This window comes from Bos grunniens, chromosome 22, assembly GCF_055505025.1.
Source record: "Bos grunniens cultivar Pamir isolate PY7600 chromosome 22, Bosgru_T2T1.0, whole genome shotgun sequence".
In the NCBI taxonomy this organism is placed as follows: Eukaryota; Metazoa; Chordata; class Mammalia; order Artiodactyla; family Bovidae; genus Bos; species Bos grunniens.
The window spans coordinates 13,596,810-13,660,151 of NC_141186.1; the positions used below are offsets into that span (position 1 = coordinate 13,596,810).

Here is a 63,342-nt window from a genome sequence, read left to right on the forward strand (position 1 = left end):
CTTTGGAACTCTGCATTCAGATGGGTGTATCTTCCCTTTTCTCCTTTGCCTTTCGCTTCTCTTATCTTCTCAGCTATTTGTAAGGCCTTCTTAGACAACCAGTTTCCCTTTTTGCTTTCTTTTTCTTGGGGATGGTTTTGATTGCCACCTCCTATACAGTGTCATGAACCTCCTTCCAAAGTTCTTCAGGCACTCTATCAGATCTAATCCCTTGAATCTATTTGTCACTTCCACTGTATAATTATATGGGATTTGATTTAGGTCATACCTGAATGGTCTAGTGGTTTGTTTTCCCTACTTTCTTCAATTTAAGTCTGAATTTCGCAATAAGGAGTGCATGATCTGAGCCACAGTCAGCTCCCGGTCTTGTTTTTGCTGACTGTATAGAGTGTCTCCATCTTCGGCTACAAAGAATATAATCAATCTGATTTCGGTATTGACCACCTGGTGATGTCCATGTGTAGAATCGTCTTTTGTGTTGTTGGAAGAGGGTGTTTGCTATGACCAGTGTGTTCTCTTGGCAAAATTTGTTAACCTTTCTCCAGCTTCATTTTTTACTCCAAGGCCGAACTTGCCTGCTACTCCATGTATCTCTTGACTTCCTATTTTTGTATTCCAGTCCCCTATGATGAAAAGGACATCTTTTTTTGGTGTTAGTTCTACAATGTCTTGTAGGTCATCATAGAACTGTTCAATTTCAGCTTCTTTGGCATTAGTGGTTGGGGCATAGACTTGGACCTCCTTCAAAAAGACTTATTCCAGCCCTGATGTATTCAGTGCCTCTGACCCAGCAGTAGGCCACCGTCAATCCACGCCTCCACCACAGATTCCTGGATACTCACAGGCAAGTCTGGCTCAGTCTCATGTGGGGTCGCTGCCCTATCTCCTAGGTCCTGGTGTGCACAAGGTTTTGTTTGTTCCCTCCAAGAGTCTGTTTCTTTAGTCCTGTGGAAGTTCTGTAATCAAATCCCACTGGCCTCCAAGGTCAAATTCCCTGGGGGTTCTTAGTCCCTTTGCCGCATCCCCAGGTTAGGAAATCTGTGGTGGGTCCTAGAACTTTCGTAACAATGTGAAAACTTCTTTGGCATAATTGTTCTCCTGTTCCACAGAGAGAACATGATTTTCAGAAGATCCGTGTAATTGCTTGAGGTGGAAGCATCTACCAGTAAAATTTTCTGGGAGCTAGAAATCCACATTAGTTTCTACAGAGGAAGTCTACCCACAGACAGGCCGCCTGTGCCAATGGTTCACTCCTGTCTTTGGTGGCCGTGAAATTTAGATTGAGTAGAGCATGAATCTAGGAGGGACAGGAGGAAGACTGCAAATAACATGACATCAGGCACTTCAGACAATTGTTGGGGAAATACAGGAGGACTGAGTAGTGCAGCAGAGGCAGTGGGCTGCGGAGCCAGGCAAATTACAAAAGGGAGCTGGGCTGGAGCAATGTGCAGCAGATACTTAATTGCAGGAGAATCTGAGTATACAGTGTGTGAAAGGCCCCCATCATAGGGCTTCCTAGATGGCAATAGTGGTAAAGAATCTGCCTGCCAATTCAGGAGACATAAGAGACATGGGTTTGATCCCTGGGTTGGGAAGATTCCCTGGAGGAGGAAACGGCAGCCCCTTCTAGTATTCTTGCCTGGAGAATCCCATGGACAGAGGAAACTGGCGGGCTACAGTCCAAGGGTCACAAAGAGTCAGACGTGACTGAGCAACTGAGCACAAAAGGTCCCATTGTGTGGCATTTGAAACAGCAGAGGAGAAGTCCCTGATACTGCAATGCCTGTGGTCACAGAAGAGAAGCCATTCCTGGTTCAGTTTCTATTCAGGGCCTCTGTCATGTAGTTGCACTAACTACAAGATGCCTTTGTAATTAAACTCTTCTGGATAGTGATGCTGAATTTCTCCAAGTTGGGCCTGGAACACACATACAGTTATATGGTGGGAAAGGGCTCTAAGAATAAATGCTAATCGCTGTTTCCCTAAACTGTGCCACAGGTTGGAGCCCCAGCAGGACTTGTATCTCTAAAAACAATGGTTACAAAACAGAACAGACTCTCAAGGACTTATTTTGTGCCAGGCACCACTGTAAATACTTTGCCAATCTGTGAATTCATTTAATTATTAACCTTCATTTATTATTAATAGCCCTTTGTGGGGGGTGCCCCCATCATACCCATATAACAGACAATGAAACAGGCAAAGCAACTTGCTGCTGATCCCCCAGTTATTAAGTGCTACAGCCAGGTTTCTGGGACTAGCTAGTTGATGCTGTCAACCCACACACATTTGGCCGCTGAAATGGTGGGCACTACTCTTCCCATTTCCAATTCTCCCACAGTGGTATGGACACAGGACCCAGGTCGCCTGGGCACATTTGGAGCAATGTATGTACCTCAGTTATCTTGAATGGCAACAACAACTGGCATAGACCAGAGAACCCAGGGTAGTCCTCAGGACTGAAACCATTCAGCAGTTGGAACCGGATTCCCAGGCAGATCAGTGGTGAAGAATCAGCCTGCAAATGCAGGAGATGCGGGTTTGATCCCTGGGTCTGGAAGATCTCCCTTGAGGAGGAAACGGCTACTCACTTCAGTATTCTTGCCTGGAGAATCCCATGGACAGAGGAGCCTGGTGGACTGGTACACCGTTGTCCAAATATGAGTAGGTCTAGTTCTATCTTAAACGTCCCACACGCGTCTAGGTCCTAGGAAGGGAGAGGGCTTTAAAAAGGTAGATGGAAACCATGGTTTTCCTAAGGGCTGCCCGGCTTAGGACACAAGCACGATCCCTGGCGTGGGCCTCTGAGACATGACACAGCAGGTGTCCCTCTCCCTAAACTGCACAGCCCAGACTCCAGATGACCCAAGGAGAAAATGAGGCAAACAGCTGATGAAGCTGTCCGTTAACTGCGGCCCCACCTGCGCCCTGAGGCCGAGATCTGAGTAGATTAAGGCGTCAACAGTGCCGCGACACGCCACCCCTAGTCGGCTCAGCGGTTGGAGCACAAGGGTGGAGGGACCAGCCCCTAGCGCTGCGTTACGGCGCCCACCAGTGACGTCACGGGCAAGTGCCGGCCAGAAGCCTGCCCCTTCGGGTCACGTGAGGTCGCGCCGCCGGGACCACCGAAATGCTCTGCCCAGAAGTGCGCTGGGTGCCCGCGCTCGCTTCTGTGTGGGCTGTGAGAGTGCTTCTTGGGGTTCGGAGGGGAAGAGGGTAGGTTCTGGCGAGTTTTTCGTGCCAGTCTCGTCCGGCGCCGGCTTCCTCGTTTTCCTTAGCGCCTCGTCAGCACGCTGCCCTGAACTCGCTTCTCTCTGACCGGATGCCCCGGCGTCTCGGCCTCACAGAAGCCGCAGAGGTGGCTGCTGGGCCTCCTAGAGCCCCGGTCCAGACCTTTGCCACCGAGGCGTGATCCTCTTTGTTTGAAAGAAGTTGGCCCAACAGTTCCCCGTGGCCGGTACTGAAGTTTCTGATGTTTGGGGTCTCCTGCTTGCTTGGGTGGAGAGCCTCTTGGGGTCTCCCGTCCCCTGATAGCTCTTGTGACCCTGAATATTTTACTCAATCCAAATCCAGCCACCCTTGTCTCCTCTCCATAGGCACTTTTGGGAGTCGGTGACGTGGTCCCCATAAGCACTTTTTAAGGTTTTTAAATTTGTTCAGACCCAGCACTGTAGGGGCCGAATTCGTCATGTGTGTCTCGGTCCACTCGGTGTGAATGGTCCCAGGAGCGCTCTTGGGCAGAGGAGGCAGGTGGTGGATTGTCCCGAATACCAGCTAGAGCAATTCATGAGGAGGTGGGGGCCATCAGCCAGTGGAGGGCTGGTAGAGACTCCTGCCAATGCTGGAAATGAGACGGAAGACCGTGGGCGGTGTTGGTGATGTAGAAAAGGGACCATTACGCTCATGGCTCTTCTTGTCTTAGTTTTTAAGGTTCTTGCTTTTCCAAACCGGGAAGAGTGCACAGAGCCAGGGGACATCAGCCATGCTCCAAACCACTTGGCCTCAGGTGAGCCTACCTTCATTTCAGTCTTAAAGGTCACGTTAGCTATCAGGTCATTAGGAAGGGACCGAAAAAGCCTAAGTTGGAGAGGCTGTGGTTTCCCTCTTGAATCCATCCCCAGGGCTAAGGTTGTAAATATGTTGTGGGGGAGGTAAGAGTCTTGTGTGTAGAGTGGAGAGTTTGGATATATAGGTTTAAGTAGAAAAGGGGGGACCCATGTCAAGAAATTCCCCCAGAACATGAAAATAGAGATAATTTGAGGTATTATATAAATAAAAGTTGTGTGCAGAGATATAGAAAACAACTTTGCCTAAAGGGAAGCATGTGGGGGTGGAGTATAAATTAGGAATATGGATTAGCAACAACAAAAAAATAAGGTTGCTAGGTGAGAAACCGCTTGAGAAAAATTCTCAATTGAAGAGATTGCTTCACAAATACTAGATGTATCCCAGAGAGACCTGCATTGTTCTTTCCATATGTGCTTTCAGACTAGGCACATAATGCTGAATAATGCAGACAGGTTCTCCTTTCTCATGGAGGGTACTTTTACCAAAAACAAGTTGATATCATAAGTACCTGTTGCTCAAGTACCGTGCTTGCTAACAGTGAGGGCCGCAGGTGGGCAGCATCAGGATCGCTTGGGTGCTTATTAAAATCGCCAGTTGCTAGGTGCCACCCTAGATCAGTAATCATCCTGGGTAGGAGGGTAGGTCGGTGTCAGGAATCTGTTGTAGCAGGTTCTGTGGGTGATTCTTATGCACCCTCTCAAATTTGAGAAGCCTCAAAGAAGCTCCCTTTGAAGGTGGTCGTCAGGGAAGCCCTCATGGAGGTCGTCACATGAGCTTGAGACCTCCTGAAAGAAGTAAAAATAGGCTGGAGAACTACTGGAGAGAGAGCCAAAGCTGAGCTTTCCAGGGAGTATAGCAAATGTGTCAGCCCTGAGGTAGGGGAGAAAGCTGGGTGTATTCTAGAGACAGAAGTTAGAGGAGGTAGTTCATTGTGAGGTGGGACAGTTAGGCACATGTTTTGGAGGTCACTGTGAAGACTCTGGTCTCACTTCTGAGTTCAGTAGGAAGACCGTAAAGGATTTTAATCAGGACATGTGAAAGGGATGGATTTACATATCAAAAAGATTTTTGGCCCATAGTGGTGACTTGCTTGCAAGAGTGTGAGTCACTTAGGAGGATGTTGCAGTCCAGGTAAGAGGTTAAGTATTGGTGTCCCTGCTCTCTCATCTTTCTTTTTTTAGTAGACTCTTTTTTTTTCCCCAGTGAGAAATTTTAGGTTCATTGTATAATGGCGCAAAAACCACAGAGTCCCCAAATGCTTTCTGGCCCCATACGTGGATAGCCCATTATCAGAGTGGTACATGAATTCAACTGATGAACCTACATTGACATAGTCACCCAGAGTCCATAGCTTGCACTAGGGTTCATTCTTGGTGTTGTACATTCTGTGGGTAACGTGTATAAATGATGTGTATTTACTATTATATCATACAGTGTCTTTTCACAGGCTCTAAAAATCCTGTGTCCTGCCCTCCCTTCCTGGCAACTGTTGATCTTTTTGCTTTTTCCAAAATATTGTGTAGTTGGTATCCTACCTTTTCATGTTGGTTTCATTCACTTAGTAGTATTCATTTCAGGTTCCTGTGTGACTTTTCATGGCTTGATAGCTTGTTTTCTTTTCAGTGCTCTATAATACTCCATTGATTATACCACAATTTATTCACCTACTGAAGGACCATTTGTTTGCTTCCAAGTTTTGGCAATTGTGAATAAAGCTGCAGTAAACATCTTTGTGTTTGTTTTTGTGTGGCCATAAGTTTTTAGCTCATTGGGTAGATACCAAGGAGTATGATTGCTGGATCGTATGGTTAGAATGAGTTTATTCTAGTTTTATAAGGAGCTGTTAAACTGTCTTCCAAAGTTTGTATTTGGAAAAGAATGAGAGTTCGTGTTGCTCCACATCCTCACTAGTGTTTGGTGGTGTCAGTGTTTCGGATTTTGGTCATTCTACTAGGTGTGTTGTGGTATCTCATTGTTTTAATTTGCATTTTCCTGAACACATAAGTTGTAGAGTATCTTGTATACCTGTTTGCCATCTGTATAACTTCTTTGGTGACATTTCTGTTCGGGTCTTTTGCCCACTTTTTCATTGGGTTCATTTTCCTGTTGAGTTTTTAAGAGTTCTTTATGTACTTGGGATAATAGTCCTTTGCTATGTGTGTCTCTTTAAATGTTTTCTCACTATCTGTGACTTGTATTCTCATTTCCTTGAAGTATTGTCCTTTTAAGGTACTGTTTAATTCCCCATCATCTTTTCTTTCAAAAATGTATTTCCTTCAAAACCTTCTCAGCTCTATGATGAGTTACTTTTTTTCAGATGACTTTAAATGAACCTCAACTGCTGCATAAATCTCATTGATTTTTTTTTTTTTTTGGTGAAGAAGTTGATTTTATTGGAATCATAGGCAAAATTGGGGATTGACTTCTTTACAAGTTTGATTCTTCCCATTTAGAAACACTGTATAATTTATTCAGTTCCTCTTGTATTTATTTTAATAGACATATAGTTTTCTTCATCTTGGTTTTACAGGTTTTTGTTGGGTCTGTTCTTAGCTCTTTTCATATGAATGGCATCTTATTTTCTACGATTTTGTCTTTTAGCTGATTATGATGATACTTAGGAAAACTAATCATTTTGGTTCATTTATCCTATATCTAGGTAACTTAATGAATTATTCTGTCAGTTTTAAATGTTTTTCATTGTCTTGGGTCTTGGATATTTTTTTAAAAAGATAGCTATTTCATCTGCAAGAAAAGATATTTATGTTGCTTTTCTATATTTATGTGCCTTCTCCAATCTTTTTAAAAAAATTATTTATTTTTAATTGAAGGATAATTGCTTTACAGTATTGCATTGGTTTCTACCAAACATCAACATGAGTCAGCCATAGGTTTACCCATGTTCCCTCCCACTTGACCATCCCTCCCACCTCCCTCCTCATTCCACCCCTCTAGGTTGTTACAGAGCCGCAGTGTGAGTTCTCTGAGTCATACAGCAAATTCCCGTTGGCTATATATTTTACATATGGTAGTGTATGTTTCCATGTTACTCCCTCCATACCTCCCAATCTCTCCTCCTCCCCTACCCCTAGCCATGTCCATAAGTCTGTTCTCAATGTCTGTGTCTTCATTGCTTCTCTGCAAATAGTTTCATCAGTACCATCTTTCTAGATTCCAGTTTTAAGCGTTCAGTTCAGTCGCTCAGTCGTGTCCGACTCTTTGTGACCCCATGAATCGCAGCACGCGAGGCGTCCCTGTCCATCACCAACTCCCAGAGTTCACCCAGACTCATGTCCATCGAGTCAGTGATGCCATCCAGCCATCTCATCCTCTGTCGTCCCCTTCTCCTCCTGCCCCCAATCCCTCCCAGCATCAAAGTCTTTTCCAATAAGTCAACTCTTCGCATGAGGTGGCCAAAGTACTGGAGTTTCAGCTTTAGTGTCATTCCTTCCAAAGAAATCCCAGGGCTGATCTCCTTCAGAATGGACTGGTTGGATCTCTTTGCAGTCCAAGGGACTCTCAAGAGTCTTCTCCAACACCACAGTTCAAAAGCATCAATTCTCAGCTTTCTTCACAGTCCAACTCTCACATCCATACATGACCACTGGAAAAACCATAGCCTTGACTAGACGGACCTTTGTTGGCAAAGTAATGTCTCTGCTTTTGAATATGCTATCTAGGTTGGTCATAACTTTCCTTCCAAGGACTAAGCGTCTTTTAATTTCATGGCTGCAGTCACCATCTGCAGTGATTTTGGAGCCCCAAAAAATAAAGTCTGACACTGTTTCCACTATTTCCTCATCTATTTCCCATGAAGTGATGGGACCAGATACCATGATCTTCGTTTTCTGAATGTTGAGTTTTAAGCCAACTTTTCCACTCTCCTCTTTCACCTTCATCAAGAGGCTTTTTAGTTCCTCTTCACTTTCTGCCATAAGGGTGGTGTCATCTGCATATGTGAGGTTATTGATATTTCTCCTGGCAGTCTTGATTCCAGCTTGTGCTTCTTCCAGCCCAGCATTTCTCATGATGTACTCTGCATATAAGTTAAGCAGGGTGACAATATACAGCCTTGACGTATTCCTTTTCCTATTTGGAACCAGTCTGTTGTTCCATGTCCAGTTCTAACTGTTGCTTCCTGACCTGCATACACGTTTCTCAAGAGGCAGGTCAGGTGGTCTGCTTTCCCACCTCTTTCAGAATTTTCCAGTTTATTGTGATCCACACAGTCAAAGGCTTTGGCATAGTCAATAAAGCAGAAATGGATGTTTTTCTGGAACTCTCTTGCTTTTTTGATGATCCAGCGGATGTTGGCAATTTGATCTCTGGTTCCTCTGACTTTCCTAAAAGCAGTTTGAACATCTGTAAGTTCACGGTTCACATATTGCTGAAGCCTGGCTTGGAGAATTTTGAGCATTACTTTACTAGCGTGTGAGATGACTGCAATTGTGTGGTAGTTTGAGCATTCTTTGGCATTGCCTTTCTTTGGGATTGGAATGAAAACTGACCTTTTCCAGTCCTGTGGCCACTGCTGAGTTTTCCAAATTTTATGGCATATTGAGTGTAGCACTTTCGCAGCATCATCTTTCAGGATTTGAAATAGCTCAACTGGAATTCCATCACCTCCACTAGCTTTGTTCGTAGTGATGCTTTCTAAGGCCCACTTGACTTCACATTCCAGGATGTCTGGCTCTAGGTGAGTGATCACACCATCGTGATTATCTGGGTCGTGAAGATCTTTTTTGTACACTTGCCATCACTTCATGGCAAATAGATGGGGAAACAATGGATACAGTGACAGACTTTATTTTGGGGGGCTCCAAAATCACTGCAGATTATGACTGCAGCCATGGAATTAAAAGACACTTGCTCCTTGGAAGAAAAGCTATGACCAACCTAAACAGCATATTAAAAAGCAGACACATTCATTACTTTGCTGACAAAGGTCCATCTAGTCAAAGCTATGATTTTTCCAGTTGTCATGTATGGAGGTGAGAGTTGGACCATAAAGAAAGGTGAGCACTGAAGAATTGATGCTTTTGAACTGTGGTTTTGGAAAAGACTCTTGAGAGTTCCTTGGACTTCAAGCAGATCCATCCAGTCCATCCTAAAGGAAATCAGTCCTGAAAGTTCATTTGAAGGACTGATGCTCAAGCTGAGGCTCTAATACTTTGGCCACCTGATGGGAAGAACTGACCCATTGGAAAAGACCCTGATGCTGGGAAAGATTGAAGGCAGGAGGAGAAGGGGACAACAGAGGACGAGATGGTTGGATGGCTCACCAACTTGATGGATATGAGTTTGAGTAAGCTCCGGGAGTTGGTGATGGATGGAGAAGCCTGGCGTGCTGCAGACCATGGGGTTGCAAAAATTTGGATTAACTGAGCCACTGAAATTATATAGTATCCCTGTTCAGGGTACATATGGCTGCAGCAAGGATTGCCTATGTGATTATCATTCCATTCAGACTCACAGATCAGTTGCCTCACTGTCCCAACAGCCTCAAATGTTTCTCCTCTGTCCTAAACGGTTGCCTCAATGTGGGATCTCACCCCTCCTTCAGTTCACCCCCAGGTGCAGTCCTCCTCACACTCCTCTTTTCCCCCCTACTTCTTTTGTCCTACAGAGTTTGCATGGTTTTATATATTCTTTTCTGGTGATCAGGTACTCCTGCTCGCTCTCAGCTGCTGTTCTATAAGATCGTCTGTGTCTGAAGGTGTATTCCTGATGAATCCATGGAGAGAGAAGTACTCCTTTTCCACTTATGCCTCCACCATCTTGGATCTCCTGAACATTCCTATTTTTAGTTTTTTAAGGAACCTCTGTACTCTTTTCCAGAGTCCGTATCAATTTACTTTCCCATCATCAGTGTAGGGAGGCTCTCTTTTCGCCACACCCTCTCTAGCATTTATTGTTGGTAGATTTTTAGATGATGGCTCTTCTGATCAGTGTGATACTTCATTGTAGTTTTGATTTGCATCTTTTCATGTGCTTCCTGGCCACTTGTATGTCTTCCTTGGAGATGTCTGTTTAGATCTTCTGCTCATTTGTGATTCGGGTTTTTTTTTTTTTTTTTTTATATTGAATACATGAGCTGTTTGTAAATTTGGGAGATTAATCCCTTATTGGTAATATTGCTTGCAGATATTTTCTCCCATTCTGTGGGTTTTTTCTGTGCAAAGGCTTTTGAGTGTAATTAGGTCTCATTTTCTTCTTTCCATTACTCTGGGAGATGAATTGAAAAAGATATTGACACGATTTATTTCAGAGTGTTCTGCCTATGTTTTCCTCTAAGAGTTTATAGTATCTGGTCTTACATTTATTTAATCTATTTTGAATTTATTTTTGTAGATGGTGTTAAAGAAAGTTCTAATTTCAGTTTTTTAAATGTGTAGCTGTAGTGGGACTATTTCAAAGGAGTGGCTTCTCTGCATGTAGTGTAAGCTGGTGGAGAAGGCTAGAGAGAAACTAGGGCGGGGAACATATGTGGTTGTACACATGTATTTTTGCTGAGCAGAGACAGGGAGAGTAGTTGGTGTACAGAGAATAAGGTGACAGGTTATGGGTACCCCAGACTTCCCTGGTAACTCAGCTGGTAAAGAATCTGCCTGCAATGCAGGAGACCCTGGTTCGATTCCTGGGTCAGGAAGATCTGATGGAGAAAGAATAGACTACCCCCTCCAGTTTTCTTGGGCTTCCCTGGGGGCTCAGATGGTAAACAATCCGCCTACAATGCAGGAAACATGGCCTTGATCTCTGGGTTGGGAAGATCCCCTGGAGAAGGGAATGGCTAGGACTCCAGTATTCTGGCTTGGAGAATTCCATGGACAGAGGAGCCTGGCAGCCTACAGTCCTGCCAGGGGTTGCAAAGACACAACTGAACAACTTTTAGTATGGTATGTCAGGGCAGCTGATGCTAGAGAGACAGCTCCATGGAGACAGGAACATAAGAGGTTGATACAGTTACAGCCCCTGATGAGCCCCTGATGCCAGGCTTTGAGGTTTAGAGCTGCAGAGCTGAGCAGGTAGGAAGCCTTGGTGATCCACATTTGAAGGTGGGAACCAGTGCTCTTGTCCATAGAACAGACCTTCCACGGGGCTCAGAGTCACAGACCTTGGCAGGTCTGTTTCTTCCCTGAAGCTCATACTGGCCCCCTCTGGCCCTCACTCAGAGCCTGAGCAGGAACCTGTTGTTTCAGGAGCCAGTGACCTTTGAGGACGTGGCCGTGTACTTCACCCAGAACCAATGGGCCAGCCTGGACTCTGCGCAGAGGGCCCTGTACAGGGAGGTGATGCTGGAGAATTACGCAAATGTGGCTTCCCTTGGTAAGATCTCTCAGTGGCCCTCTGATAGTTGGTCTTCCTCAGATGTCTTGGGAGTTCTAGTAGTCCTCAGGGTTCTGTGGAGATGCTGGGTGGGGAAATCCCAGGTTCCCCTTGGCTTTGAAGTTGGACTTTATTCCTTCCCAGGGAAGAGCGTGGTTTTGGACCCTGAGGGAAAGGACTCTTGGGGTGCCCCAGGAGACCTCAGTTCCTCCGTCCTTGCAGTGTGGTGGATGTGGGCCCTCTCCTGTGTGCAGGAGCCTCCCAGGATATCGGTACATTCATCCTTCCTGAGGGGATGTCCTTTCTTCTGAGTCAGGGCGAGCTTGCACTTCCTCCCTGGGGAGAATCACTGTCTCCCTGATCTTTGCATGGAGTCAGTTTGGACCCCTTCCTCAGAACCCCTGTGTGGCTCATTGGTCCCCCAGGCAGTCCCCTTCTCCCCCCCCAACTCAACTCGCCTGCCTTGGGGTGGGCAGAGGGATCTCAGTAACAGCTCTGGATGTCTCCCCTCAACTTGTCTGTCTCTCTCTCTTGTTGGAGTAGTGTCTCCATTCCCCAGACCTGATCTGATCTCCCAGCTGGAGAGAGGGGAAGCTCCATGGGACCCCGATCCCTGGGAAGCAGAGGATTTGAGAGGCATCTGTCCAGGTGAGTAAGGGGACTTAGCACCTTCTGGTTTTGCCTTCCTGGTTTACTGGAAATGTTTCTTCTGCAGTGGAGAGCAAAGCTCCCTGTAGCTGACCCTCTGACCTGTATTGAGTTCCCATCCCAAACCTGTAAGGACAGTTTTCATGGCAGGGTGGTAGGGTTTCAGCTATACTTTAAAGAAGGTGTGATTCTGTGCATCAAACTGATTGATTTGTACCATAGCTATGATTTTATTTGCCTTTTTAGTGTTTATATAATTTTTAGTATTTTAAAGTTCCTGATGCCATAACGTTGTGGTTTACAATGAATTTGTTTTAAATGGGGCCATAGAGGAAAGGGCAAGAATACTACCCCACTGAACACACACACCCACTTACCCTAAAATTTCCTGGAATCTTTGCTGATGAGTTAGTCCTGGGAGGTTTTAATTATTTGGGTTTTCTTTACTCATTCCCAGGTAGCTCAGATGGTAAAGAATCTTCCTGCAATGTGGGAGACCTAGGTTCAATCCCTTGGTTGGGAAGATCCCCTAGAGAAGGAAATGGCAACCCACTCCAGTATTCTTGCCTGCAAAGTCCCATGGATGGAGGAGCCTGGCAGGCTACAGTCCATGGGGTCGCAAAGAGTTGGACGTGACTGAGCGAATTCACTTTTCTTTGCTTTAGGAAGAAACTTTCCAGGCCTCACTTCTCACACATATTGTGATACTGTAAAAAGTGGTTTCTTCAGCAGTAAAACCACGGTGGCCTACAGTTCTCCAATCAACTTGTATTCCCACTGACTTGCTGAAATAATCTTTTATCCCAGAATGTTATATGAAATATTTAAAAGTAGAATTGTCAGGCTGTTATTTAGAATTCAAAATTGGGGGTGGTTTCCTGGCTTCCAGGTGGGGCATTGGGGTCCATCGTTTCTCTGTTTGTGTTGCTGGGCTTCTCAGCTGCTCCCCTTCATCTCACCGATGTCTTATCCCTCCCTGAGGGTCTCCCTCTCTCTCTCTTTTGAAGCCTGTTTGCATTTCGTGCTGGTCCATCTTACCTCACCCATTCTTTTTTCCCCTCCTGCTTCCTTTCCTTCCCACTCTTGAAGTTCTCATTTGCCCACCTCACCTGCCCTGGTTCATTGCCCAGCCCTTCCTTATAAGAGGCACTTCCTGGACTGCAGTGTCATCTCTTGTCCAGTTTATGCTGTTGTTTTCCTTTTTCTCTCTTATCCTCTCTTATGGAGGCTCATAACCATCTCATGGGATATTTTTGAAATACCGCATCCTACGAGAGAAAACCAGGACCACTGCATCCCATTTCCCTTCCAGTTCAGTAACGAGGAAACTTGTGGTTTCTTTGGTCAGGTGGTGAGAGGGGCATCAAGACAGAAGAGCCAGCGGTAGCGCAGCAAGCCTCCGAGGGCACAGAGGCCCACGGCAGGCCCGTGGGAGGGCTTCTCACGAATGTGTCTCAGCACTTGGATTTTGAAAATAAGGCAATGTGGCAGACTTTCAATCTGAATCCCAATCTGATACTTCGAGGTGGCATGAAGTTCTACAAATGCAAAGAATGTGGGAAGATCTTCCGATATAACTCACAGCTCCTTCGGCATCAGAGTAGGCACACTGGGGAAAAGCCCTTCAAGTGCAAGGAGTGTGGCAAAGCTTTCAAGTCCAGCCAGAACTGTATCGTACATGAGAAAAATCACATTGGCAAAGGACCCTATGAATGTAAGGAGTGTGGCAAAGGTCTGAGTTCCAAAACCGCCTTGACTCAGCATCAGAGGATCCACACGGGGGAGAAGCTCTATAAATGTAAGGAGTGTGGCAAAGGTCTGAGTTCCAACACTGCCTTGACCCAGCACCAGAGACTACACACTGGGGAGAAGCTCTATAAGTGTAAGGAGTGTGGGAAGGCGTTCACCCAGAAGATCACCTCCATTCAGCATCAGAGAGTTCACACCGGAGAGAAGCCCTATGAGTGTAAGGTGTGTCGGAAAGCCTTCAAGTGGTACCCCAGCTTTCTTCAGCATCAGAAAAGGCACCGTGTGGAGAGGCCCATCAAGGCTTTTGGGCCGCCCCTGCTGCGTCCCCAAGGCCCCTCTGCATCCTTAGCTCCCGGGTGTCTCCCGGGCCTGGGCTCTACTCCTGTGGCCGTGGCCTTGCCACACACCGTCCTCATTCCTGCCTCCGGGCCCATGTTCATGCTGCTGCCCGCCTCTGGGGTTCTTTCTTCCCCTGTCCAAGTAGTTCGTGTCTTCCAGGGTCTTCCTCCTGCTGTGAAGCCTTCCCCAGTTATTCTGACCCCTTCTCCTCACCCCCGTGACCTCTCTCTTGGCACTTCTCTGGCTGTTACAGCAGATCTCTAACCTACTTCAGCTTGATCTGTAGCTTTTACACTGTACCTGTGTTCCAGCTATTTGAGCATAAACCCCATTGTAATCGAGATGCATCTAAAGACTGTGTTATATACAGTGTATTCTCTTCTGGGTAGAAAACGGAAGCACTTGACTTTCATATTGGTCCCTTTCAGACTTGAACAGTAATGGCCGTATCTGCATCATGGGGCTGCTCGTGGGTGAAGTGCTGGTAGGACACTGTGGTGAATTAGGGATCTTTGAGAGAAGATATCCCCATGTCAGGCCCCTGTGATGTGAGAGAAGCTGCCTGGGAGAAACAGGAGGCATGTGAGATCTGTCAGAGTTTAGAATTGGCCTGAGTTTCCAACCAGGGCCTTTAGAAATGAATGCAGGTGGTTCAGTGGTTGAAGGTTCATGGTGTCTTCATGCAGTGGAAGTTGGGTTGCCTTTGACACAGATCATTGAGGATCTCGTACGTCTCTGCAAAAAATCATGCGGAATAACCAGTTAAAAAACATGTATTGGGCTTCAAGGGTGGCTCAGGGATAAAGAATTCACCCTCAATGCAAGAGAAATGGGTTCAGTCCCTGGTCCAGGAGATCCCACATGCTATGGAGGAAGTAAGCCCCTGTGTTGCAGCTACTGAGCCTACCTGCCTCAGCTACTGAAGCCCGAGAGCCCTAGAGCCTATGCTCTGCAACAAGAGAAGCCACTGCTGTGAGAACCCTGTGTACTGCAACCAGAGAGTAGCCTCTAATTGCTGCAGGTAGAGAACAGCCTGTGCAGTAAGAAGACCCAGCACAGTCAAAAAAAATACATGTACACAGTGATAGCAATTATTTATATGATTGATAGGAATCATGTCTTGAAACATGAAAGGTTTTTTATTTTTTAATCTTTAGTTTTGCTCTTGATATGTAGTTTCCTTTTACCTTTGGTTTCCTAAGCGCACACACACCAAAGCATTCATCTTTGCTCCACCCATTGGGTACATTTTTCTTGGTGGGTGTTCTGGTTTGCTGTTTGCAAGCATTGGTTTCTGCATTTCCTTTTCTCCAGATAGCATAAATTATGAGTTTGGCAAACTACTAAAGAAATAGGAGCAGAAGATTTGGGGGAAATCTGAATATGCCTGTGTAATGTTTTTAAAATAATTTTTACTTATTTATTTTTGTTGGCACTGGGTCTTCACTGCTGCCCTGGGCTTTCTCTACTCGTGGTGTGCGGGCTTCTTGTTGCAGTGGCTTCTCTTGTTGTGGAGCACGGGCTCTAAGTGTGTGGGCTCAGTAGTTGTGGCACGTAGCCTTAGTTGCCCCACATTGTGTGAGATCTTCCCAGACCTGGGGTCAAACCTGCAGTCCACCAGGCTCCTCTGTCCTCCACTGTCTCCTGGAGTTAGCTCAAATTCTTATCCATTGATCAGTGAGGCTATTTAACCATCTAATCCTCCACCTTCTTCTGCCTTCAGTCTTTCCTAGCATCAGGGTCTTTTCAGTGAGTTAACTTGGTGTCAGATAGCTAAATTATTGGAGCTTCAGCTTTAGCATCAGTCCCTCCAATGAATACTCAGGGTTGATATCCTTTAGATTGACTGGTTTGATCTCCTTGCAGGTCAAGGGACTCTCAAGAGGTTGTGACAGGTTAGTGAAGTAGAACTTTGGATTGTTCTTGCTTTTGACTTTAGATGAGGTCTTTTACAACTATGCAAAAGACTATGTGAAGTAATTCCTGGGAAAAGAACTGAGTTATGCATTACAGGCACACCTTATTTTATTGCACTTCATTATATCTGTTTTGCATATACTGTGTTTTTTACAAATTGAAGGTTGTGACAACACTGCATTATTGGAAAATGGCTAAGATATTTTAGCAATAAAGTAATTTTTAATTAATGCTGTTCCTCTTTTTTTTTTGACATAATACTATTACACACTTCACAGATTGTAGCGTAAACAACTTTTATATGCACTGGGAAACCAAAAAATTCACGTGACTTGCTTTCTTGCTGTATTTGCTATATCATGGTCCTCTGGAACCAAACCCACAATATCTCCAACATATGCCTTACTAGCACTGTTGTGCTGTGCTTAGTCACTCAGTGGTGTCCAACTCTGTACCCACCAGGCTCCTCTGTCCATGGGGATTCTCCAGGCAAGAATACTGGAATGGGTTGCCATGTCCTCCTCCAGGGGATCTTCCCAACTCAGGGATCAAACCTAAATCTCCTGCATTGCAGGCGGATTCTTTACCATCTGAGCAACCAGGGAGCCCAAGAACACTGGAGTAGGTAGCCTTTCCCTTCTGCAGGGGATCTTCCCGATCCAGGAATTGGAACTGGGGTCTCCTGCATTGCAAGCGGATTGTTTCCCAGCTGAGCTACCGTGGAAGCTGGTAAAGTATTAGCACAGATTTAAAGTAAATCCTTAAATGTTTATGGAAGGGGCCATACATTTTTTAAAGTTGTTTTTCTATCTACATGTTTCTCCATTGCCATTAGTGCTTCTTAAACTTTACCGTGTGTCTCGATAACCTGGTATAGAAAGAGTAATTTTCTGGCCTAACTCTCAGAGATTCTGATTTTTAAAACATGTTTTATGAGAGTATAGTTGATTTACAATGTTGTGTTAGTTTCTGTTCTACAGCAAAGTGTCTGTGGATATCCATGGTGATGCCCAGACCTTTAGTGTGGACCATGCTTTGAGAGAGCTGCCTTGAGCAGAAGATGTCTGGGGCTGTACATTGATAAAGGGCTTGCCCTGTTAACTCAGTGGTCTTCAGGAAAGAGACCTCTAAAAATAGTTTGGGTGGTGTCACTTTAGAAGGAGAGAGAAAAGCAAGTGGAACTGGTCCATAAGGAAGAAAAGGGAAGGGGAAAGAGATGTGATGTGGCCTGTGGAGAGTCCTGAGTTCTCACCTGCCAGGAAGTGCCTGAGGTGGACAGTGGCTACTTTTTGCTGTTTTTGTGGCTTACTTGCATGTTCACTGAAAGAGTGAGAAAATATTTTTTCTTATATAAAGTTAATACACTTTAAAAATAGCTCTTGGGTTAAAGAGAACACAGAGTGGATGCTGCAGATGAGTGGGACCGAACAGCAGAAGGATGAGATGTAGCATGGTCTATGGCATGTGGCAGAAGGTGGGGCTTGGAATAAGCTTTACAGTCTTGGATGCATTCTTTGTGTGAAAAGTCACTGAGTCGTGTTCTGACTCTTTGCAGCCCCGTGAACTGTAGCCCGCCAGGCTCCTTTGTCCATGGGATTTTCCACCAAGAATACTGGAGTGGGTTGCCATTTCCTTGTCCAGGGGACCTTCCTGACCCAGGGATCGAACCCAGGTCTCCTGCATTGCAGGCAGATTCTTTACCACTGATCCACCTGGGAAGTTTGAAGGCTTGCAGTTCAGAGTTGGGGATGGTGGTAGTCGTGGGAACCAAAATAATTACCCCAAAACTAAAACCAAATATAGACCTTTTCCCCAGTAAACTTAGCAGAAATAAGATACAACAGACTTTGTTAAGATGGCCATTGAACATAGCATTCACACCCTCCTGAAACCCCATTGAGAAAGAGATTAAAAATTAAAAAGCATAAACTCAGAAGAACAGTGAAAATAAGCTAATTATAACATTTTGGAAACTCGAAATTAGGTGAAGGAGTTATGACTAAGTACAGCTAAGAAAAGTAAATCCTAAACCATGTTGCGGGAAGCTGAGCAGTGCCTCCATGTGGCAGAAAAGGTTAAAGATTCGGGTAACTTCTGAAAGTCTGCTGGCAACACACGAGACCTGGGTTGGATCCCAGGGTGGGGAAGATCCCCTGGAGAAGGCAATGGCTACCGACTCCAGTGTTCTTGCCTGGACATCCTATGGACAGAGAAGCCTGGCGGACTGTACAGTTCATGGGGCTGCAAAGAATTGGACATGACTTTGCGACTAACACTTTCTCTTTTCTGGAAGTGTAGGTGATGCTGGTGGGGTGAAGAACAGGAAAATCAACTAAAAGTCTTTAAGAAACACTGAGATTCCATGTCACTTCCCCACCCCTCTCTCCCTGGGAGCAGTGTAGCAGGAATTTTTGGTGTCGGGGAACAACAATAAATGTTAAGTCCTTCCCCTTGTAACCAAAACCTGCTCATCTCTTGAGGATGCTGCTTCCCCAGCACCATCCCTCACATCACATATTCTGGGTCCTCTTTCTCTGTGAAAGTTTCAGGCCACTCCACCTCTCACTTTGCCCCAAAACCTCCACCTTTGAATCCTGTCATCAGGCTGGAACCTCTGGGTCACATGCCCTTTGTTCCTTGAAGATGTTAGCTCATCACCTGCTGTCACTCTGCTCAACATTAATCTTAATTCTTGGTGTTTTCAGTGGATGAGCCTTCCAACAGCTCACCTCTCATTTTCTTTCTTACCCTTTCATTTTTCCTGAACCACTCCTTGATCATATCCTAGACCTCTTCATGATATAAAACTTCACCCCTCTGTAACCTCAGCACTTTAAATATCTTGACCTGTCTTTCTAATTTCTTCCTTTTAGAATCCTGATGCTAACAGTCCTTCAGCTCCCACTGTTCCCCTCTTTCACTGCTCTTCACTTTCTTCATGCCTGTTCTTTCTTTATCCTGCTTAAAGTCCATGGTCAGTTATTAGAACAGTTCCTCTACATTCTCCTTTAATGGACTTGCCCTTTTCTGGCTTTGGTATAGACACAGTTGGCAGGACCCCATCTCTGACTAAATGCAGTTCTTTGCCTTCTTTGTGCCTGCGTCCATGCTACCAAAAGTGGTCAGGGAAAAGCACATTGTCATGTGGAATTATCCTGCTTGAGGTTCATGATAAGTAACTTCAAGTAGGCCCTTAATGCCTCCTACATCATACTGTATCTCCAGGGTTCCCTTCATTTTCCTGGCCTACTGCTCTGTACCTCCTCTCACAAACCTCCCAGACCCTCCTGCCCGGTCGTCACCAGCCTCAGCTGATAGATTGTGCTCTCTGCTGGGATAACTGAGCTCCAGGAAGTGGCTGTGCCTTCAGCCCTGGTGCCAGAGTGAGGAGACACAGGTGGGACCCTTCCTCATTTCTTCTCCTTTTCAATTTCTAACATCTGACCTTCTCCCACCCACTTCTCATCTCATGTCCTAAGGCAGCTCTGTCCCGTTCAGCAGCCCGCTTCTACTTCCTAATTCCCGGTCAGTGTGCGGTTGCAGACATTTTTTTTTTTTTTGGTCACATTGTGTGGTTTATAGGATCTTAGTTCCCCAACCAGGAATTGAACCTGGGCCCACAGCAGTGAAAGTGCAAAGTCCTGTCCACAGGACCATCAGTGAATTCCCCAGAATCTATTTTAACATGTTTAAGCAGAAAGGGATTTGCTACAAACCACTAGGTAGCTTACAGAATTCCCAGAAAGGAACCAAGCTGGGCTGTCACATAGGCATGCTCAGAAAAGGGACCAAGGACAGCACCAACAGGCTCCAGTGGAAACCCAGCAGCTGCTGGTGCCTGCTGCTGGACTGGCACCCTCACCACACCGAAGAGAGGGGCTAGACCTCCAGGAGGCTTGCTACATGCGCTGAGAAAAACCAGGTGCATCCACATCCATTTAAGGATCCTGACTATAGGGTCTCATGACCTTTATTTCCATCTTCCAAGTTGTACCTGCTCAATGGAAATTGGTTGTATGTGTACATCTAAGGAGCAAGGGCTTCTGGGAAATAGTTTTGAATTCTGCCTCATAAGTGAGATTTATAAGGTGGAGCAGTCCTAAAAAAAAAAGGGAAAGGATTTTCAAAACATTTGGAGCAGCTTTTATAAAATATCAAATATTCATTTCAGGCATAGAAAATGACCAAAATCTCTGAAGAATACACTATATTCATGGGTAGGGAAGGTCAATATCCAGATTTCAATTTTTGCCAAGTGAATTTTTATGTTAAAAGTAATTCCAATCAAAATTTACAAGGGAAGTTGTCTGTGTGTGCGTGCATGTGTGTACGTGTGGAACCTCACAAATTGATTCTAGAATTTATACAGAAGAGCAAAGGACAAAGAATAGCTAAGACATTTTTGAAGAAGTTGGCTGATTTTGTGCTACCAGATATTAAATATATTGATAATGAAAAACAACAAAAGCAAAAACAAAGCTGACCTAAACTTAACATACACTGTAATATGATTTATGTGAGTTAAAACAGCAATAGAGTGTTTAGAAATAGACACATTTTATACACAGTTACACACATTTATACAAAGTACAGAATTATAGAGAAAGTATAGAGTGATCAGCATCAGTGGCACAGGCTGAGGAAACATACTTCCTCTCCTCTTCTTCCTCCTCTCTTCTCCTCTTACTACTTCTTTCGTTCTGTCCCACGTTCCAGGAACCCAGTCCCAAATGCTGCCCCTCAGTGGTCCAGCACTCCCCACCTTTGCCCTATTTGTTTTCTGAAAGCAATAGTAGATATTTTGTTTCTAAAATATCTTGAATTAAAGATTCTCAAAGTGCTTTACAAAATGTGGTCTTTTTACACTTCTATAAGTAGATCAGTACAAAAAGCTTATTTTATGGCTGTTCAGAAAGAAGTTATATGATTTGCTTTAAGGTAAAAATCATATTGTCTTATTAATTTTTTTAAGATTTGTTTATAGCTGTGCTAGGTCTCCATTGCTGTAGTCTGGCTTTTCTCTAGTTGCAGCGAGTGGAGGCTACTCTTGTTGCGGCACACAGGCTTCTCATTGCAGCGGCCTCACTGGGGTGGAGCAGGGGCTATAGGCTCTCAGACTTCAGTAGCTCCATCTCGCAGGCTCTAGAGCCCTGGCTCTGTAACTGTGACGTATGGGCTTGGTTGCCATGCGGCATCTGTGATCTTCCCAGTTCAGTTCAGTTCAGTCGCTCAATCGTGTCCGACTCTTTGTGACCCCATGAATCATAGCATTCCAGGCCTCCCTGTCCATCACAAACTCCCGGAGTTCACTCAGACTCAAGTCCATCGAGTCAGTGATGCCATCCAGCCATCTCATCCTCTGGCGTCCCCTTCTCCTCCTGCCCCCAATCCCTCCCAGCATCAGAGTCTTTTCCAGTGAGTCAGCTCTTCACATGAGGTGGCCAAAGTACTGGAGTTTCAGCTTCAGCATCATTCCTTCCAAAGAAATCCCAGGGCTGATCTCCTTCAGAATGGATTGGTTGGATCTCCTGGCAGTCGAAGGGACTCTCAAGAGTCTTCTCCAACACCACAGCTCAAAAGCATCAATTCTTCAGCGCTCAGCTTTCTTCACAGTCCAACTCTCACATCCATACATGACCACAGGAAAAACCATAGCATTGACTAGACGGACCTTTGTTGGCAAAGTAATGTCTCTGCTTTTGAATATGCTATCTAGGTTGGTCATAACTTTCCTTCCAAGGAGTAAGCGTCTTTTAATTTCATGGCTGCAGTCACCATCTGCAGTGATTTTGGAGCCCCAAAAAATAAAGTCTGACACTGTTTCCACTGTTTCCCCATCTATTTCCCATGAAGTGATGGGACCGGATGCAGGGATCAAACCTGTGTCCTCTTCATTAGCAGGTAGATGCTTAACCATTGTGCCACCAAGGAAGGCCCCAAGTCATATTATCTTAAAAGCTAGCTAATATATAAAAGAATATCTTGCTTAAAGAAAATATTTTGAAACTTCTATTACAAGAAGCCCAGTTGTAGGGCTGGCTCATCTATTTCTCATAAATGAATCAGTAATGATTGTTATTTCTACCAAAATATTTCGCCTCACTAGTTACAATGTGTGTTAGTTGCTCAGTCCTGTCGGACTCTTTGTGATCCCGCAGGGTGTAACCTGCCAGACTCCTCCGTCCATGAGATTTTCCAGGCAAGAATACTGGAGTGGGTTTCCATTTCCTTCCCCAGGGGATCTACCTGACCCAGGGATTGAACCCAGGTCTCCTGCATTGCAGGCAGACTCTTTACTGTCTGAGCTACCAGGACTGTTACAGGAAATTTCAGTTGGCCACAATTTTCAATTTACCCCATTACCACCTTCCTAAGGACACTTTGAATTGTTTTAGTCATGACCTGTGGCTTATGGGATTCAGTTTCCCAACCTGGGACCGAACCCTGGCCCCTAGCAGTGGAAGTGGAGAGTCCTAACTACCAGACCACCAGGGAATTCCCCTTGGATTTTAATAATGAGAAAAATATCTACTTTACTGGTGCTGTTTACCATTTAACATTTAAGCACAATGCACTGAAAGTTAGATTTTTCTATGTCAGGTTTGTATTTTAAAAAACTCCAGAAATGGTAAATGGCCTTGCTTCAGGACAGTGACTAGAGACAGAACTGAAATGTATCAATGCCCACTTTCAGCTGTAATCTTTACTTTGTAAGAAAAGCAGTCTCAGGTATAAAGTGTATCAAATAAATACATGGGATAGATGAATTTTCTTCTTGCCCTTGTTTTGCCGGCAATCTTAGCAGTTTAGTTATAATTTGTTCTTCAGTGACTATTAGCAAATTGGTTATCTAAGGAACGAGTGAAGTTCATTAGATTCTGTCAATAAAAGTGCAAATAATGAGTCTCAAAGGTATAGGCAGCAAAAATATGAAGCCAATTGTGTCTGTTCCTAAGAAGGTTTTCTTCATAGCCACTGTTCTGGGACCAGGGCAGTTTTCTTGTACCTTTTCAGCTGTCTCATTTTCCATAAACAAGATGCCTAATTATTATTTTTTTAATATTTATTTATTTGACTGCATTGAGTCTTAGTCAAGGCATACTATACCAATCTTCATTGCTTCAAGTGGGATCTTTCGCTGTGGTGCACAGAATCTCTACTTGCAGCTGGAGGGCTTAGTTACTCCGAGACATGTGGGATCACAGTTCCCCAACCAGGGACTGAACCTGTGAACCATTGCAAGACGGACTCTTAACCACTGGACCAGCAGGCAAGTCCAGATGCCTAATGATTTTATGAGCGGTTAAGAAGAGGTGCCTACATTATCTCCACTTTTAAGCTCTTGACCATATAAAGTGGCTTTTAAATTTCTTTTTTTTTTTTTTCCTAATTAGAAATATATGCTTTGGAGCAAAAATCTTGCCTGGAAAAACACCTAGGCCTGAATTTCACCACTTTTAATGCTTTGGTGAATATACAAACACACACAGTGAATGTGCATGCATGCATGAATTATAGTTATGCATACTCTGTCACAGAGTTCAGTTAGCAGAACACAATGTATGTGTCCTAGTAAACAAATCATCTGTAGTATCACGTGATATTGCACTGCATGGATTTCTCTTCTTCCTGGAACTAATATCTTATTATTGAATGTTTAGGATATTTCCATTTTGAATCTCTCTAAATACTTAGATGAACATCTAGTACATATGTGATTGACACAATTATGATTTATTATTTTTTACCTCATTCCATTTCAAAGGAGTGGAATATTTCTGTAAAATTAAAGGCCTCTTTGATACCTAGCCCAAGCTTGTCCTGCTCACTGTACAAGGCCAATAAATTGAAAGGTGAGTCGTTGGGGCAAGGAATAATGACTTTAACTGGAAAGCCAGCAGGCCAGGAGTGATAGACTAATGCCTTGTTGCAAAGAACCCTCTTCCTTCAGCCAGAATTTGGGCTTCTGTTGCACAGGGAAGGGGAGGGCTCACTGCAATGCCAGTGGGCCAGGGGGACCCGCCCCTTTTACACCTTCTGTTCTTCTGTTTCGCTCTTATTATTTTCCCAGAGCTGCTCTATAAATCATAAATGGCCCTGCTTTTCACGTTGAGAAAGCCAGCATTGGTGCTGCTGTCCAAGGGACGCTGGAGACAGTCATGCCGTGGGCAGCCTCGTGTGCAGGTTCTCTGTTTGTCTCTGTGGGTTATTAGTCTCTCCCCGGTTACTCAGCAACATGTTCCCTCATTACCATTGTGCTTGAGGTATGTTACTAGAGGATTCAGGAAAGTAAGGGAGTAAACCAAAAAGAAATATTTAGAGCTCAGGAAATGGAGGATCCAATATTCACAGAGTAGTGAAGGGATGGGAAGAGAGTTGTACGCCTGTCCTAGGCAACAGCCTGTTTGAATTGAGTAGAACGATTAAATACTGTGGGGGTTAGGCCTCCAGGAAAAAAGGACAACAATATTCTAATTCCAGGCACATCATTATGCACTGTCAGAACACCAAGGAGTAAAAGAACCTAATTAAGAGCTTCTGCGGGTGTGTGGGAGTGGGGAACAGATCACATACATCGAGGAAGTGGAATCGGAATGGCGCGAGACTTCTCAGTAGCATCATGGGATGCTCCAAGAGAGTGGACAGTGCCTTAAAAATTCTGAAGAAAATTATTTTCAACCTAGAATTCCATCCCTAGCCAAACTATCCATCAAAAGTAAATTAATGAAGTAGAATGCTAAGTGCTAACTATAAATGTACTGAGAGTACTGAAGCTGTAAATCACTTTCTGACCATTATAATAAAGATTGGTTCAGGTAAGAATCAATGGATGCTCAGTCTAGGGGGAAATTTAATGAGGATCAGAATATTTGTTTAATCTTCAATGTTTCCCCATGGAAGCTTATTTGTTGCAAGAGAAATCACAAAGTATTTACAAATTGCACAGCACCTTGACTGTATTATCAAAATTAACACCACCAAAGAGGGGAATTTGGAAATTGTATCCTTCATACGTGATGCCCTGAGAAAAGCACATCACTTGTGAGTATCCTAGTAAGGGATGATTATCCCAAATCTAATCATGGGGAATAACCAGGCAAACCCAGTATGGTGTATTTCTATTCAAAAAGGTGATTCCGTGTTCTTTTAAAATGTGTCATAAAAGACAAAGGCTGAGCAGGTATTCCAGATTAAGTGTGACTAAAGAGATATGATGCTAAATGCAATACCTGAGTGGATGGTCTATTGAAGGAAAAATAAACTGCTATAAAGGACATTATTGCAACATTAAAATATAGACAATAGATTAGATCCAAACTGGATCAATATTAAATTTACTAAAGGTTAACAGTATTGTTATTATGTAAGAATATTTTAAGGAAATATACACACTGAAATATTTATGGATAAAGGGCCATGATGTATGAATATTACTTTTTAAAATTATTTAATTGGAGGCTAATTACTTTACAACATTGTAGTGGTTTTTGCCATACACTGACATGAATCAGCCATGGGTATACATGTGTCCCCCATCCTGAACCCCCTCCCTCCTCCATCCCCATCCCATCCCTCTGGGTTGCCCCAGTGCACCGGCTTTGAGTCCCCAGTTTCACGCATCGAACTTGGGCTGGTGATCTATTTCACATGTGGTAATATACATGTTTCAATGTTATTCTCTCAAATCATCCCACCCTCGCCTTCTCCCTGAGTCTGAAAGTTTGTTATTTATATCTGTGTCTCTTTTGCTGTCTCTATAGGGTCATTGTTACCATCTTTCTAAATTCCATATATATGCATTAATATACTGTAATTGGTCTTTTTCTTTCTGAATTACTTCACTCTGTATAATAGGCTCCAGTTTCATCCACCTCATGAGGACTGATTCAAATGTGTTCTTTTTAATAGCTGAGTAATATTCCATTGTGTATATGTACCACAGCTTTCTTATCCATTTGTCTGCCCGTGGACATCTAGGTTGCTTCCATGTTCCAGCTATTGTAAACAGTGCTGCAGTGAACATTGGGGTACACGTGTCTCTTTCAATTCTGGTTTCCTCGGTGTGTATGCCCAGCAGTGGTATTTCTGGGTCATATGGCAGTTCTATTTCCAGTTTTTTAAGGAATCTTCACACTGTATGAATATTACTCTTAAATATTTCAGAGAAAATGATAATCTCTCTCCATCCATCTACCCCTCCTTCCCTCCCTCCATCCATCCATCCATGAGAGAGAAAGAGGAGAGACAGAAAAAGAAAAAGCAGATATTAAAGAATATGGAACAAAATGCTAGTAACAGGTCAATGTGTGTAAAAGGTAACACAAGTTTCATGTAACTATTCTTATTCTTAGAACTATTCTATAAGTTAGAAATATAAAAAAAGTAATATAAACATGTTTTCAGACATCCAAGGACCAAATAGTTTAACCATCATGTTACAAGATGTGCTTCAGAAAAATAAGGAAGCAATGTAGAAAAAAACTACAGATGATCTAGGAAATTGGAAATCCTGCACAGGAGAAGGAGAAAAGGAAGCCCCAAGAAGGCAACAGTAATCAGTCCAGACTGGAACAGAAGGTTGAAGCATGCCGGGAGAGAGATCTGAAAACAAAAACAAAAACAAATGGGGACTGATAGATTACTGGGAAGTGTTTGAGTGTTCATAAAATTATTGTTTCACAAATCTGTAGGAGAATTTGGGGAAAAAAAATAAGGGGCAATACAAAACAAAGCAAATTTCAAAACAAAAAAAATCCAGGCAACTATGAAGTACAGGAAAAGCCAAAAATTTAATAAAGAAAGAAAAGGTAATCATAAAACACACCATGACTTATCAGGTAATGATATTTAGTCATGATAAGTAAACATTGCATTTTTATAGTCAAAATTTGTGATATATTGGGAAAACAATGGAGTATAGTGAGATGTAAAAATTACATCCTCAATGATCACCATCAGAACTCAACAGATCTAAAAACAACCCTGTGAAGAGCAATGTAAACGTACGTGGCAGCTGCTGTCGTTTGCCCACGAAACAACCAATCCGTTTGTTCCTCTTCTGGATTTTGTTCAGCATTTCCCTCCTTCCACTAGCCATGTGTAGCAGGGGCATCCCCAAAGGGGAAATGCTGCTTGGTCCAAGCTGATCATGCTGGGCTTACACCCCTCTTTTTACCAGCCAGGGCATGGCAGTGTGCTGTGGTTCTAGCTGACGACACACTAGGGAGGGCTTCTCAGGGGTTTCAAGGAGTCCACTTTACAGTCTTAACGCAAGAAACACATAGCAAGTGGCCTTTAGGCACTGTCATTTCTGGATGTGGTGTTCAGAGCTCCTGAGTCATCTTGTGAGCCCCATTCACAGCACCTTCTCTGTGGTGCTCCTCATCAGGAGGAGCTGTGTTGTGGAAGACAGCACAACTGTCTTCCTTCTGGGTTTCCGTCCCAACCAGAAAAGCAAAAAGCCCACACTGCATCTTCTCCCCGTCTAGTTAATATCCTCCTCGTTTGACTTTCTACTTACTTCGAAACCCAGGTACGTTATGGAGACATTGAGAAACAAGCTGGCAGAGACCTTCAGGGAACACCAGCCGACCCGAATTGAAAAGGCTGTTTTTTAGAGACAGTCCTCAATACCATTCAATGCAGGAGGGCCCCCAAGTGGTATATTAATAGCAAATGCCTATTTAAAAAGATTTTTATAATGATGATTATATCACTGCTGTGCTGTGCTGAGCTGAGTTGTGTTCAACTCTTTGCAACCCCATGGACTGTAGCCCACCAGGCTCCTCTATCCATGGAATTCTCCAGGCAAGAATACGAGTGAGTTGCCATTTCCTCCTCCGGGAGTCTTCCCAATCCAGAGATCGAACCCGAGTCTCCTGAGTCTCCTGTGGTGCAGGTGGGTTCTTTATCACCAAGCCTCATGAGAAACCCCTTTGTATCATTAATAGTTCCTTTTAATTTCTTGGGCAAAATTTAGTGGGTGAAGAATTGAGATAAACTTGTATTTCCTCTTGGAGGTACTTCACATGGGTAAATGAGGCCACATATTTGAAGGTTAAGGCCTGGCTCTCAGCAAAGAGCCCATGGATGGCTCTGTCTGGCAAGGCCATTGCTGGTATATAGACAACTGGAGGTCCATAGCTCAGGTTAAATATGCTCATTGGTCCATCTTATTGGGAGAATATCAGTTCAGTTCAGTTGCTCAGTCGTGTCTGACTCTTTGTGACCCCATGGACTGCAGCACACCAGGCCTCCCTGTCCATCACCAACTCCCGGATTCTACTCAAACTCATGTCCATTGAGTCGGTGATGCCATCCAACCATCTCATCCTCTGTCGTCCCCTTCTCCCGCCTTCAATCTTTCCCAGCATCAGGGTCTTTTCAAATGAGTCAGTTCTTCCCATCAGGTGGTCAAAGTATTGGAGTTTCAGCTTCAGCATCAGTCCTTCCAATGAATGTTCAGGACTGATTTCCTTTAGGATGGACTGGTTGGATCTCCTTGCTGTCCAAGGGACTCTCAAGAGTTTTATCCAACACCACAGTTCAAATACATCAATTCTTTGGTGCTCAGCTTTCTATATAGTCCAGCTCTCACATCCGTACATGACTACTGGAAAAGCCATAGTTTTGACTGTATGGACCTTTGTTGGCAAAGTGATGTCTCTGCTTTTTAATACACTGTCTAGGTTTGTCATAGTTTTTCTTCTAAGGAGCAAGTGTCTTTTAATTTCATGGCTGCAGTCACTATCCACAATGATTCTGGAGCCCAAGAAAATAAAGTTTGTCACTGTTTGCATTTTTTCCCCATCTGTTTGCCATGGAGTGATCTGTGGTAGTTAAGTTCCATAAAGTCACTGTGAACACTGAATTAGCAAATATAGAAGAATCCTTTCTCTCAGGGGAAATGCAGGAGTAGGTTTCTGTGAGACTCTGGCCATAGTTTCATCACCTAATAAAAACATGACCTTATTTTATGTGTGTTTTATTTTAGAGACAAGTTATTTCATATACATCATTGGTTCATTAATACTGAACTCATGGCCAACAGTATCATAACTCATGCCTGAATTAAGTTTATCTAACAGACGTATTTTCTCCATAAGGCGCATCACAGCCTTCTTGCTTTTAGGAACACTGGATTGCATTTCAGGACATAAATGCAATGAGCCATCCTAAGTGGTGAAATTACTAACAAAAAGTGGCACAAAAGTGTGAACAGAGTGACATTAAATAAAACTACAAAAAAGGCATTTGTGTATAGCCTAAAGGATGAATGAAGGCAGAGTCCCCTTGATCAACCTCATCTAGGAATATGCAGAGTGGGTGACTCAAGGCTTTTGCCATTCTTCACACGTCTGTGAATGACCACAAAAACACCCAGGGTATTGATTTTGGGGTTACTAGTGAATTTTCTGAGTATAGAAATCCACAAATATAGAACCTGTGAATATTAAGAATTGGCTGTATGCATCTTTTAAATATAAGAATTATTTTAAAAACGTAGCTTCAATTACCATTTTTGCTCCTAGATTCCTTAACATTATGGAGTAGCCATCATAATTCACGTTTTCCCAACTGTCTTATTAAAGCATCTTTATGAATCCATGGATTTAATCATAGCTGACATGTTTGAATTCATTTGCAAAGATTATCATGATTCATTTTATTACTTATCTTCACTATTATTATTACCCATGCTCAGACTGTCCCATCTTTGGCCACTGGGAGTTCTATTTGTCTAGGCAGCACTGGTTCCTTTTCATGAGAAATGGCCCATAGAGAGCCTGCTATGGGTGCTCACTGCGATCAGCACTGTCAGTTTCCAGTGGACAGAACTGGGAAACAGGAAGTACCTGTCTGTCTTTGTATCTGTCTACCTATCTAGCTAGCTATCTAATCAATCATGAAATTACATCACGCATTTGAACCTATGCTTCCTTTTAAGGTTCTGGATTATATGATTTTTACTCAGTTCTTCTAATACTTGTATTTCCTTCTTCCCACAGCCAGAATCTTTGTTCTCAAAAACAACATGAATGATAAAATATCATGTAATTTTTCAGTAGTTTTATCTGACATTGCATTACCCAAATGACAAGTCTAAAATAGCAGAACCACAGTAATATCATTACTGAAAAGTTACTCTGTTGCTGTTTTTTAAAGCTGGAGGATAGCTGGTTTACAATATTGTATTGGTCTCTGCCACACATCAACATGATCAGCCACAGGCATACATATGTCCCCTCTCTCTTGAACCTTCCTCCCACCTCCCACCCGTCCCAAGCTTGTAGGTTGTCACAGAGCACCTGATGTGAGCTCCCTGCTTCGTACAAATTCCCCCTGGCTCTGTTTTACGTACGGTCATGTATATGTTTCCGTGCTGCTCTCTCAATCCGCCCCTCCTCCCCCACTGTGTCCACAATTCTGTTCTCCGTCTGTGTCTCCACTGCTGGCCTGCCGACAGGTTCATCGGTACCATCTACAGTCCTTTTTGTACTTAGGATGCATCCCACTAGGGGAGCACAAATTCTTATGGCTTCTCTTTGTGTAGTTTTGCTACCAAAATGGATACACAGTTAGGTTCATTTATTTTTTTATATTTTGGGATTAATATTTTAAAATTGAATCACACAGTATCAAAGACATACATAGAAACCAAAATATATGCAAGTCTAGTTTGTATCTATCCTTGTCTCATACGCTCTATACCTTTCTTTATCCTATAGAGAACCCTTAAAACCTTTTTGTGGTTTATTTGTCCATGGAAAAAGAGAATTAAATCTGTATATATTTATATCCTTTATTATAGAAATAGTAGTATACACATTTTTATGCACTTAAAATCACTTTAACAATGTATCTTGGAAATTACTCCATAGTAGATGGAGATACTCATTATTAGAATATAGTTATATACTACTCTGTCATAAGGATGTGCATAATTTATTCAGCCAGTCCCAGATTGTGGCATTTTAGTTGTTTTATGGCTTAGCTTTTATAGAGTGTCCTTGTACACCTCTCTCTTTTTAAAGAAAGATTTATCTATGACTGCAGTGTGATTTTTTAAGATTTATTTACGGCTGCGCTGGCTCTTTGTTGCTGTGCGTGGGCTTTCTCTAGTTGCAGCGAGCAGGCGCTACTCTTTAGTTATGGTGTCCAGACTTCTCACTGCAGTGGTTTCTCTTGTTGCAGAGCATGGGCTCTAGGGACCATGGGCTTCAGTAATTGCAGCTCACGGCTCTAGAGCACTGGGTCAGTAGCTGTGGTGCACAGGCTTAGATGTTCCTTGGGATGTGGGATCCTCCTGGACCAGGGATCAAACCCATGTCCCCTGCATTGGCAGGCGGATTCTTTACCTCTGAGCCACCAGGGAAGCTCCATATATCTCTTTTATATTTGCCAGTATATATTTGAAATAGATTACAAGAAGTATGATTACTGAATCAAAGGGTAAAAGAATATATAATTTTGCTAAATATCTTCAAATTCTCTTCCATACAGGTTATTCCATTTGCATTCCTTCTGTGTGCAAGCCTGTGTGTTCGGTCACTTTGTCTCTGACTCTTTGCCACCCTAGGGACTGTAGTCCACCAGGCTCCTCTGTCTCTGGGATTCTCCAGGCAAAAACACTGGCATGGGTTGCCATGCCCTCCTCCAGGGGATTTTCCTGACCCAGGAATCAAACTGGTGTCTCCTGCATTGCAGGCAGATTGTTTACCCACTGAGCCACCTGGCAAACCCCTGTATTCCTTCTAGCAATATGTAAAGGTACTGGTTCTTCCAAAGTTTCATTAACTTTGGAAGTTAGTTTCAAGAGTGTACTTTTGAGCTTTTTTATTTTTGCTAATCTTTTGGAAAGGCAAGAAGTATCAGTATAATTTGCATTTCTGTTATTATTGCCCAACTTTTGGAGGAAAATACAATGTATTGGTAACATATAAAATAATACATTTCACAGAAACCTTAATCTCCTTTCTTAAAAAGTTAATGTAGCTGCACCAAATCAACATTTCCAGCTGGGGTGACTGGCTGGGACTGAGTCCAGCTGTTCACATTAGATGGGCGTGTGGTTCCTAGTTTAATACAAACTCCACTCTGCCTCTCACTGGATTATAGGACCTGCCTTTCCCTGTCAGTGTTCGATCTGTCAGCCCATCCCTTGACTTGGAAAGTAGGTGTAACAGTTTGTTGCCAGAAAATGCGGCATCATGAGCATCACAGTCACAGAGCCGCAGTGGCCTCTATCACACTGAGCATTTGTTGCCCTGCCTCTGGGGTGGTTGGCTGGGTGGCTGTGCTGACATTAGCTGGGCTCACTCACATGTCTGAGGGTTGGTTAGCTGTCAACTGATCCAGATGATTTTTGACTGTATGGTTATAGAGCCATACACAGAGTGTGATCCCATAAATGTAGAGCATAGCATGTACTGGGTGATGTGCTCTTTGTCCAGATGCCACTCACGCAGGTGCCCTCACTGCTAGGTTTCTGGGGGGCTATGTCCCCCTTAGAGCCATGTGTCCTGTTGTTCTTGGGGTGCTTCATCCCCTGACGACCCACCCCCAGCGCTCTAGTCTCAGACATCTGCTCGCTGTCAGCAAGGACTTTTGCTTCTACCAGGTCCCTTGGCTCTGTCAGAGATGGGAACATGGTCTCGTCTGCTGAACCACGCGGTAGGGCAGAAGGACGGCAGTAGCAATGTTGAGCTGACGAGAAGAAGGCGGAGCGCCTGGGGAGAGGGATTCCTATCAGCTGACCACGTCTGGACTCAGACCGCAGCTCTTCCCTGGGTCTTCAGCTGTGGGCCCGCCCTGCAGATTCTGGACTTTCCAAGCCTCCACAATTGCATGCACCAATTTCTTTCTTTCTTTTTATTATTGGAATATAGTTGCTTTACAACGTTGTGTTAGTTTCTGCTGTACAGTGACGTGAATCAGCCATACGTATACACATATTCCACCCCACCCGTTTAGGTCATCACAGAGCACCGAGATGAGCTTCCTGTGCTTTGTATTAATAGCAAGTTCCCACTAGCTATTTATTTAACACATGGTAGTGTATATATATGTCAATCCTAATCTCTCAATTCATCTCAGTCACCCCCCTCACTCCCGCCCCGTGTCCAAATGTCTATTCTCTACGTCTGCATCTCTATCCCTGCCTTGAAAATAAGTTAATCTGTACCATGTTTTTAGATTCCACATAAAAGCAATAATATGCAATATTTGTTTTTCTCTTTCTGACTTACTTCACTCTGTATGAGTGACTCTAGGTTCATCCACATATCTACAAATGACCTTATTTCATTCCTTTCAGTGGCTGTGTAATATTCCACTGGCTTCCCTAGTAGCTCAGCTGGTAAAGAATCCGCCTGCAATGTGGGACACCTGGGTTCAATCCCTGGGTTGGGAAGACCCCTGGAGAAGGGAACAGCTACCCACTCCAGTATTCTGGCCTGGAGAATTCCACGGACTGTATAGTCCATGGGGCTGCAAAGAATCAGACACGACTGAGCAACTTTCACACACACACACATATGCATGAGCTCATTTCTTTAAAACTTTTTTAAGATGCAGTTTATATTTATTTATTTTGGGCTGCACTGCGTCTTGTTGCTAGTTGTGGCTAATGGGGGCTACTCTTTGTTATGAGAGGGCTCTCACTGCAGTGGTTTCTCTTGTTGTGAAGCACGGGCTCCAGGTTGAGGATGGACTTCTGAAATTGTGGTGCAAAGGCTTAGTTGCTCTGCAGCATGTGAAATCTTCCAGACCAGGGATTGAACCTGTGTCCCCTGCATTGGCAGGCACATGGTTATACACTGGGCCGCTAGGGAAGTCCCTGCATGAGCTAATTTCTTAGACTCTCTGTACACACACACCCTGTTCGTTCTGTTTCTCTAATACAGAATGTTAGCGAAGGAAGGGCTTCAGCCTGCATTTTTGCTTGTTTCCTTCTAAGGCAGTTTAAGAACAAATATGCTTCACCATGGTGAGAATTCATTTCCTGCAGTTTTACACAAACAGATGACTATTCCTTACATAAACAAAATGCTGCCTTCATTTCTTGTCTCTTATAACTCTGTTCTTAGGATTCCATCCCTTCTCGTTCCGTGTTGCACTCTGGAGATTTCTGGAATTAACTGACAATGTGTGGTCTCAGCGCCAGATAAGTGTTCTGTAATTCCCAGGGTTTCTCCTGGTGGGTTGAATGTGGTGGTGAGAGAGTAGGACTGATGTAAGAGAAGCCTTTTCACCCTGCCACAAACCTTTAGAGGCTCTTTGTAGTTACACGCCTCAAAGATTTATACCTTCCCTAAGCACTATTTGTTTTCAGAAACTGTCCTGGGTTCCAAGGCAGGTTCCATTCAGGCCAAACCCAACAAAAGAGATGGTGCAGCCATAAGAATACATTGAGCCATTTTGTCTCATTGAACCTACTAGAATTTGGTTACTTATTTTTGGCTGTGTGGCATGTAGGATCTTAGTTCCCTTTCAAGGACTGAACCCACCCCCTGTGCATTGGAAACCCAGCGTTTTAACCACTGGACCACCAGGGAAATCCCACTGAACCTAGGAGGATTTATACTCAAGTCTTAAAATTGGAAGGCTCTGTGTGTCTTGGATATTCTGAGTTTTGTACCAATGGCACCACTGACACATGGGCCTGACTCATCCTCCAGGATCCCTGAGCGCACACGAGAAAGATCTCAGTAGCCAGACTCGGAAAAGGAGAGGAAGAGAGGGCACAGCAGGCACGCTAGACTCTGCGTTCAGCGGCAGAGGCTGGGCTGCTCCTCTTCCTATCACATTATTCTGCAGATATTCCATGGAGTGTTTGTTCTAAACGTCCTCTGATTTGGCAGAGGCACCTTGGCATCACGGGGAACTGGCATCTGGGAGAAGCACTGAAGGTGCTTTGCAATGGGCGCTGATTTCTAAATGCTCATAAATTCTGCACGCTGTGCATACAACCAAACACATCACAAACACACGCTCTGAAAACCCTCTTATGAATTCTTTTCGATCTGTGCCTCTGCAGAGAACACGGGTGTCATCTGAAAAATAATCACATGGCCTCCCAAACCCACAGTGGGATGAACGAGGGAATGACGGGCTTGACTCCCCATATCTAGAACCTCTCAATCCCCACGTTCCAACATTAAAACTCACTAGTGGGGGTGGAACCCACTCCAGTGTTCTTGCCTGGAGAATCCCAGGGGCAGCAGAGCCTGGTGGGCTGCCGTCTGTGGGGTCGCACACGACTGAAGCGACTTAGCAGCAGCAGCAGGGGGGGTGGAGGGGTGAAGGGAAGAAGGGGAGAGAAGGGAGAGAAAAGGGAAATAGCCAGGCACCAGTGGAGCCACAGTTCTTCTCTGGGGAGAGACTGATGTGAGGAAGATGAGGAAATATATCTACCACAGCATACAGGTTTTTGAGTCAAATATATCTGGGTTCAAATCCAATTCCTACTGCTTACCAGCTGCATGACCACAGGCAAGTCACCGAAAGCCCTGAGCCTTAGTTCCCTTATGTGTACAAAGAGGGTAAGAGCTAACTACCTTGGAGAGTTGCTGGCAGGCTAAGGTCATGATTGTGAAGAACACGGCACACAGTGGGGCTTCAGGAATGCTAGCTTCCTGACAGCTTTTCTTAGATGAGCGCTCTGAGAAGTCAGTGCCAGACTCTGGCCTGACTTGGCTTCCCCTTTGACAAGCAGTTATGGCAGGCATGGATGTGTGTCCACCCAGGTGGGGGTGTGCTTGAGGAAACGTGGTTTGAGGTGAGATGAGATTATCCCAGCGGGAGATACCTTTGTCTACAGAGAGGACATGATTTTCAGAAGATCCGTTTAATTGCATGAAGTGGAAGCACCTGTCAGTACAATTTTCTGGGGGCTAGAAACCCACATCAGTTTCTAAAGTCAAAGTCTACCAACAGGTAGGTCTCCTGTGCCACTTATTCACACCTGTCTTTGGGGGCCATAGAATTTAGAAGATTTTGGAAGACGCTGTTGGGATAGTAGATGAGTAGAGCATGAATCTAGGGGGGACAGGAGGAGGACTGCAAATACCATGACATCAGGCAGTTCAGACAATTGCTGGGGAAACACAGGAGGGCTGAGTAGTGCAGCAGAGGCAGTGGGCTGTTGAGGCAGGGATTCTCTGTAATGTTTCCATGGTATTTAAAGTGCTTTTCAGCTCCCAGGAGAAACTGTACAGATGTTGGTTAATAAGCTTTCCTAGCTCTGTGGCCTCTTATTACATCTAAACTTCTTTAGGTTCAGTATTCTCACTTGTAAAACGGGGAACGTAACAGTACTTACCTAAGAAATGAAGATGAAAAGCAATGATGCTGATAAAGCCTTAGCATAGTTTCTAGCACATATTAAGGTCTCATAAATCTTAGTTATTATACAAAGACCGTTTAAGTGACTAGTGCAACACAACAATGAATATGAATTGATTGCAACAAATTTATTAGTTTTTCCTTTTGGATTGCTGTTGCCATCTAGCTGTTTCTGTTTGGTTTCAGTATCTATTTATATGTGTAATTACAAAAGGGAGCTGGGCTGGAGCAATGTGAAGCAGATGCTTAATTGCAGGAGAATCTGAGTATACAGTGTGTGAAAGGCCCCCATCATAGGGCTTCCTAGGTGGCAACAGTAAAGAATCTGCCTGCCAATGCAGGAGACATAAGAGACATGGGTTTGATCCCTGGGTTGCGAAGATTCCCTGGAGGAGGAAACAGCAACCCACTCCAGTATTCTTGCCTAGAAAATCCCATGGACAGAGGAGCCTGGCAGGCTACAGTACATGGGGTCGCAAAGAGTCAGACATGACTGAGCAACTGAGCGCTAAAGGTTCCATCATAGGGCATCTGAAACAGCAAAGGAGAAGTCCCTGGACACCACAGTACCTGCGGCCACAGGAGAGAAGCCACTCCTTGTTCAGTTACTATCCTGGCCCTCTGTCATGTAGTTGCACGAATTGAAGATGCCTTTGTAATTAAAACCTTTCTGGACAGAGGTGCTGAATTTCTCCAAGTTGGGCCTGGAACATACATACAGATACATGGTGGGAAGGGGCTCTAAGAATAAATGCTAATGGCTGTTTCCTAAACTGTGTTACAGATTCGAGTCCCAGCAGGACTTGTATCTCTAAAAACAACACAGTTACAAAACAACAGACTCACAAGCACTTATTTCGTGCCAGACACCACCGTAAACACTGTACCAATCTGTGAATTCATTTAATTATTAAACTTCAGCAGCCCTTTGGGGGGGGTACCCCCATCATACCCATATAACAGACAATGAAACAGGCAAACCCAGTTAGTGAGTGGTTCAGCCAGGTTTCTGGAACTAGCTGGTTGACGTTCTCAACCCGTACACATTTGGCCACTGAAATACTGGGCACTACTCTTCCCATTTCCAATTCTCCCACAGCGGTGTAGACACAGGGCCCAGGCCGCGTGGGCACATCTGGAGCAATGTCCCTGTTATCTGGAATGGCAACTACAAGTAGTGTACACCTCCTGGGAAATCCTCATGACTGGAACCATTCAGCCGCTTGCACCGGATTCCCAGGTGGGCCAGTGGTGAATTCGCCTGCAAATGCAGGAGACGCGGGTTCGATTCTTGGGTCTGGACGATCCCCCGGAGGAGGAAATGGCTACTCCAGTATTCTTACCTGGGAAATTCCATGGACAGAGGAGCCATGGGGTCGCAGAGTCGGACACTACTGAAGCGACTTAGCACACAGCACATACCTGGGCCCAGAGGCCGAGATATGAGTAGATTAAGGGGTGCCGCGACACCCAACCTCTAGTCCCCTGAGCGGCTGGAGCACAAGGGCGGAGGGACCAGCCCCTAGTTCTGTGTTACCGCGCCCACCAATGACGTCACGGGCAAGCGCCTGTCCGAAGCCCAGCCCCTTCGGGTTACGTGAGGTCGCGCCGCCGGAACCACCGAGATGGGCGGCCTAGAGGGATGGTGGACACCTGCGCTGGGTTCTGCATGATCTTTGAGAGAACCGTTTCTAGGGGTTATGAGGGAAAGAGGGTAAATTCTGGCTAGCTCTTCTTGCCAGTCCTGTTAGGCGCCGGCTTCTTCGTTTTCCTTAGCGCCTCGTCAGCACGCTGCCCCTGAACTCGCCTCCCTCTGACCGGATGCCCCAGCGTCTCGGCCTCACAGAAGCCGCCGAGGTGGCTGCGGGCCTCTAGAGTCCTGGTCCAGTCCCTTGCCCACCGAGGCGTGATCCTTTTTTTGTCTAAAAGAAGTTGGCCTAACAGCCCCCTGTGGCCGGTACTGAAGTTTCTGATGTTTGGGGTCTCCTGCTTGCTTGGGTGGAGAGCCTCTTGGGGTCTCCCGTCACCTGATAGCTAATGTGACCATGAATATTTCACTCAGTCCAAATCCAGTTATCTTTGTCTCCTCCATAGGCACTTTGGGGAGTCAGTGACGTGGTCCCCATAAGCACTTTTTTAGGTTTTTAAATTTGTTCAGACCCAGCACTGTAGGGGCCGAATTCGTCATGTGTGTTTCGGTCCACTCGGTGTGAATGGTCCCAGGAGCGCTCTTGGGCAGAGGAGGCAGGTGGTGGATTGTCCCGAATACCAGCTAGAGCAATTCATGAGGAGGTGGGAGCGATCAGCCAGTGGAGGGCTGGTAGAGACTCCTGCCAATGCTGGAAATGAGACGGAAGACTGTGGGCGGTTGTTGGTGATGTAGAAAAGGGACCATTACGCTCATGGCTCTTCTTGTCTTAGTTTTTAAGGTTCTTGCTTTTCCAAACCGGGAAGAGTGCACAGAGCCAGGGGACATCAGCCATGCTCCAAACCACTTGGCCTCAGGTGAGCCTACCTTCATTTCAGTCTTAAAGGTCACGTTAGCTATCAGGTCATTAGGAAGGGACCGAAAAGGCCTAAGTTGGAGAGGCTGTGGTTTCCCTCTTGAATCCATCCCCAGGGCTAAGGTTGTAAATACGTGGTGGGGGAGGTAAGAGTCTTGTGTGTAGTGTGAAGAGTTTGGACATACAGGTTTAAGTAAAAAAGGGGGGACTCACGTCGAGAAATTCCCTCAGAAAGTGAAAATCCAGATCATGTTGTACAAATAAAAGTTGTGTGCACAGATATAGAAAACAACCTTATCTAGAGGGAAACACGTTGGGGGTGGGGATAAATTAGGAATATGGGATTAGCAAAAAAAATAAGATTGCTAGGTGAGAAACCGCTTGAGAAAAATTCTCAATTGAAGAGATTCCTCCACAAATACCAGATGTATCCCAGAGAGACCTGCATTGTTCTTTCCATATGTACTTTCAGACTAGGCACGTAGTGCTAGTCTGAATAATGCAGACAAGTTCTCCTTTCTCATGGAGGGTACTTTTACCAAAAACAAGTAAGTTGATATCATAAGTACCTGTTGCTCAAGTACCGTGCTTCCTAACAGTGAGGGCCACAGGTGGGCCGCATCAGGATCACTTGGGTGCTCATTAAAATCACTAGTTGCTAGGTGCCACCCTAGATCAATAATCATCCTGGGAAGGAGGGTAGGTCGTGTCAGGAATCTGTTGTAGCAAGTTCTGTGGGTGATTCTTATGCACCCTCTCAAATTTGAGAAGCCTCAAAGAAGCTCCCTTTGAAGGTGGTTGTCAGGGAAGCCCTCATGGAGCTGGTCACATGAGCTTGAGACCTCATGAAAGAAGTAAAAATAGGCTGGAGAACTACTGGAGAGAGAGCCAAAGCTGAGCTTTCCAGAGAGTATAGCAAATGCATCAGCCCTGAGGTAGGGGAGAAAGCTGGGTGTATTCTAGAGACAAGTAAAGGTTAGAGGAACTAGTTCACTGTGAGGTGGGACAACGAGGCACAGCTAGTATCTCGGAGGTCACTGTGAAGACTCAGGTCTCACTTCTGAGTTCAGTAGGAAGATGCTAAAGGATTTTAAGCAGGGCATGTGAAAGGAATGGATTTATATATGAAAAAGATTTTTGGCCTATAGTGGTGAGTTGGTTGCAAAAGAATGTGAGTCATTTTGGAGGATATTACAATCCAGGTAAGAGATTAAGTATTGCTCTCTCTGCTCCCTCCCTTTTCTTTTCTTAGTAGACTTCTTTTTTTTTTTTTTTTTAGAGAACTTTTAGGTTCATAGCATAATTAAACAAATAGCACAGAGTCCCCATATGCTTTTTGGCCCCATACATGCATAGCCCATTATCAGAGTGGTACATTAGTTCAATTGATGAACCTACATTGACACATCATAGTCACCCAGAGTCCATAGCTTGCACTAGGGTTCATTCTTGGTGTTGTACATTCTGTGGGTTACATGTGTATAATGATGTGCATTTACTATTATCATATCGTACAGTGTCTTTTCACAGGCTCTAAAAATCCTGTGTCCTGCCCTCCCTTCCTGGCAACTGTCAATCTTTTTGCTTTTTCCACAATACTGTGTAGTTGGTATCATACCTTTTCATGTTGGTTTCATTCACTTAGTAGTATTCATTTCAGGTTCCTATGTGACTTTTCATGGCTTGATAGCTTTTTAAAGCACTGTATAATATTCCATTGACTGTACCACAGTTTATTCACCTACTGAAGGCCCATTTGGTTGCTTCCAAGGATTGGCAATTATGAATAAAACTACTGTAAGCATCCTTGTGCTTGTTTTTGTGTGGACATAAGTTTTTAGCTCATTGGGAAGATAGCAAGGAGTCTGATTGCTGGATCATATGGTTAGAATGTGTTTATTCTAGTGTTGTAAGGAGCTGTTAAACTGTCTTCCAAAGTGACTGCAGCAGTTTGTATTTTCACCAGCAGTGAATGAGAGTTCGTGTTGCTCCACATCCTCACCAGTGTTTGGTGGTGTCAGTGTTTCCGGATTTTGGTCATTCTACTAGGTGTGTTGTGGTATCTCATTGTTTTAATTTGCATTTCCCTGAACACATATGCTGTAGAGTATCTTTTTGTATACCTGTTTGTTGTCTGTATAACATCTTTGGTGAGATTTCTGTTCGGGTCTTTTGCCCATTTTTTAATCAGGTTCTTCATTTTTCTGTTGAGTTTTTAGAGTTCTTTGTGTACTTGGGATAATAGTCCTTTATTATGTATTTCTCTTTATATGTTTTCTCACTATCTATGGCTTATATTCTCATTTCCTCAAAATATTGTCCTTTTCAGGTAGGGTTTGATTCCCTCCCATCTTTTCTTTCAAAAATGTGTTTTCTTCAAAACCTTCTCAGGTAGTCTCTCACACTTAACTTTTCTCAGATGACTTTAAATGAGCCCCAGCGTCTGCATTAATCCCATTGATTTTTTTTGGTGGAGAAGTTGATTTTATTGGAATCATAGGCAAAATTGGGGATAATTGGCTTCTTTACAAGTTTGATTCTTCCCATGTAGAAACACTGCATATTCTAATTTATTCAGTTCCTATTTTATTTAATAATCATTTAGTTTTCTTCATCTTGGTTTTGCAGGTTTTTGTTGGGTCTACTCTTAGCATTTTTCATATGAATGGCACCTTATTTTCTCCCATTTTGTCTTTTAATTGTTCATATTGATACTTAGTAAAGCTAATCATTTTGGTTCATGTATCCTATATCTGGCTAACTTAATGAATTATCTTGTCAGTTTTAAATGTTTTTCATTTATTTTCTTGGGTCTTAGATATTTTTTAGGCAAATAGCCATTTCATCTGCAAGCAAAGATATTTATGTTACTTCATTAGCTATATTTATGCTGCTTATCTAGTCTTTTACCGAAAATAGAACCTCAGCGCATGGTAAATTATCAGCCATCAGCTTTAATGGATGTGCCCTGGCATTTCACTGTGAAAGTGGTATTTGCTGTTCTTTTCTGACCTTCTTCATAAATGTAAAAATTCTATTTGTGATCGAACCATTTTTGAAATTAATTCTTTCCCCAAATTCATATTAATCACCTTGGATCTGCCAGACATTAGGAAAAGCTACTACTAGCTTTTACCTACTGCCAAGCACTAGGGAAAGCTACTAGGAAAACCTACTGTGCACTAGGAAAGCAATAATGAGGAAAGCAGAATCCTTGCCTCATGGCTTACATTCTGGTGAGAGGGAGATACACGATAAAAGTGTAATTTGTTAGATGATGAAAAAATACAGTGGAGAAAAGTAAGGTGCAGGTACACAGGGACCATCCACAGGAGGAAGAAAATTATATCAATAGCCTAACTGTCTTAAAATAGCGAGTTCCCCTTTATTTAAGAAAACGTGTTTCCCTTAATTTGGTCGCACGGGATCTTTGTTGTCGCCGTGCTTTCTCTAGCTGTGAGTGGGACTACTCTCTAGTTGCAGTTTGAGGGCTTCTGTGTTGCAGCAGCTTCTCTTGTCGTGGAGCACAGTCTCTAGGCACGCAGGCTTCAGTAGCAGCCGAAGAATCCATGGCATGTGGAATCTTCCCAGACCAGGGATCGAACCAGTGTCCGCTGTATTGCAAGGCAGATTCTTAAAAACTAGACCACCAGGGAAGCCCAAGTTCCCCTTTAATAATGGGAATTTTTTTGGACTCATGATGCCTGGGAATATTTGAAAGCAGGTGGGAAGAACAGCCTGTCAAGGAAGATGGTACTGGGTGGGGAAGACTGAAGCAGCTCTGGAGATGTGAGGGAGTGAGACTTGACTTCCGGGAAGCAGAGTGAATTCGGTTTTCCTACCAGGCTGTGGCCTCAGAATCCCTTGTTGCTGAATCCATGATTACTCACAGGACATCATGGTTCTATCTGATGTTTGGATTTGGGGCTCAAGTATTCCAGGGGCCCTGTGGACTTTGTCAGTGCCCAGTTTAAGGGTCAGCTCTCCTTTGAGAAATTGCTAAATTTGTTCTTTTATGTTCTTTTTCTTTCACTCTCTCCTTTTGAATTCCGTAGTTCTGGTTTGGAAAGGACCCCCTCGTAACGGCCTGGGTGTAGAGCGAGGAGAGTAGCTAGGAGCAGTTGCAGCGTTTGTCCTGGGGACGTGTTTCTTCCCTGCCTCCTCCAGCAGCCGTTGTGAGAGTGTCCCCTTCTCCCTGTCCCCTGTGCTGTCTCCAGTGCACAGGCTGCTCTGGGGCTGCCGGGAGAGATTGGTGCACTCAGAGAATTAGGGGCTTAGCTGAGCCCCAGTGGGTAGGTGTTTTCATTTTCATTGGCTGAAAAGAATGCTGACTGCATAGGGTAGTGAGAATCCCAGGAGGTAGAATCATCTGTGGGGTCATCAAGGTGAGAAGGTACAGAAGTCAGGAAACCCCTTCCAGGTTGGGAGTGCAGCCTCTGTGGTCTGCATTGTGCAGTCTGTCCATAGAAGCAAAGAGAGTAGCCAGTGGATGCCGTTAGAGACTGTTCTTGTGTCTCAGAAGATGCAGAGGCTCTGGCTTCTAGGGTGATGTGTGCTGTTCTGAAATAGCTGATCCCTCAGTCTAGATTGGGGGAGGGGCCTCGTGTTGCCTGGAGGTAGCCTGATAAAGATGGATTGACTGTTGATTTTGGAAGTTGTGGATGTGAAAAGATCTTCTCCAGACAGGGGCGACACCAGGTTAGGAGGAGGTTCAGGGGTTGGCTGTGTGTTTGGAGAAGTTCATGAAGCCTGTGCTGGAGGCAGCTCGCTATGTGGGAGGAGCCCGGGTTTGCTGTTTGACGAGTTTGGGTTGACGTCCCAGCTCTGTAACTTCCTGGTTGTGTGATTTTGGGCAAAGTAGTGAATTTTTCTGAACTTTAGTTTCATTCTTTGAAAAAGAGGGGTAAATAACTCTGACTTCACATTGTGTTGTTAAGAGTAAATGACAGACAAGATTTAGAAGTACCCACCCAAGAGCCTGGTGCCTAGGGTCTGGTCTATGAATATGAGTTCATGTCGCTCTTGGTATGATGGCCTGGGGAGACAGAGAGGGGTGAACTTTCTCAAGTGGGATGAAGCTCAAGACGCGGGGCAGGGGATGTGCCCGTGCTCGGAGACAGCACACAGCCAGCCTTCTTTGAAGATGTGTGGTTCAGAGAAGAGGCCAGAATAGGCAGGCTGCAGGTTTCCTTCAAGAGAGCTGGCTTTCTAATATGGTAAGAAGGAATGAAAAGAAATTTGTGAAATATTGGGAGTGTTTTTTTTTTTTTAATTTTTATTTCATATTGTAGTATAGTTGATTAACAATGTGTTAGTTTCAGGTATACAGCACAGCAATTCAGTTATACATATTCAAGTATCTATTCTTTTTCAAATTCTTTTCCTATATAGGTTATTGCAGAATATACAGTAGAGTTCCCTGTGCCATGCAGTGGGCCTTCGTCAGTTATCTCTTTTAACATAGTAGTGTATACATGTCAGTCCCAAACTCCCAATCTTTCCCTCCCCACTGACCTTCCCCTCTGGTAACCACAAATTCATTCTCTAAGTCTGTGAGTCTGTTTCTGTTAGTTCTTTTGTATCTTTTTTTTTTTTTAACCTTCTACATACAAGCTACATCATATGATTTTCTCTCTCTCCATCTGACTTACTTAACTCAATATGACTATCCCTAGGTCCATCCATGTTACTGCAGATGGCATAATCTTATTCTTTTTTTTTGACCAAGTATATTCCATTGTGGGTTTCCCAGGTGGCTCAGTGGTAAAGAATCCGCCTGCCAATGCAGGAGACGCAGGAGAACCCCCTGGAGAAGAAAATGGCGACCACTCCAGTATTCTTGCCTGGTAAATCCCATGGACAGAGGAGCCTGGTGGGCTACAGCCCTTGGGGTCGCAAGAGAGTCAGGCACAACTGAATTACTAAACATCAGCAACAGTATTCCATTGTATATATGTGCCACATCTTCTTTATCCACTCCTCCATCGATGGGCATTTAGGCTGCTTCCATGTCCTGGCTGTTGTAAACAGCGCTGCACTACGCTGAACATTGGGGTGCGTGTATCTGTTTGAATTATGGTTTTCTCTGGATATATGCCCAGCAGTGGAATTGCTAGATCATGTGGTAGCTCTGTTTTTAGTTTTTAAGGAACCTCTGTACTCTTATCCACAGAGGCCGTGCCAGTGGACATTCCCATCAATGGTGTAGGGAGGTTCACTTTTCTCCACACCCTCTCCAGCATTTATTATTTGTAGATTTTTAGGTGATGGCTGTTCTGAACAGTGTGATACCTCATTGCAGTTTTGACTTGCATTTCTCTAATAGTCTCTCTAAAGATGCTGACATCTTTTCACATGCCTCTTGGCCATATGTATGTCTTTTTTGGAGAAATGTCTGTTTGGATCTTCTGTCCATTTTTGATTGGATTTTTTTTTTCATATTGAGTGCATAAGCTGTTTGTAAATGTGGAAGATTAATCCTTTGTCAGTCGTATTTACAGATATTTTCTCTCACTTTGGGTTTTTGCTGTGCAAAGGCTTTTGAGTGTAATTAGGTTCCATTTGTTTACTTTTGTTTTTCTTTTCATTACTCTGGGAGACAAACTGAAAAAGATATTACTGTGATTTATGTCAAAAAGTGTTCTGCCTATGTTTTCCTCTAAGAGTTTTATAGTATCCTGTCTTACATTTAGATCTTTAATCTATTTTGATTTTGTTATATATCATGTTAAAGAATGTTCTGATTTCTTTTTTTTTTTTTTTTTTTAACGTATAGCTGTACTGGGGCTATTTCTAAGGAGTGGCTTCTCTGTGTGTAGTGGAAGCTGGTGGGAAAGGCCAAGGAGAAACTGAGCAGGGAATACGTCCGGTGGTGTACATGTACTTTGGCTGAGAGGAGATGGGGAGAGTAGTTGGTGTACAGAGATAAGGTGACAGGTTATGGGTACCTCAGGTCTGTGGGTCCTAGAGAGACAGCTCCATGGAGACAGGAACATAAGAGGTTAACACAGTTACAGCCTGGAGAGCCCCAGATGCCAGGCTGTGAGGTTGGGATGACAGTTTGGAGCTGCAGAGCTGAGCAAGTGGGATAGCCTTGGTGTTCCACATTTGAAGGTGGGAGCCCTGGCTGAGGGCTGGGGTACTGAGTGCTCTTGTCCATAGAACAGACCTTCCACGGGGCTCAGAGTCACAGACCTTGGCAGGTCTGTTTCTTCCCTGAAGCTCACACTGGCCCCCTCTGGCCCTCACTCAGAGCCTGAGCAGGAACCTGTTGTTTCAGGAGCCAGTGACCTTTGAGGACGTGGCCGTGTACTTCACCCAGAACCAATGGGCCAGCCTGGACTCTGCGCAGAGGGCCCTGTACAGGGAGGTGATGCTGGAGAATTACGCAAATGTGGCTTCCCTTGGTAAGATCTCTCAGTGGCCCTCTGATAGTTGGTCTTCCTCAGATGTCTTGGGAGTTCTAGTAGTCCTCAGGGTTCTGTGGAGATGCTGGGTGGGGAAATCCCAGGTTCCCCTTGGCTTTGAAGTTGGACTTTATTCCTTCCCAGGGAAGAGCGTGGTTTTGGACCCTGAGGGAAAGGACTCTTGGGGTGCCCCAGGAGACCTCAGTTCCTCCGTCCTTGCAGTGTGGTGGATGTGGGCCCTCTCCTGTGTGCAGGAGCCTCCCAGGATATCGGTACATTCATCCTTCCTGAGGGGATGTCCTTTCTTCTGAGTCAGGGCGAGCTTGCACTTCCTCCCTGGGGAGAATCACTGTCTCCCTGATCTTTGCATGGAGTCAGTTTGGACCCCTTCCTCAGAACCCCTGTGTGGCTCATTGGTCCCCCAGGCAGTCCCCTTCTCCCCCCAACTCAACTCGCCTGCCTTGGGGTGGGCAGAGGGATCTCAGTAACAGCTCTGGATGTCTCCCCTCAACTTGTCTGTCTCTCTCTCTTGTTGGAGTAGTGTCTCCATTCCCCAGACCTGATCTGATCTCCCAGCTGGAGAGAGGGGAAGCTCCATGGGACCCCGATCCCTGGGAAGCAGAGGATTTGAGAGGCATCTGTCCAGGTGAGTAAGGGGACTTAGCACCTTCTGGTTTTGCCTTCCTGGTTTATTGGAAATGTTTCTTCTGCAGTGGAGAGCAAAGCTCCCTGTAGCTGACCCTCTGACCTGTATTGAGTTTCTGTCCCAAACCTGTAAGGACAGTTTTTATGGCAGGGTGGTAGGGTTTCAGCCATACTTTAAAGAAGGTGTGATTCTGTGCATCAAACTGATTGATTTGTACCATATCTATGATTTTATTTGGCTTTTTAATATTTATATAATTTTTAGTATTTTAAAGTTCCATGATGTTATGGTTTACAATGTATTTGTTTTAAATGGGGCCATAGAGCAAAGGGCAAGAATATTCCTCCAATACCACACTCTCAAGACACACCCACCCATCCTAAAATTTCCAGTCTGCTTACCAGTCAGTCCTGGAAGGTTTTAATTACTTGGATTTTCTTTACTTTAGGAAGAAGCTTTTCAGGCCTCACTTCTCACACATACTGTAATGTTGTGAAAAGTGATTGCTTTAGTGGTAACAGCACAGTGGCCTACAGTTCTCCAGTCACCTTATGTTCCCTCTGACTTCCTAAAAGAAAGAATCTTTTATCCCAGAATAGTATGTGAAATATTTAAAGTAGAATTATCTGGCTGTTACGTAGAATTCAGAGTTGGGGGTGGTTTCCTGGCTTCCAGGTGGGGCACTGGGGTCCATCATTTCACTGGGTGTTTCTGGGCTGCTAGCTGCTCCCCTTCGTCTCACCGATGTCTTTTCCCTCCCTGAGGGTCTCCCTCTCTCTCTCTTTTGAAGCCTGTTTGCATTTCGTGCTGGTCCATCTTACCTCACCCATTCTTTTTTCCCCTCCTGCTTCCTTTCCTTCCCACTCTTGAAGTTCTCATTTGCCCACCTCACCTGCCCTGGTTCATTGCCCAGCCCTTCCTTATAAGAGGCACTTCCTGGACTGCAGTGTCATCACTTGTCCAGTTTATGCTATTGTTTTTTCTTATCTCTCTCATCCTCCTTTATGGAAGCTCATAACCATCTCATGGGTGTATTTTAAAAAATCGCATCCTATAAAAAAAACCAGGACCGCTGGATCCCATTTCCCTTCCAGTTCAGTAACGAGGAAACTTGTGGTTTCTTTGGTCAGGTGGTGAGAGGGGCATCAAGACAGAAGAGCCAACGGTAGCGCAGCAAGCCTCCGAGGGCACAGAGGCCCACAGCAGGCCCGTGGGAGGGCTTCTCACGAACGTGTCTCAGCACTTGGATTTTGAAAGCAAGGCAGTGTGGCAGACTTTCAGTCTGAATCCCAATCTGATACTTCGAGGCGGCATGAAGTTCTACAAATGTAAAGAATGTGGGAAGATCTTCCGATATAACTCAAAGCTCCTTCGGCATCAGAGGAGCCACACTGGGGAAAAGCCCTTCAAGTGCAAGGAGTGTGGCAAAGCTTTCAAGTCCAGCTATGACTGTATCGTACATGAGAAAAATCACATTGGTCAAGGACCCTATGAATGTAAGGAGTGTGGCAAAGGTCTGAGTTCCAACACCGCCTTGACCCAGCATCAGAGGATCCACACGGGGGAGAAGCCCTACGCGTGTAAGGAGTGTGGCAAGGCTTTCCGCCGGAGCGCCGCCTACCTGCAGCACCAGAGGCTGCACACTGGGGAGAAGCTCTATAAATGTAAGGAGTGTTGGAAAGGTTTTGGGTGTAGGTCACTTTTTATCGTCCACCAGCGCATCCACACTGGGGAGAAACCCTACCAATGTAAGGAGTGTGGGAAGGCATTCAGCCAGAAGATCGCCTCCATTCAGCATCAGAGAGTTCACACCGGAGAGAAGCCCTATGAGTGTAAGGTGTGTGGGAAAGCCTTCAAGTGGTACGGCAGCTTTGTTCAGCATCAGAAAGTGCACCCTGTGGAGAAGAAGCCCAGCAAGGCTCTCGGGCAACCCTTGCTGCGTCCCCAGGGCCCCTCTGCATCCTTAGCTCCCGGGTATCTCCCAGGCCCGGGCTCTGCTCCTGCTGTGGCCGTGGCCTTGCCACACGCTGTCCTCATTCCTGTCTCCGGGCCCGTGTTCATGCTGCTGCCCGCCTCTGGGGTTCTTTCTTCCCCTGTCCAAGTAGTTCGTGTCTTCCAGGGTCTTCCTCCTGCTGTGAAGCCTTCCCCAGTTATTCTGACCCCTTCTCCTCACCCCCGTGACCTCTCTCTTGGCACTTCTCTGGCTGTTACAGCAGATCTCTAACCTGCCTTCAGCTTGATCTGTAGCTTTTACACTGTACCTGTGTTCCTACTATTTCAGCATAAACTCCATTGTAATTGAGATACATTTAAAGATATATTTACCTGTGTTTATCTAATATATTCTGTTTTCTTTTGGGTAGATAATGGAAACACATGACTTCTATATTGGTTCCTTTCAGACTTGAACAGTAACGACTGTATCTGCATCATGGGGCTGCTGGTTTGGGAAGTGCTGGTAGGATGCTATGGTGAATTAGGCACCTTTGAGATAGGACGTCCCCATATAAGGCCCCTGTGATGTGACAGAAGCTGCCTGGGAGAAACAGGCATGTAAGATCTGTCAGAGTTTAGAAGTGGCATAAGCTTACAGCCAGGGCCTTTAAAAATAAATGTAGGTGGTTCAGTGGCTGAAGGTGTGTATTCATGCAGGTGAAGTTGGGTTGTCCTTGACATAGATCGTTGAGGATCTTGTACATCTCTGCTAAAAATCATATGAAATAACCAGTTAGAAAACATATATGTGGCTTCCCTGGTGGCTCAGTGGTAAGGAATCTCCCTGCCAACACAGGAGACATGGGTTTGATCCCTGGTCTGGGAAGATCCCATATGTCGTGGGGCAACTAAGCCTGTGTGTGACAACTACTGAGCCTGCGCTCTAGAGCCTGAGAGCCACAACTCCTAAGCCTGCGTGTCCCAACTCCTGAGGCCTGTGAGCCCTAGAGCATGTGCTCTGCAGCAAGAGAAGCCCACTTCTCACTGCAGTGGGAAGCCCATGTACTGCAGCTAGAGAGTAGCCCCGCTTCCTGCAACTAGAGAAGAGCCCGTGCAGGAATGAAGACCCAGCACAGTAAAAAATAAGTAAATAACAACTAAAAAAATGTTAAAATAGTTTAAAAAATGATAACAATCATTTATATGATTGAGAGAAATCAGGTCTTGAAACATGAAATTGTTTTTTACCTTTAGTTTTGCTCTTGATACCTGGCTGTTTCTTTCTTTCTTTCTTTCTTTTTTTTTTTTTTAAGCAAATGAACTTTTAAAAAATTTATTTGGCCGTTCCAGGTCTTCACTGTGACCCAGGCGCTTCTCTAGTTGTGACACACGGGCTTAGTTGCCCCGAGGTATGTGGGATCTTAGTTCCATGACCAGAGATCAAACCCAGGCCCCCTTGCATTGGAGCTTGGAGTCTTAGCCACTCGATCACTTTGGAAAGTCCCTGGTTGTTTCCTTTTAAGTTTAGTTTCTTTAGTACATGTACACCAGGACATTCATCTTTGCTCCATCCGTTGTGTAAATTTTTCTTAGTGGGTATTTTGGCTTCCTATTTGCAAGTGGCGTTGGTTTCTGCACTTTTCTCCAGATAGCATAAATTATAAATATGAGTTTGGCAAATTATTAAAGAAATAGGAGCAGGCGATCTGGGGAAAATCTGAATATGCCTGTGTAATTTTTTTTTTAATAATTTTTGTTTGCATTGGGTCTTTGTTGCTGCACATGGGCTTTCTCTAGTTGTGTGTGGGCTTCTCACTGCAGTGGTTTTTCTTGTTGCAGAACATGGGCTCTAGGGTGCTTTGACTCAGCATTTGTGGCACACGGCCTTAGTTGCCCCACGGTATATAGAATCCTCCCAGATCAGGCATCAAACTTGTAACCCACCAGGCTCCTCTATCCCCCACTGTCACAATACATGTTAGCTCAATGCATGTTCATTGATCAGTGATTCTATCTAAACATTTCATCGTCTGCTGTCCCCTTTTCATTTTGCCTTCAGTCTTTTCCAGCATCAGGGTCTTTTCCAGTGAGTCAGCTATTCGCATCAGGTGGCCAAAATATTGGAGTTTCAGCTTCAACGTTAGTCCTTCCAATTAATATTCAGGGCTGATTTGGTCACGTTGCAGTCCAAGGGACTGTCAAGAGGTTGTGACAGGTTAGTGAAGTACAATTTTGGATTGGTCATGCTTTTGACCTTAAATGAGGTCTTTTATAACTATGCAAAGAACTATGTGAAGTAATTTCTGGGAAAAGAACTTGAGTTATGCATTATAGACACAGCTTATTTTATTGTGCTTCATTGTATCTGTTTTGCAGATACTGTGTTTTTTACAAATTGAAAATTTGTGGCAGCACTGCATTATCATAGCTAAGATATTTCAGCAATAAAGTATTTTTTAATTAAGGTTTTTCCTTTTTTTTTTCCTGACATGATACTGTTAGACACTTCATACACTATAGTGTAAACAACTTTTATATGCACTGGGAAACCAGAAAATTCATGTGACTTGCTTTCTTGCTGAATTTGCTTTATCATGGTAGTCTGGAACCCAACCCACAGTATCTCCAAGGTTTGCCTTTATTAACACAAATTTAAAGTAAATCCTTATTGCCAAATTCAGACTTAAATTGAAGAAAGTAGGGAAAACCACTAGACCATTCAGGTATGAACTAAATTAAATCCCTTATGATTACACAGTGGAAGTGAGAAATAGATTTAAGGGCCTAGATCTGATAGATAGAGTGCCTGATGAACTATGGACTAAGGTTCGTGACATTGTACAGGAGACAGGGATCAAGACCATCCCCATGGAAAAGAAATGCAAAAAAGCAAAATGGCTGTCTGGGGAGGCCTTACAAATAGCTGTGAAAAGAAGAGAAGCAAAAAGCAAAGGAGAAAAGGAAAGATATAAGCATCTGAATGCAGAGTTCCAAAGAATAGCAAGGAGAGATAAGAAAGCCTTCCTCAGCGATCAATGCAAAGAAATAGAGGAAAACAACAGAATGGGAAAGACTACAGATCTCTTCAAGAAAATCAGAGCTACCAAGGGAACATTTCATGCAAAGATGGGCTCAATAAAGGACAGAAATGGTATGGACCTAACAGAAGCAGAAGATATTAAGAAGAGGTGGCAAGAATACACAGAAGAACTGTACAAAAAAGAGCTTCATGACCCAGATAATCGTAATGGTGTGGTCACTCACCTAGAGCCAGACATCCTGGAATGTGAAGTCAAGTGGGCCTTAGAAAGCATCACTATGAACAAAGCTAATGGAGGTGATGGAATTCCAATCGAACTATTTCAAATCCCGAAAGGTGATGCTGTGAAAGTGCTACACTCAATATGCCAGCAAATTTGGAAAACTCAGCAGTGGCCACAGGACTGGAAAAGGTCAGTTTTCATTCCAATCCCAAAGAAAGGCAATGCCAAAGAATGCTCAAACTACCGCACAATTGCAGTCATCTCACACGCTAGTAAAGTAATGCTCAAAATTCTCCAAGCCAGACTTTAGCAGTATGTGAACCATGAACTTCCAAATGTTCAAGCTGGATTTAGAAAAGGCAGAGGAACCAGAGATCAAATTGCCAACATCTGCTGGATCATCGAAAAAGCAAGAGAGTTCCAGAAAAACATCTATTTCTGCTTTATTGACTATGCCAAAGCCTTTGTGGATCACCAAGGATCCTGTGTGGATCACAATAAACTGTGGAAAATTCTGAAAGAGATGGGAATACCAGAACACCTGACCTGCCTCTTGAGAAACCTATATGCAGGTCAGGAAGCAACAGTTAGAACTGGACATGGAACAACAGACTGGTTCCAAGTAGGAAAAGGAGTACATCAAGGCTGTATATTGTCACCCTGCTTATTTAACTTATATGCAGAGTACATCATGAGAAATGCTGGGCTGGAAGAAGCACAAGCTGGAATCAAGATTGCTGGGAGAAATATCAATAACCTCGTATACGCAGATGGCACCACCCTTATGGCAGAAAGTGAAGAGGAACTAAAGAGCCTCTTGATGAAAGTGAAAGAGGAGAGTGAAAAAGTTGGCTTAAAGCTCAACATTCAGAAAACGAAGATCATGGCATCTGGTCCCATCACTTCATGGGAAATAGATGGGGAAACAGTGGAAACAGTGTCAAACTTTATTTTTTTGGGCTCCAAAATCACTGCAGATGGTGATTGCAGCCATGAAATTAAAAGACGCTTACTTCTTGGAAAGTTATGACCAACCTAGATAGCATATTCAAAAGCAGAGACATTACTTTGCCAACAAAGGTCTGTCTAGTCAAGGCTATGGTTTTTCCAGTGGTCACGTATGGATGTGAGAGTTGGACTGTGAAGAAAGCTGAGCACCAAAGAATTGATGCTTTTGAACTGTGGTGTTGGAGAAGACTTGAGAGTCCCTTGGACTGCAAGGAGATCCAACCAGTCCATTCTAAAGATCAGTCCTGGGTGTTCTTTGGAAGGAATGATGCTGAAGCTAAAACTCCAGTACTTTGGCCACCTCATGGGAAATGTTAACTCATTGGAAAAGATTCTGATGCTGGGAGGGATTGGGGACAGGAGGAGAAGGGGACGACAGAGGATGAGATGGCTGGATGGCATCACTGACTCGATGGACGTGAGTTTGAGTGAACTCCGGGAGTTGGTGATGGACAGGGAGGCCTGGCGTGCTGCAATTCATGGGGTTGCAAAGAGTTGGACACGACTGAGTGACTGAACTGAACTGAACTGAAAGTAAATCCTTAAATGTTCATGCAAGGGGCCATACATTTTTTAAAAGTTGTGTTTCTATCTACATGTTTCTACCTTGCAATTAGTGCTTCTTAAATTTTGCCATGTGTCTGAAGAACCTGGTGTAAAATGAGTAATTTTCTGGCCTAACTCTCAGAGATTGATTTTATAAAAACTTTTTATTGGAATATAGTTGATTTACAGTGTTGTGTTAGTTTATGCTCTACAGCAAAGTCTGATTGTGGATATCCATGGTGATGCCCAGACCTTTACGTGGACCACGCTTTGAAAGAGCTGCTTTGAGCAGATGTCTGGGGGTGTACATTGATAAAAGGCTTGCCCTATTTCTCAGTGGTCTTCAGGAAAGAGACATCTACACATAGTTTGGGTGGTGTCAGTTTAGAAGGAGAGAGAAAAGCAAGTGGAATGGGTGCAAAGGGAAGAAAAGGGAAGGGGAAAGGGATCTGATGTGGCCTGTGGAGTCCTTGAGCTCTCCACCACCAGGAAGTTCCTGAGGTGGACAGTGGCTGTTTTTTGCTGGTTTTGTTGTTTACTTGCATGTTGGCTGAAAGTGAGAACATTTTTTTCTTACATGAATTAATACACTTTAAAATAGCTCCTTGGTTGAAGACAGCACACAGTGGATGCTGCGGATGGTTTAGAGATGAACAACAGGAGTCTGGAGACATAGCGGGGGTCTATGTGATGTGGCAGAAGGTGGAACAAAGAGCAAGGTTTACAGTCTTGGACGCATTCTTTAGAAAACTAGTTTGAATGCTTGCAGTTCAGAAAATTTGGGCTGGTGGTAGTGGTGGGAGCCAAAAAAATTAACCAGAAACTAAAACCAAACAAATAGACCCCTCCTCCTGCAGTAAACTTTGTGGAAATAGGATGCACAATGTAGTTTTGTAAAGATGGTGGTTGAACATGTTGACATCCACACCCTCCTGAAACCCCATTAAGAAAACTAAATGAAAAATTAAAAGACATAAACTCAGGACAGTGAAAATAAGCTGAAGATAACACTTTGGAAGCTTGAAATCAGATGAAAGAATTGTGACTTGGAGCAGAGCTGAGGAAAGCAAATCCTAAGCCACATTGCAGGGAGCTGAGCAGTGCCCTCATGTGGCAGAAAAGCTTAGGAAAGATTCAGATAACTTCTGAAAGTGTATGGGGATGCTAACGGGGCAAAGAACAGGAAAACTGGCTTAAGTCTTTAAAAAAAACTTAGATTCTGGGTCACTTCCCCACCTTTCTCTCCTCAGTAGCAGTGTAGCAGAATGTTGGGTGTCAGGGAACCACACTGAATGTTAAGTCCTTCCTGCTCTGATCAAAACCTACTCATCTCTTGAGGATGCTGCTTCCCCAGCACCATCCCTCACATCACAATTCTGGGTCCTCTTTCTCTGTGAAAGTTTCAGGCCACTCTTCACCTCTCACTTTGCCCCCAAACCTCCATCTTTGTATCCTGTCATCAGGCTGGAACCTCTGGGTCACATGCCCTTTGTTCCTTGAAGATGTTAGCTCATCACCTGCTGTCACTCTGCTCAACATTAATCTTGTCTTAATTCTTGGTGTTTTCAGTGGATGAGCCTTCCAACAGCTCACCTCTCATTTTCTTTCTTACCTTTTCATTTTACCTGAACCACTCCTTGATCATATCCTAGACCTCATGATACAAAACTTCACCCCTCTGTAACCTCAGCACTTTAAATATCTTGCTCTATGACCTGTCTTTCTAATTTCTTCCTTTTAGAATCCTGATGCTAACAGTCCTTCAGCTCCACTGTTCCCCCTTTTCACTGCTCTTCACTTCCTTCATGCCTGTTCTTTCTTTATCCCACTTAAAGTCCATGGTCAGTTATTAGAACAGTTCCTCTACATTCTCCTTTAATGGCCTTGCCCTTTTCTGGCTTTGGTGTATACTCAGTTGGCAGGACCCCGTCTCTGACTAAATGTAGTTCTTTGCCTTCTTTGTGCCTGCGTCCATGCTACCAAAAGTGGTCAGGGAAAAGCACATTGTCATGTGGAATTATCCTGCTTGAGGTTCATGATAAGTAACTTCAAGTAGGCCCTTAATGCCTCCTACATCATACTGTATCTCCAGGGTTCCCTTCATTTTCCTGGTCTGCTGCTCTGTACCCCTTCTCACAAACCTCCCAGTCCCTCCTGCCCGGTCATCACCAGCCTCAGCTGATAGATTCTGCTCTCCGCTGGGATAACTGAGCTCCAGTGAGTGGCTGTGCCTTCGGCCCTGGTGCCAGAGTGAGGAGACACAGGTGGGGCCCTCCCTTATCTCTTCCCCTTTTCAACTTGCAACATCTGACCTTCTCCCACCCACTTCTCATCTCATGTCCTAAGGCAGCTCTGTCACGTTCAGGAACCCGCTTCTACTTCCTAATTCCTGGTCAGTGTGCGGTTGTAGACAACAGAATCTTTTTGGGGTTTTTTTTTTTTTTGGCCACACCATGTGGCTTATAGGATCTTACTTCCCCAACCAGGAATTGAACCTGGGCCCACAGCAGTGAAAGTGCAAAGTCCTGTCCACAGGACCATCAGTGAATTCCCCAGAATCTATTTTAACATGTTTAAGCAGAAAGGGATTTGCTACAAACCACTAGGTAGCTTACAGAATTCCCAAAAAGGAACCAAGCTGGGCTCTCACATATGCAGATGCCCAGAAGAGGGACCAAGGACAGTACCAAGAGGCTCCAGTGGAAACCCAGCAGCTGCTGGTGCCTGCTGCTGGACTGGCACCCTCACCACACCGAAGAGAGGGGCTAGACCTCCAGGAGGCTTGCTACATGCGCTGAGAAAAACCAGGTGCATCCACATCCGTTTGAGAAGGATCCTGACTATAGGGTCTCATGACCTTTATTTCCATCTTCCAAGAAGTTGTAGCCACTCAACTGTATTGGCTGTATGTGTACATCTAAGGAGCAAGGACTCCAAGGAAATAATTTTTGGATTCATTCTCAGAAAGTGAGATTTATAATGTGGAGGAGTCCTGAAAAGGAGAAAGGATTTTCAAAATATTTTGGGCAGCTATAAAATATCAAATACTCTTTACAGGCATAGAAAATGACTGAAATCTCTGATGAATGTGCTATATTCATAGATAGGGAAGGTGAATATCCAGATTTTAGTTTTTACCAAATGAATTTATATGTTAAAAGCAATTTCAATCAAAGTTACTAGAGGAGGGGGTTGTGTGTGTGTTGTGCATGTGCACACATCTGCAGCCTTACAGATTAATTCTAGAATTTATACAGAAGAGCAAAGGACAAAGAATAGCCAAGCCATTTTTGAAGAAGATGGGAGATTTTTTGATATAAGATATATATTAAATATATTGATAATCAAAAACACAAAAGCAAAAACAAAACCGCACCCCACAACCTAAGATACACTGTAATATGGTTTATATGAGTTAAAACAACAATAGAGTGTTTAGAAATAGATACATTTTATAAAGTAATGAAGTAGTGAATGTCACCCAGTTGTGTCTGACTCTTTGTGACTCCGTGGACTCTACAGTCCATGGAATTCTCCAGGCCAGAATACTGGAGTGCGTAGCCTTTCCCTTCTCCAGTGGATCTTCCTGACCAAGGAATCGAACCGGGATCCCCTGCATTGCAGGTGGATTCTTTACCAACTGAGCCATGAGGGAAGCCCTAGTTATACACATTTATACAAAGTGCAGAATTATAGAGAAATTACTTTTAGAGCAATCAGCATCAGTGGTGCAGCCTGAGAAAATATACTGTTCCTCTCTCCTTCCTCTGTTCTCCTCTTACTAATCCTACTTCTCTTATTCTGTCCTATATTCCAGGAACCCAGTCCCAAATGTTGACCTCTCATGGTCCAGCACTCCCAACCATTGCTCTACTTGTTTTCTGAAAACAATAGTGGGCTTTGTTTCCAAAAATATCTTGAATTAATGATTCTCAAAGTACTTTACGAAATGTGGTCTTTTAAAACCCCTGGATCAGTACAAATAGCTATTTCATGGCTGTCCAGAAAGGAGTCATATGATTTGCTTTAACCTAAGAATCACATTGTTTTATTTTAAGATTTGCTTATTTATTCTTAGCTGTGCTGGGTCTTTGTTGCTCTGTTCAGACTTTTATCTCGTTACAGCAAGCCGGGGTTACTCTTCATTGCAGTGCGTGGGTTCATTGCATTGCGGCAACCTCATTGGGGTGGAGCAGGGGCTATAGGCTCTCAGACTTAAGTAGCTGCAGCTCGCAGGCTCTAGAGTACTGGCTCTGTAACTGTGATGTGTGGGCTTGGTTGCTATGCGGCATGTAGGATCTTCCCCGAGCAGGAATCAAACCTATGTCTTCTTCATTAGCAGGTGGATTTTTAACCACTGCGCCATCAGGGAAGCCCCAAAGTCATATTGTGTTAAAAGCTAAATAATATATAAAAAAATGTATTGCTTAAAGAAAACATTTTGATACTTTTATTATATGAAGCCCAATTATAAGATGGGCTCTTGTATTTCTCATAAATAATTCAGTGATGATTGTTATTTCTACCAGTCTCCTCACTAGTTACAATAGATTTGTGCTGTTAAAGGAAATTTCAGTTGGTCACAATTTTCATCTTACACCTTTGCCACCTTCTCAGTTCAGTTCAGTCACTCAGTCATGTCCAACTCTTTGCAACCCCGTGGACTGCCAGGCTTCCCTGTCCATCACCAGCTCCTGGAGATTGCTCAAATTCATGTCTGTCGAGTTGGTGATACCATCCAACCATCTCATCTTCTGTTGTTGCCTTCTCCTCCTGCCTTCAATCTTTCCCAGCATCAGGGTCTTTTCCAGTGAGTCAGTTCTTCCCATCAGGTGGCCAAAGTATTGGAATTTCAGCTTCAGCATCAGTCCTTCCAATGAATATTCAGGACTCATGTCCCTTAGGATTGACTGGTTTGATCTCCTTGCAGTCCAGGGGACTCTCAAAGTCTTCTCCAACACCACAGTTCAAAAGCATCAATTCATTGATGCTCAGCTTTCTTTATAGTCCAACTCTCATATCCATACATAACTACTGGAAAAATCATAGCTCTGACTAGATGGACCTTTGATGAAAAAATAATGTCGCTAGTTTTTAATGTGCTGTCTAGGTTGGTCATAGCTTTTCTTCCAAGGAGCAAGTGTCTTTTGATTTCATGGCTGAAGTCACCTTCTGCAGTGATTTTGGAGCCCCCCAAAATAAAGTCTGTCACTGTTTCCATTGTTTCCCCATCTATTTGCCATGAAGTGATGGGACCGGATGCAGTGATCTTAGTTTTTGGAATGTTGAGTTTTAAGTCAGCTTTTTCACTCTCCTCTTTCACTTTCATCAAGAGGCTCTTCAGTTCTTAGCTTTCTGCCATAAGGGTAGTGTCATCTGCATATCTGAGGCTACTGATATTTCTCCTGGCAATCTTGATTCCTTTCCCAGTTTTGAACCAGTCTATGGTCACCTCATGCGAAGAGTTGACTCATTGGAAAAGACTCTGATTCTGGGAGGGATTGGGGGCTGGAGGAGAAGGGGACGACAGAGGATGAGATGGCTGGATGGCATCACCAACTCAATGGACGTGAGTTTGAGTGAACTCTTGGAGTTGGTGATGGACAGGGAGACCTGGCGTGCTGTGATTCATGGGTTCGCAAAGAGTCGGACACCACTGAGCGACTGAACTGTATTGATTCTTCCATGTCTGGTTCTAACTGTTGCTTCTTGACCTGCATACAGATTTCTCATGAGGCAGGTCAGATGGTCTGGTATTCCCATCTCTATAAAAATTTTCCAAAGTTTGTTGTGATCCACACAGTCAACGGCTTTGGCATAGTCAGTAAAGTAGAAGTAGATGTTTTTCTGGAATTATCTTGCTTTTTCTGTCATCCATTGGCAATTTGATCTCTGGTTCCCCTGCCTTTTCTAAATCTAGTTTGAACATCTGGAAGTTCATGGTTCATGTGCAGTTGAAGCCTAGCTTGGAGAATTTTGAGCATTACTTTGTTAGCATGTGAGATGAGTGCAGTTGTGTGGTAGTTTGCACATTCTTTGCATTGCCTTTCTTTGGGGTTGGAATGAAAACACCTTTTTCAGTCCTGTGGCCACTGCTGAGTTTTCCAAAGTTGCTGGCATATTGAGTGCAGCAGTTTCACAGCATCGTCTTTTAGGATTTGAAATAGCTCAGCTGGAATTCCATCACCTCCACTAGCTTTGTTCATGATGATGCTTCCTAAGGCCCGCTTGGCTTCACATTCCAGGAGGTCTGGCTCTAGGTGAGTAATCACACCATTGTGGTCATTTAGGTCTTGAAGATCTTTTTTGTATAGTTCTTCTGTGTATCTTGCCACCTCTTCTTAATATCTTCTGCTTCTGTTAGGACCATTTCTGCCCTTTATTGTGCCCATCTTTGCATGAAATGTTCCTTTGGTATCTCTGCTTTTCTTGAAGAGATCTCTAGTCTTTCCCATTCTATTGTTTTCCTCTATTTCTTTGAATTGATCACTCAGCAAGGCTTTCTTATCTCTCCTGCTATTTTTTGGAACTCTGCATTCAGATGGGTATATCTTTCCTTTTCTCCTTTGCCTTTAGCTTCTGTTCTTTTCTTAGCTATTTGTAAGATCTCCTCAGACAACCATTTTGCCTTTTTCCATTTCTTTTTCTTGGGGATGGTCTTGATCCTATACAAATGGTCTTGCCTCCTATACAGTGTCACGAACCTCCTTCCATAGTTCTTCAGGCACTCTATCAGATCGAATCCCTTAAATCTATTTGTCCCTTTTACTGTATAATCGTAAGGGATTTGATTTAGGTCATACCTGAATGGTTTAGTGGTTTTCCCTACTTTCTTCAAGAACACCTTTAAGTTTTTCTTTTCCACTGCAGGGGGCCCAGGTGTTTTTTGTTTTTTTTGAAAAACACCTTCTCAAGAGCACCTTTAATTTTTTTTGGCTGTAACACTTGGCTTGTGGGATCTTAGTTCCCCAACCAGGGCTTGGTCCTGGGCCCCTTGCAGTGGGAGCTGGGATTCCTAACCCCTGGACCATCAGGGCACTCCTCTTGAATTTTAATAATGATAAACATATCTACTTTCCTGGTGCTATTTGCCATGTAATATTTAAGCACAATGCACTGAAAGCTAGATTTCTCTATGTCAGGTTTGTATAAAAAGAAACTCCAGAAATGGTAAGTGACCTTGCTTAAGGACATAGCGACTAGAGACAGAACTGAAGTATTTCTTTTTTTTTAGATTTGAGTTCTTTATTTTTTTAATTAATTTATTTACATTGGAGGATAATTACTTTACAGTACTGTGGTAGTTTTTGCCATACATCGACATGAATCAGCCACGGGTGCACATGTGTCCCCCCACCGTGGACCCCCCTCCCACCTTCCTTCTCACCCCCTCCCTCAGGGTTGTCCCAGAGCAAAGGCTTTGAGTGTCCTGCTGCATGCGTCAAACTTGCACTGGTTATCCATTTTACATATGTTAATATACATGTTTCAGTGCTCTTCTCTCAAATCATCTCACCCCTGCCTTCTCCCACATAGTCTGTTCTTTACATCTGTGTCTCTTTTTCTCTCTTGCATATAGGGTCGTCATTACCGTCTTTCTAAATTCCATGTATATGCATTAATATGCTATATTGGTGTTTCTCTTTCTGACTTACTTCACTCTGTATAATAGGCTCCAGTTTCATCCACCTCATTAGAACTGACTCAAATGCATTCCTTATTATAGCTGAGTAATATTCCATTGTGTATATGTACCACAGCTTCCTTATGCGTTCATCTGCCGATGGACCAGGTTGCTTCCAGGTCCTGGCTATTGTAAACGCTGCTGCAATGAACACTGGGGTACATGTGTCTCTTTCAGTTCTGGTTTCCTTGGTAGAACTGAAGTATTTCAATGCCCACTTTCAGCTCTAAGTTTTACTTTCTAAGAAAAACAGTCTCCATTATAGGAGGCATTTTCAGTGTATCAAAAATTACTTATATGGGATAGATAAATTTTTTTCTTGCCCTTGTTTTGCATGCAGTCTTAACAGCTTAGTTGTAATCTTTTCTTCAGTGACTACTAGCAAATTGGTTAACTATGGAAGGAGTGACAGTCATTAGATTGTATCAATAAAAGTGCAAATTATGAGTCTCAGATGTATAGGCAGCAAAAACATCTAGCCAAATTGTATCTATTCCTGAGAAGGAGGATCTTTTTATAGCACTGTTGTGCTGGGAACAGGGCAATTTTCTTGTACCTTCTCAGCACTCTCATTTCTACAAACAAGATGCCTAATTATTGTATAATTATAAGTAATTAAGAAGAGGTATCTATATTATTTCCACTTTGAGTCTCTTGACCATATAAAGTGGCCTTTAAATTTCTTACGTTTCTTTTTTTCTAATTAGAAATACATGCTTTGGAGCAAAAATCTTGCCTGGAAGTACCTAGGCCTGAATTTCACCACTTTTAACACTTTGGTGACCACACAAACACACAAAGTGAATGTGCATGCATCCGTGAATTATAACTGCACGCACTCTGTCATAAGCTTTATCTAGTTAGCAGAACACCATGGACCTGTCCTAGTCGGCAAATCATCTGTAATATCATGTTTAATAGCTACATATAGTTGCACTGCATGGATTTCTCTTCTTCCTGGAACCAATCTCTTATTATTGAACATTTAGGATATTTCCATTTTGAATCTCCTTAAATGCTTTGATGAATATCTAGTACATACATGATTGACACAGTTATGGTTTATTTATTTATTTTTAGTTCATTTCTACAGTTTTCTTTAAATAAAAGAAATGGAATATTTCTGTTAAACTGAGGGCCCCTTTGATACCCAGCCCAAGCTCATCCTGCTCCCTGTAGGACAGGCCAGTAAATTGAAAGACGAGTTGTTGGGGCAAGGAATAATGACTTTAATTGGAAGGCCAGCAGGCCAGGAAGATGGTAGACTAGTGCCTTGTCGCAAAGAACCGTCTTCCTTCAGTCAGAATTCGGGCTCCTTTTACAAAGTAAAGGGGGAGGGCTCACCGCAATGCCAGTAGGCCTTGGGGACCCGCCCCATTACACTTTCTGTTCTTCTGTTTTGCTTTTATTATTTTCCCAGAACTACTCTATAAATAAGTGGCCCTGCTTTTCACATTGAAAAAGCCAGCATCGGTGCTGCTGTCCGAGGGACGCTGGAGGCAGTCATGCCGTGGGCAGCCTCGTGCGCAGGTTCTCTGTTTGTCTCTGTGGGTTATTAGTCTCTCCCCTGTTACTCAGCATCATGTTCCCTCATTACCATTGTGCTTGAGGTATGTTACTAGAGGATTCAGGAAAGTAAGGGAGTAAACCAAAAAAGAGAAATATTTAGAGCTCAGGAAATGAAGGATCCAGTATTCACAGAGTAGTGAAGGGATGGGAAGAGAGTTGTACACCTGTCCTAGGCAACAGCCCGTTTGAATTGAGTAGGACAATGAAATACTGTGGGGGTTAGGCCTCCAGGAAGAAAGGACAACAATATTCTAACTCCGGGCACATCATTATGCACTGTCAGAACACCAAGGATGAAAGAACCTGAGAGCCTCTGCAGGTGTGTGGGAGTGGGGAATAGGTCACGTACGTCGAGGAAGTGGAATCGGAATGGCGCGAGACTTCCCAG

The 63,342-nt window shown here is 43.9% G+C and overlaps 2 protein-coding genes and 2 long non-coding RNA genes across 13 annotated transcripts; 2 read left to right on the top strand and 2 right to left on the bottom strand.

Annotated features, from left to right (window-relative positions):
- Positions 1 to 2,116: 2,116 nt before the first annotated feature.
- Positions 2,117 to 3,056, bottom strand: LOC147348081 (uncharacterized). The gene is made up of 2 exons (XR_015150971.1): positions 2,922 to 3,056; positions 2,117 to 2,707 (listed from the first exon to the last, which is right to left on the bottom strand). It is a non-coding gene; the product is annotated as an uncharacterized LOC147348081 (long non-coding RNA).
- On the top strand, positions 2,977 to 16,277 carry LOC147348082 (zinc finger protein 621-like). Of its 2 annotated transcripts, none has more exons than XM_086366045.1 (5): positions 2,977 to 3,216; positions 3,923 to 4,006; positions 11,268 to 11,394; positions 11,938 to 12,042; positions 13,391 to 16,277. In XM_086366045.1, the coding sequence occupies exons 2-5, from the start codon at positions 3,983 to 3,985 to the stop codon at positions 14,392 to 14,394; spliced, it is 1,260 nt and encodes a 419-aa protein (XP_086222171.1). In that variant the 5' UTR covers positions 2,977 to 3,216; positions 3,923 to 3,982; the 3' UTR covers positions 14,395 to 16,277. The 2 variants fall into 2 exon arrangements, with proteins under 2 accessions (XP_086222171.1, XP_086222170.1); XM_086366044.1 differs by having other exon boundaries at positions 3,069 to 3,457.
- Positions 12,249 to 37,943, bottom strand: LOC147348083 (uncharacterized). 3 transcript variants are annotated; one of them, XR_015150968.1, is made up of 3 exons: positions 37,737 to 37,943; positions 36,964 to 37,097; positions 12,249 to 14,865 (listed from the first exon to the last, which is right to left on the bottom strand). It is a non-coding gene; the product is annotated as an uncharacterized LOC147348083 (long non-coding RNA). The 3 variants fall into 3 exon arrangements; XR_015150969.1 differs by lacking the exon at positions 12,249 to 14,865 and adding an exon at positions 26,819 to 28,999; XR_015150967.1 differs by lacking the exons at positions 12,249 to 14,865; positions 36,964 to 37,097 and adding an exon at positions 26,819 to 28,999.
- A 72-nt stretch (positions 37,944 to 38,015) lies between these two features.
- Positions 38,016 to 51,348, top strand: LOC147348084 (zinc finger protein 621-like). Of its 7 annotated transcripts, none has more exons than XM_086366041.1 (6): positions 38,016 to 38,350; positions 38,815 to 38,898; positions 44,650 to 44,951; positions 46,177 to 46,303; positions 46,845 to 46,949; positions 48,080 to 51,348. In XM_086366041.1, the coding sequence occupies exons 4-6, from the start codon at positions 46,270 to 46,272 to the stop codon at positions 49,171 to 49,173; spliced, it is 1,233 nt and encodes a 410-aa protein (XP_086222167.1). In that variant the 5' UTR covers positions 38,016 to 38,350; positions 38,815 to 38,898; positions 44,650 to 44,951; positions 46,177 to 46,269; the 3' UTR covers positions 49,174 to 51,348. The 7 variants fall into 7 exon arrangements, with proteins under 7 accessions (XP_086222167.1, XP_086222165.1, XP_086222169.1 ...); XM_086366039.1 differs by having other exon boundaries at positions 44,650 to 44,743; XM_086366043.1 differs by having other exon boundaries at positions 38,016 to 38,107.
- Positions 51,349 to 63,342: the final 11,994 nt, after the last annotated feature.

Coding starts and splice junctions, on each gene's coding strand:
- LOC147348082 (XM_086366045.1), top strand. CDS start 3,983: ATGCTCCAAACCACTTGGCCTCAG. Junction 4,007..11,267: donor TCCAAACCACTTGGCCTCAG/GTGAGCCTACCT, acceptor CTGTTGTTTCAG/GAGCCAGTGACCTTTGAGGA. Junction 11,395..11,937: donor CGCAAATGTGGCTTCCCTTG/GTAAGATCTCTC, acceptor TTGTTGGAGTAG/TGTCTCCATTCCCCAGACCT.
- LOC147348084 (XM_086366037.1), top strand. CDS start 38,036: ATGGTGGACACCTGCGCTGGGTTCTGCATGATCTTTGAGAGAACCGTT. Junction 46,304..46,844: donor CGCAAATGTGGCTTCCCTTG/GTAAGATCTCTC, acceptor TTGTTGGAGTAG/TGTCTCCATTCCCCAGACCT. Junction 46,950..48,079: donor TTTGAGAGGCATCTGTCCAG/GTGAGTAAGGGG, acceptor TTCTTTGGTCAG/GTGGTGAGAGGGGCATCAAG.